At 37.2% G+C, this 72,089-nt stretch overlaps 4 protein-coding genes across 6 annotated transcripts; all 4 read left to right on the forward strand.

Annotated features, from left to right (window-relative positions):
* The first annotated feature begins 12,528 nt into the window (after window positions 1-12,528).
* LOC122009735 (NAD(P)H-quinone oxidoreductase subunit L, chloroplastic-like) lies at window positions 12,529-17,258 on the forward strand. Of its 3 annotated transcripts, none has more exons than XM_042566014.1 (6): window positions 12,529-12,677; window positions 14,074-14,119; window positions 15,373-16,494; window positions 16,573-16,686; window positions 16,770-16,864; window positions 16,929-17,258. In XM_042566014.1, exons 3-6 carry the CDS (start codon window positions 16,294-16,296, stop codon window positions 17,050-17,052), a joined length of 534 nt encoding a protein of 177 aa, XP_042421948.1. In that variant the 5' UTR covers window positions 12,529-12,677; window positions 14,074-14,119; window positions 15,373-16,293; the 3' UTR covers window positions 17,053-17,258. The 3 variants fall into 3 exon arrangements, with proteins under 3 accessions (XP_042421948.1, XP_042421951.1, XP_042421950.1); XM_042566016.1 differs by having other exon boundaries at window positions 12,592-12,677; window positions 14,061-14,119; XM_042566017.1 differs by lacking the exon at window positions 14,074-14,119 and having other exon boundaries at window positions 12,562-12,677.
* Window positions 17,259-26,357: 9,099 nt separating this feature from the next.
* LOC122009738 (ethylene-responsive transcription factor ERF014-like) lies at window positions 26,358-27,359 on the forward strand. The gene has a single exon (XM_042566020.1). The coding sequence runs from the start codon at window positions 26,706-26,708 to the stop codon at window positions 27,270-27,272; it is 567 nt and encodes a 188-aa protein (XP_042421954.1). The 5' UTR covers window positions 26,358-26,705; the 3' UTR covers window positions 27,273-27,359.
* Window positions 27,360-27,728: 369 nt separating this feature from the next.
* Window positions 27,729-31,680, forward strand: LOC122009737 (mitochondrial phosphate carrier protein 3, mitochondrial-like). The gene is made up of 6 exons (XM_042566019.1): window positions 27,729-28,151; window positions 28,288-28,649; window positions 28,743-28,786; window positions 30,753-30,967; window positions 31,116-31,240; window positions 31,338-31,680. Exons 1-6 carry the CDS (start codon window positions 27,837-27,839, stop codon window positions 31,408-31,410), a joined length of 1,134 nt encoding a protein of 377 aa, XP_042421953.1. The 5' UTR covers window positions 27,729-27,836; the 3' UTR covers window positions 31,411-31,680.
* Window positions 31,681-32,049: 369 nt separating this feature from the next.
* LOC122009736 lies at window positions 32,050-33,558 on the forward strand. The gene has a single exon (XM_042566018.1). The coding sequence runs from the start codon at window positions 32,223-32,225 to the stop codon at window positions 33,384-33,386; it is 1,164 nt and encodes a 387-aa protein (XP_042421952.1). The 5' UTR covers window positions 32,050-32,222; the 3' UTR covers window positions 33,387-33,558.
* Window positions 33,559-72,089: the final 38,531 nt, after the last annotated feature.

Here is a 72,089-nt window from a genome sequence, read left to right on the forward strand (position 1 = left end):
TGTTGGCATATTCCATGTTTCCTCAAGAGTAGCACTTTTAAATTTAAGGCCCGGTTGCCTTAAATTGCCTAAGAACATACCAAAATCCCAACTTGATAGTTCTTATGAATTTCCCAATATGTGCCATTTAAGATTAAAATCAATTCTTCCACCATTAGGCACATTTTACTCTTTCAAGGAGTAATCAAAAGGTCCATTTCATTTTCAAAGGTTAACTAAAACCTTGAAAATGCTCCTTGAGTGTCAATTTCCTCAAAGTTGGGTTAACTACCCTTCTAATCGGAGTTGACACTCTCTAACCCATCTATGGGGTAGAGAAGATGCTCCTAGGAACCCAACACCTATTGGTGCTCCTTGGATGCTCTAGGTACTCACTAGGGATAACTTCCCTAGATACCTTCCTAGTGACCTTGTTGGGCTTCTTAGAAGCCTTGGTCACATTTTCTAGGTCAACTCTAGGGATAGCCTCCCTTGTGACCTTGTTTGTGACTTTCTTAGACTTCTTAGAAGTCTTAGTCACATTTATTGCAAAAATACTCTTAGGGATGACTTCCCTAGTATTTTTGGCTTGACCACTAGACCTAGGGTTTGTTCCATAACTATATGGAACTCTATGGTAAGAGGGCACATCCTTCTTAGCCTTTGGTTTGTATCCCAAACCTCTATGGCCATTGGATGACTTTTGTACCCCTAAACCTAGGTTATGCTCATTTTGCCCTAATAGGATATTTTCCATCCTTTTTAGGGTCTTTTCCATTTTATCAAGCCTTGATCTCAAGACTTGATTTTCTCTCACTAAGTCCTTAGTTTTTGGTTTTTCATTTGATCCATGAGCATTTTTGTTTCTAGGCTTGTATCTTACATCCTTAGAGTTATCGCCTAGGTTTTTACCTACATTCCTAGCCTTAGGGATAGTAGTTTTGGCATGTAGGGCCACATGCTTTTCCTTAAAGCCCTCATGCTTCCTATTCTTATGGTAAATCGCATTAAAATGATAAAAGTTAGAACTATCATGCTTTTTACCATTTTGTCAAGGAATAGGCTCAATAAATGTTACCTTCTTCTTTACCTTGGAGGCTCCCCCTTGACTAGTGCCTCCTTGAGCCTTGACCATCTTCTTCCCCTTGGGGCATTGACTTCGGTAATGCCCTTTTTGTTGACACAAGAAGCACACAATGTGCTCCTTGCTCTTCTTTGTCCCGGGGGTGGTCTCCTTGAGCTTCTCCTTGCCCTTTTGTGCCACTTGGCCCTTCTTCTTGGCCAATTTAGGGCATTTGCTCTTGTAGTGCCCACTTTCCCTACACTCAAAACATATTATATGATTTTTATTTTTAATTGAAACATTTATACCTTCTTATATAGGGATGGCACTTGCTCCTCCATTTGATATTTCTTGAATTTCAGAGGTGGCACAATCTTCTTCTTCTTCACTTGACCCGGATGTAGAAGCTTCTCCTTCTTCTTGATCCGGCGTCACCAAGAATTGCTCCCCCTCAATCCTAGAGGTGGAGGCTTCATCATTTTGAATGTGAAACAAGGAGTATGCTCCCTCCTTGTTCCCTTCGGTGCATTCCCTTGATGATGAACCTTCTTGGATCTCCTCTTCTTCGGAGGTTGAGCATCTCTCAACCTCGGAGTCCTCCTCTTGGTCTTGATCCAATGAGTCGCCCTCTTTGGATTCTCCTTGATTTGATACAGTGGAGGGGATCTCATGAATTCTTGCCAATTTGCTCCAAAGCTCCTTGGCATCTTCAAACTCTCCAATTTGTTCCAAGATGTTGTTTGGCAATAAGTTGACCAAAAGCTTGGTCACTTTGTCATTGGCCTCACATCTTTGGATTTGGTCTTTGCTCCACTTGCTCCTTTTGAGTACTTTGCCCTTGGAATTTGTGGGAGCTTCAAAACCTTCCATGAGAGCAAACCATTGCTCTATCTCCATCATAAGAAAATTTTCGATTCTTGATTTCCAAGAATCGAAGCTTGTAGATGAATATGGTGGAGCCACCCTTGTGTCAAAACCAAGTCCATCTTGGAATTGCATCTTGAAGTTGAACTTGATAAAGTCTTGAACTTGAAGAATTTGCTCCAACTTCTTCACCCTCTAGCTTTTCTTGATATGCTTGACCCTTCCGGCGATGATTCCGGTGAAGAGCGGTCTCGCTCTGATACCACTTGTTATGACCAAAAGTAGCTAGAGGGGGGGGGTGAATAGCTCGTCGCGTTCGCTCGTTGCTCGGCGTTGCTTGTTCCTTCAAAGGTGTGCAGCGGAAAATACAGAAACAAACACACAACGCTAACACGGTTGGTTTTACTTGGTATCCACCTCACAAGAGGTGACTAATCCAAGGATCCACACCAACACACACACCCTCCACTAAATAAAACTCTCCTTTATGGTAACTACCAAGGGCGGAGAAGCCCTACAAGACTCAATACAAGAAGAGAGGGAAAGGATACAAGAAATACAAGCTTACAAGCTTATAATGAGTTCAAAATCCTAACCCTAGCTTCTCTTCTTGGCTTTGATCCGCCTCTTGACTTGGAGAGCTTCCAAGATCCTTCAAGAACTGGCGATCTGAGCTTTGTGGCTCGAGGAGTTGGCGAGCTGGAGTGAATCGGTGAGAAGCTTGCGCGACCATCGAGCGCTGCGGCTATAAGCGACGCCAGCGGTCGGATCCCGATCGATCGAATGTTCCCAATCGATCGGGAGGCTTTGGATCGATCCACGGATCGATCAAAGCTGCTACCGAAAGCGCTGGATCGATCCACGGATCGATCCGGTGAGTCCAAATCGAATCGGCGTCCCAATCGATCCACTGATCGATTGGGACCTCTGGATCGATCCACGGATCGATCCAGAGGCTCTCTGTTCGCTGGGACACTGATCGATCCAGCACTTGATTTTTGTCCAAACCAAGTCCCAAACCTCCCAAACCAACATCCGGTCAACCTTGACCTGTTGGTATGTCATGCCTAGCATCTAGTCACTCTCTTGACCTGCTAGGACTCCCTTACCAAGTGTCCGGTCAATCCCTTTGACCCACTTGGACTTTTCTCTGTGCCAAGTATCCGGTCAATCCCTTTGACCTACTTGGACTTTTCTTTCATGCCAAGTATCCAGTCAATCCTTTGACCTACTTGGACTTCCCAGCACCAGATGTCCGATCTTCCTTGATCCATCTGGATTTTCCCTTGCCTGGCTTCACTCACCAGGGCTTTCACCTAGCTTCACTCACTAGGGTTTTCCATCTGCCTAGCTTCACTCACTAGGACTTTCACCTGGCTTCACTCACCAGGATTTCCATCTGCCTAGCTTCACTCACTAGGACTTTCACCTGGCTTCACTCACCAGGATTTCCATCTGCCTAGCTTCACTCACTAGGACTTTCACCTGGCTTCACTCACCAGGATTTCCATCTACCTAGCTTCACTCACTAGGACTTCCTTCTGCCTGGCTTCACTCACCAGGACTTTTCTTCTGCCTGGCTTCACTCACCAGGACTTTCATTTTGCCTAACATCCCAGTTAGGACTTCCCAGTCAAGTATCCAGTCAACCTTGACCTACTTGACTCTTCTTCAATCAATATCTTATTGTCAAACATCTAAACCCAAACCAAGACTCAGCTTGGTTACCCAGGTCAACCTTGACCTGAGGGATATTGCACCAACAGTGAGATGCTAGGATCAGCCAAATTATTCAAAATATATCATGCATCCCTTGAATAATTAGGTTGAAGAGACATAAATCGAGTATGGGGATGACCATTACATAATTCATGTGTATTTGGTTCCTAAATCTTACTCATATATTCCAACCAAGGAAACTTGGTTGGACCTTTACCTAGAAATTAACTAACTTTGGTTGATGTGTTGATTGATACCTTTGATCGATACCTTTCATGATTTTGATTGAAAATAGGACAAGTTGTTGAAGTAATGATAGCAATTTGGATATATTTTAACAAACTCGAAACTGATCATAGCAAGGATGTGTTTTGAACCAGGTAATAAATAGCCTGCGTCTTGATTAATACCTTGGTTCACTATAGATCATAGTTTCAGAAGTTTTTATGGTTTTAAAACCTTAAAGTTCAAAACGTCTGAACTCTATGCGTTTGGAGTTGGTCCGAGTTTTTTTTTAATGTTTGGAACCTTCCAATTCTGAACAATTTCAGACCGTAAGAGCTCATCTTTCGAAAATATTTATGTTTGTAGATTCTTCAGGTTCTAGGTTCTGAATTTGGAAGTTTCTGAACTTCTTGAGTTCTGAATCTTCAGAATTTTCGATAGAAAACTTCTATGAATTTCAGTTACTGAATGGAAAATCTTTAATTTGTCAGACACTGATCGGTCTACAGCCGGATCAGGAGAGGCTGGATCGGTTTGTCGACCGATCCAGAACTCTCTGTTTGTTTACTGATCGGTCCAAGGACCGATCAGGAGGTTCCCTGATCGGTCCACCGACCGATCAGGGTTTTCCCTGACCGATCAGGAGGTTCCCTGATTGGTCAGGATCTCTCCTGATCGGACAGCCGTCCGATCATATCAACACCTGGATCGATCACCCATCCCTCTTAACTCTTCTCGATCCTTTCTCTTCCCATTGCACGCCGAAGCCCTAGCCGACACCCTCCTACGCCTCAACTCTTCTCTCCTTTATCCGAAAGATACATAAATGGCACCAAGGTAACTCCATTCTCCCCGAGCTCTACTCATTCTGGCACTTCATTTTCATTTCTCACCGTATCTTTGTAATTTGGCTTGGTTCTCGGTTGTTGGTTGCTTCCGTGCTCACCTATTTGCCCCGTTCGTGTCACATTTTTAACCTTTAGGAAGAAACAAGTTAGTGAGGGAACCTCTAAGTCGTGAACTGAGAAATCTAAATCTAAGGCTCTCTCCCGACCTCAACCATCCGTTTCTGGAAGATTTCCAAACCATCACTTTGAACAAGTTTTTCAACAAAGAACCTTCAAACTGCTTCCTTGTAGGTCTGTGGATCAAAAATTCATGGATGAATTTTGTCCATCTGTGTCGGAAATACTTGTCTATTACAAACTTGATTCTCTAGTTTATTTAGAACGGGACATCAATTACGACTTAGTATCTGAGTTTTATAATAATCTTCATCAAACTAATGATGTTAATTATAGAACTAGAGTTGCTAAGCAAACTATTGATTTCCCTTTCTCGGCCTTCTTTGATTATCTAGCTTGTCGGAGGTGTTCAGAAAATGTCTTTTCCATATATCCTGATTTACCAGACCCCTTACATTCTCCCTTTGATGTCTCATCTAACTCCATTTATGAGTATTTCTTTGGACATCCTAGACCGGGTGGACAAGATGAGTTAGATGTTGATTTTCCTACCTTTGCAGCCATGAGACTATCTGCCCCAGATTACATTCTCTTTAAGATTGTCACAAATTATCTTCTGCCAATCACATCTAAACCCTTGTCAGAGATCCGACCATATCACTGCCTGATGCTTTATGGATTGCGTCGGCGTCTTGATTTTGACATCATGTCGAGCATTTATTCATCTATCATCTCCTATAGTGAGCCTAACAGCTTCACCGTTTATATGCCTTATGGGCATATAATTACGGATTGGCTCGAGACCCTACAGATTGATGTCTCCAAGGGAAGGATAGTCAAGATGGTGAGGTAGGACTGCAGACTTGGAAAACGTGCATTTTCCAAGTCTGGCATCATAGGACAGTATGGGGTGGTTCATTGGAAGGACGGGAGAGCACTGTGTGAGTTACCACGGGCACCTCCATGACAGGTTGATGCTGCTCCTGTTGTTGCTGCTCCTCCTGCTGCTGCTGAGTATGGAGAGGCAGATCCTGATCTGCGCTGGCAGATCGCTGAGCTGGAGAGCCGAATCGATCAGCACGATGAGCTACTGGCTGCTGAGCTCCATGGGCTGCGTGTTCGGATTGACCAGCGTTACGATGATCTACGCAGTCAGCATTTGGCGACGCAGCAGGTGCTTCTGGGATGGATGGCCAGCTACCCACCTCCGCAGTATTACTCGTGCTATCCACCCTCGAGCAGCAGCATGCCGCCTCAGGGACTCATTCCTCCAGCTGATGATGATGATGCTCCTCATATTGAGGATGTTGATTGATACACCTTATTTTATGATGGTCATTTTGATTGCCTATGTTTCGGATACTGTTTGATAGATACATGTGTCTGACCTGGATATTAGCTGTTTTCATATATTTATGCTACTCGTTTTTCTATTACTTGCTTCTCTTTATGTTTCAGTTCTTATTGGCTATTTATATGCTTTTCATATGTCATATCTTGATTGTCTCTTATTTACTGTCCGATAATACACTTAGAGGGAATTCTATGTGGATTAAGAAAGAGACAGTATGGGTTAAGGGGGAGTCCTTTAAGTCTTATTACCTAATTCGCACATTTTCGGTGTTTGACAAAGGGGGAGAAGATGACTAAGTTTAGAGATGAATGAAGTTTTGATTTTAGGGGAGAGGATACCCTTGAGGATTATTGACTTCCTTACATAGTATTGTATCTGTCTTAGGGGGAGGATCTTGATTCCCCTAAAATTATGGAAATATGAGCATTTCTGATCTAGTTGTATGTGTTGATACAGTCTGACCTGGCTGTTGTTTTGATGTTGACACTGATTTAAGTTTGTATCAGATATTAATTAAACTCAGATTGATTACTGATCAAGGTTGATCAGGTGGAAGGGAAAAGTCCAAGTATGGAAACTTGGCACGCGAAGTCGGAGAGGGCTCGGTAGCTCGTTCTCTGGATCGGACGAAGTCGGAGAGGGTTCGGTAGCTCGTTCTCCGGACTAGGTTAGAGAGGGCTCGGTAGCTCGTTCTCTGGACCGGACGAAGTCGGAGAGGGCTCGGTAGCTCGTTCTCCGGGCTAGGTCAGAGAGGGTTCGGTAGCTCGTTCTCTAGACCGGACGAAGGCTTTGAGGGCTGGTAGCTCTCAGACCAATAGGGTTTAGGGCTGGAAGCTCTAAACCTGGATCGATCTGGTGACCGATCCAGTAACCGATCCAGTGATACGCTGGGTCTGTAGATCGATCAGGAGGCAACGGAGTTCGGGAGAAAGGATAGGGGGATCGGTCTGTGGACCGATCCACCTATAGCCTGATCGGTCCACAGACCGATCAGAGCCCTCCTAGACTGATCAGGCTGTAGCCTGATCGGTCAAAAAGGCTGTGGATCGGTCTGTTGACCGATCCACAATAATGTCTGTAGTTTCTACTATTTCTCTGCAACTTCTGATTCGTCTGATTTAACCATCTGCTGTGAGCTTTTTAAATCTGCAGGTTGCAGGTATCATGTCAATGCTTAAATTCAAATTAAGCTCCGTCAGAAGAATAAGATAAAGTGTTCTTTCTACTGTGTTTCTCTGCAAATGGTGCAATTGGAGCATCAACGTTTACTGGCTGTGATCAGCTTGACTCTTGCTTATTGGTTCGAGCTCAGAGACACCTGTGAAGACCATGGGTTCTATTGGTGTGAGTTCAGAGAACTAGATGAGGAGGAAGAGTGATTGGCGACGCCTTAGCTTGCAGCAGCGATTCGGTGCAGGTTGACAGCGGGTTGAACGCAGTGGAAAAACAGAGGCATAAGAAGAAGGATGAAGAGATGTTCGAAAAAAAAAAAACTCTCTGTCGATCAAGCGAGTGTGCTAAGCTTTGAGCTCTTGGCTGAGAAGCTGCTTCCTTCTTGCGCTCTGCTTTCACTGTCGTCTTCGCGTGGCTGTGAGCATATTCTTCATTCTCTTTAGCCACTGATCATTGTAAGTCTTGTGCTTTATTTACATATCTTCTGAGACTTTGTGGAGAGGTTACTCCACCGAGAAGGAGGAAATCTTTAGCCGGAATCTATCCGGGGTGTGATCTACCGAAAGATCAAGGGATCGTCCACCTTACGGACACGCCAAGGAGTAGGAGCAAGTTATCCCCGAACCTCGTACATACTGGTGTTAGTGGTGTTTGTCTTTTTTTCTTGTATTATATTTTCGTTTGCATATTTCCGCTGCGCTAACGACTTGTAGGAAGAAATTCTTTAAGCTTTTAGAGGAGGCTATTCACACCTCCCCCCCCCCTCTCTAGCCATCCGAAGATCCTAACACACAAGAGTATCATAAATTTATTAAGTCTTCTCAATCAAGAATTTCCTATTCAAGATTTAGGTATTGTTTGTTTTTTTTCTTGGTATTGAACTTATTCCACATGAGAAGGCTATTTTCTCTCTGAAAGCAAGTATATTACTGGTCTTCTTCAAAGAGACAAAATGGATGGAGTATGTCCAATCTCTACACCAATTGCTATAAATAACTCCACAACTTCATCCTCTCCCGCTCTGTCTGATCCACAGATTTATCGAAGTATTGTTGGAGCCTTACAATATATCACTATCACATGCCCTAATATTACCTTTACAGTAAATCGTGCTTGTCAATTTATATATGCTCCAACTGAACAAAATTGGGATAATATAAAAAGAATACTTCGTTATCTCAAAGGTACTATTCTACATGGTTTTCTTTTATATCGCCAATCATCTCAAGATTTACATGCCTATAGTGATGCGGATTGGACAAGTTCTCCTAAACATAGACGCTCTACTAGTGAATATACAATATTTCTTAGACAAAATCTTATCTCATGGAATTCGAAAAAACAATCTACGGTATCTCATTCAAGCACTAAGGCAGAATATAAAAGCTATAGCAAATACAACGTCTGAAATTATTTGGCTTCAATCACTCTCTGAACTTCATCTTGCATCAAATATTGCACAAAAAATTTAGTGCGACAATATTGGAGCAACATATCTCATAGTAAATCCAATCTTTCATACTCATACAAAATATGTAAAACTTAATTTTCATTTTGTTCGTGAACGTGTGACAACTCAACAGTTATCCGTCTCTTATATTTCTGCCGAAGGTCAAATCACTGATATCTTTATTAAGTCATTATCCAGACAATGTTTCAACAAGTTAGCAAGCAAACTCAACGTCAAAGATCTTCTGTTAAGTTTGTCGGGAGGTAAAAGAGATAAAAGAAAATTATCAGAATTGACCAGATCAAATTACTAAATTAAATCAAATTAGTATTAGGATTATTCTAATAATTTTATTGTAATTATTAGAATAATTTTTAGAATAATTTTATTATTTATTAATTAGTTAATTAACCATGTACTTTTTAAACATTATATATTGTATTGTCCTTAGGACAAATATCAATGAACAATAAGATTAATTATTGCTCTCATATTCTTTTTGTCCTCTTCCTATTCTTAACAGACTTAGCTCAAAGCTCCATGAACGTCGTGTGGATGAGCATCTGACCAAACACTCAGTCTGGTCTGCTTGACGATTTGGTCAGCTATCTCTCAGCCGAAGTCATTATTTACACTAGCTTCAAAGGTTGACCATTTCTTGACTTTGATCACCCTGTCATCTGATCTTCTTGATTTTGATCTAACTCATAGGCCCAACTCAATCGCCACATCAGGTAGAATTCTAAGAGATGCTATAAGAAGGAGAAATGGTTTAGTGGTTCCTCGTGGTATGATTCATACACTAGAATTTGCTAAAACATGACTCATAATGTAGTTAAGACAAACTCATGAATTGTTTGCCAATTTTTAAGGTTCCTATTATCTTGTGAATGCTGGATATGCCAATTGTGATGGATTTCTTGCACCATTTCGAGACCAAAAATACCATTTGAATGATTGGAATGAAGGACACCAACCTACCATCGCCAAAGAATTATTCAAAAGAACTTTGGTTAAAGCTATTATCAATGGTTATGTCTGAAGTTTTTGAAAGTAAAAATAATAGTTAGTCAATATTATCTGTCATATTTGGGTGATGATTAATAATATTTTAAATATATGTTTTTTTTTTAAAGTCAACACTATACATATATCGGTTATTTGATATGTAGTTTGAATTGTTTTGATTATTATCGTCTGAATATTTATTTCAACACATTTTGAGAATACATTATATCATTTGTTATTAAAAAATTTAATAAAATTAGAATAAAGTAAATAAATTTCTTGTTTAATTGTTATTTTTATTTGATGAGTAATTTTGTCAACACAAATAATATCATTCAATTCATTGTTTTTTTTTGGAGTTACCAATCATAAGATTAGAATCAAATGAGTAATAAACATTACATTCCCAACAATATCAAGCATTGGAATAGGATATCTATTTCATTCCATTCTCATATTCCTTTCATTCCACATATGATTTCATTCCTACCATATTCCATTCATGTTTACCTAGGTTGTCCTTAGATTTATCAATGGATTTTAATTGAAATATATTGATAACCCTAGAAGTTTTGAATTATTGAAAAGTTGACATGTGATAAAAAAAAAAAAAAAAAAAAGAATAGTATAATGGAGGTATTTACCGTGCCCATTATCTTGTTCTGGTTTTTATTTATTTATTATTAATAAAATCAATTTTCATTATTAATTTAATTTTTATTCTTTTATAATCAAATATTAAAAAAAAATTTTATTAATCTTTTTTTATATTTTTGTTTTTTTATTAAATTGTCATTTAAAATAACATGAATAAATTTTGATTAAAATCCATTAATAGATTTAGAAATCTCCGATCAAATATATTCCAAGTGTTACAAGTTTCTCAAGTGCCCCAGAGGCTATATGTGTCCAACAATATCAGTTTAAAGTCATTAACAATAGTGCATCAGAAGGTTTCCAAAGTTTATGACTTTAAGTCAATTGACACATATACATAATTTACCGTAAGATGTCATACTCAAGTAAGGACATCAAAAATACTTTCATTGAACTACCTGTTATATTATATGCAAACTTTAAAAAAAATTCAAATCCCCTAATTCATTAATGAATTTCGATCAAAATACATTGACGATCCTAGAGAGTTCCAATTTAATTCATTTCAATTCTTATGAATTTTTGCAGTGCCCTGGAGTCCAAATATATTCTTCTTTAATGTTTTAATGTTTAAAAAGAAATCAATACCATAACGTGTTGATGTTTAAATTATATTATTGATTTTTAAACATCAACATCACCGTTATACTAATTTTTAAGCACCAGCACCATAGCAATGCTAGTTATTAAGTTATGACATTAAATTTTAAAAATCGACACTACAGTGGTGTCAGTGTTTAAAAATCACACCAATGTTAGTATTTAAGCTTTGATTACTGATTTTTAAAAATCCGTCCCAAAGCAATTTTTATTAATGAAATTAATTCACATTATTAATTTTATTTATTTATTTATTCTTTTATAATCAAATATTAAAAAAATCTTTTTTTATTAATTCTCTTTTATATTTATTTATTTATTTTTATTAAAATGTCATTTAAAATTATAATAAATAAATTTAAAGAATTATTAAAGAGTAATTTAATTTAATTTAATTTAATTTAGAAGAAAGATAAGATAAAAAAACAAAGCACGAAAGATATTGCATACAAAGAGAAAGAAAGAGATAAGTCGATTTTAATAGAGGGATAAAATGAAAAAGATATACTTTTGGACATTCTCAAATCTCGATGGGCCTTCTGAACCATCCCAAATCTTGAGTGCGTCTTTTTAAAAATTCCCGCATAATATGTATCACTTACACAATAAATAAAAGGACAGTTTCGGTGTTTATAATTGTTATGCATGATTGTTTTTTAACCGGTGACGTCACTGCTTCCGTAACCATTTGTTCTCTAAATTACTAATTAAACATTGCTTTTGCTCATACAAGTGGCAGTTGTTATAATATAACCTTGTCACGAATAACATGTTAAGAGCATTTTCAATGTAAAATGTGTGAGGGTTTTATAAAATTTAAAAATTTTAATAAAAAATTTATATAATTATAGAAATGAGATTTGAGATTTGTAGTTAAGAACAGTATTAGAAATTTAAATTTATTTTTTTCTTAAATTTTTTCATTGTAAAGAGAATAGTAATTCTATATTTTTAATATAGTATTAATGTGATATATCAAAAATTAGAAAAAATCTTTTTTATCCAGATTGCACGTATGTATTTCCCTTGAAAGACCTCGCAAATGTAAAGAAAAGGCAGAGAAAATAAAATTAAATAGTTTTCAATGACTTGATTTCCTGCTATTTATAAAATCAATCAATCGATTTCGATGGCTTTACCAGACTTGAATGTTCTCAAAAATTCACTCGAGAATGGCAACCAGCGGCCGGCCAGCGAGGAAGCTTCTGAGAAGCTGCGTTGCAGCGGGATCTAATACAACTCATTCTCTCAAAGACGTCATCGCACTCATCCTAACAGAAGGGGCCAACCGAGCGTCAGCCAGTACCAGGGAGGGTAAGATGTCGTGGAAAGAAATGCGGCCTTTATTTAACCCCGCACATATCGGAGATATATATATATATATTTATAAACTAAAGCATTTAGCCGTTACAATATTAAAAAAAAAACGGTATTGTGGTCGATCGAGGCGGAGACGTGGACTGATGCGGGCCGAGCTTCTCGTGCTTATTTAATTACCAGCCGACGTCGGGCTCTCACCTCCGCCCTTATAATTACCCCGCCCGCTTTCTTCTTCCCCCAAGGAGCGAGAAGCATGGGCGAGGGTTTCGCCTGTGCGCCGACGGCCGAATGAGATTTCAGGTAATTTTAACAGATTGTATGTTGCCTCTTTCCTTTCTCTGATCGATGCGGCGGTTGGTTCTCTTTTGCTCCTTGGGTTTCGAGTTTGGGGTGATTTTTTTAGGGTTTACTCTTTTCGTCTTAAGCTCTCATTTTTCTTTTTGGTCTTCGTGGCTTGCGGAATCCCCCATTTGTTTGGATCTGTGAATGTACGGATTTTCTGATTGGGCGTTAGATCGGCGTTCGGGAAGTGATGTGGAATTAGTTAACTGTGAGTGCAAGAGTTCGTCGCTGTTTTTTGGTTGTGTTTTTGTGATTATTGCGGAGAGTTTGGGTACTTGAGTACTGCATTTCGTCTGTATTTTCTTATGTCGAAATCAATTTTGCACTTCAGCTCAATTCAACGACAAAATGTTGAGAAACAGCTGTAGATCACATCGAACGCAAGTCGGTTACAACTTGTTTTGCTTCTTCATACCCACTAGCTCTTTCTACTTCCCGCTGAACCTTGGATATGTGGATCCAGGCACTGCTGTTCTTTCTTCTTTTTTGCACTTAGATCATGATTTAGTTTTCAGTATCAAGAGCGTTAATTGTATCATGCAAATGTGTACACTACTAATATATTATTTTCCTAATTCAGATGTTACTTTTGTAATCAGAACATAATTTCAGAAGAAACTAGAATAATGCGAATTAATCATTAAAAAGAAGCAAAATCTTTCTTGTTGTTTTCCTTATATTTTACTACTTTAGATTCAGACAGTAAACCGATTGAGTTGCTTGAGCACTATCAGTGTAAGGATTCACTTCCTATCTGAGCATTTTCTCTCAATCTACGGCCCACAAAGCATCTGCATTGTCTTGTGTAGAAATAAGTTGTCAAGGACTGTGGAAACTTTATTATCTAGATAGAGCATGTTGTGGAAGCCATCTATTTCTGCTCTATATTTTCTTTTGGATTTCAATACATGATTCTTGATTCTTGAAGTTGAATGTTACCTGTCCTAAATTATTTAATTGGCAGCTGAGTTACATCAAATAATAAACTGGCATTCATATCCAAATCCATCATTGTTTTCTTCTAACTTGAAATCATTCTCCTTGCTATTGTTTCTAACTACCATGATCTTAGTCTAGTGGACTAACATATTTGGAAGTATCTCCATGAACATTTATTTTGATGTACACATATATACACACCTATGCTACTGTATCTTTGATATCATGGATTCATTGTTTTATACCATGTTTCTTAGTGCTTCTCGCTTTCGTAGCTCCATATTTTCTCTTATATTTTGTTTTTGCTGAACATACCAATTACTTTTACAAATTGTCCAATTTGACAGATGTTTTATCTTTGTCCAAGTGATTGATAATATGCTGATATAGACTAACTTATAGTTTGTTTGATTAGTTAATGCAAAAGAAGGCAACAAGCTCGAGGTAGCAATTGCATACTTGTGAGAAACTCAAACTCTATCGGATGATTCTTTTCTTCTAATTAACACCTTTGGCTGATATTTGTGTTCTATCAACATTTTGTTTTCCTAATTTCGTTTAAACTACTGAGAACTTTCTATCTAATTAGGAAGAATTTTGATGCATAGCAAATATTAGAATGAAATTAATTGGATGAGTGAGGAAGAAAGAAAATGAGAGAAGATGGAAAGAAACAAATTCCTGGCAATGTGATCTAGCTTGATACTACCTACCTCTGAGTACAACACTTTCGGATTGGTTATATATCCATCAGTTCAATATTGAAACTGTCGAAGTGAACCATCAATAAGTTTATACTTATTTTTTATCCATTTTTCATGGACTGAAATCTATGCTCTGAAGATTAGTAAATGCCTTAGTGCAAAGTGCTAATGCAGAAAAAAAGGAGTAAAAGTGAAACGATGATCACTTAGATGGGTGAGAAGCCAGACATAAAACAGTCTGATATTATAGCCACTGGCACCAATCGGGAATTAATAAATATGAGAATAAGAATCACGAAGTTAGTATTAAGTTTATGGTTATTTAGTGCTGGTTAGTATTAAATTTGAATAATAAACTGTGTATGTAGGAGGAGGCTAATGTAGCATATTGGTAATGAGTGTGTAGTTGAGATTCTTGAATGGCACAGTGAGTATTTCTGAGTTAAGACATTGAGTATTTGAATTGGTTAATTCATGCCTATCAATTTACATTGCTCGATACTCAAGGTTGAACTAACACAACCTAAACAGAATAGACTAACATACCTATATAAATTCAAGCAGGTCTCTAAGAACTGATGTGAATAATTATTATATTTAAATATTAGACCAGAATGGTAGGAAGGCTGCAAGTCTTATCAACTTGGATGATGAATTTAAGATGAACCCACATGCATTTATTTGATTACTGAATGCAATACTTGTATATGTTGCATTTATACGAGTCAATCTCACTAGTGATGGTGATATATATAGCTACATGCTTATGCTATATACTTTTATTTTAACTTATATGATAATTGTGATATAGTTTTTGAGCAACATGAATTGCATGTTTAATTATTATTCATTGAGGGATCATTTGGAAATTAGATAATTTGAATTTGAATGTCATAAATCAGGTCTGTAGGGTTTATTTCTCTCTCTCTCTCTCTCTGTATGAAATTTGCCTTTAACTATATAATACCAGTATGAATAACTTCTAAGCAATCATGCTTGATGTTATGTAGGTTATGTGCTCTTGCAATTGCTGCCTCATGCTCAATTGTTGCCTCAAGCTCGTTGCCTTCCTTTGCTAAAACTGTGAGTTAAAAACATAGCTATGCTATTGCTATGTTCTTAAAAGTTTTGTAAATATCTCAGAAAATAAACATTTAAAAGGTGAATTACATCTTTATATTATCGATTCAAATTTGTCATTCACATAAACAAGAAATGTAGAAAAAGGGGGGAAATAATCGTCTAAAATCTCAATTTAGTAGGCATAATACCGATAGCTTGAATTGCTTTTCTAATGAACGTTAATGCATGGCTTGGTGTGGTGGTAAGAGGTAAGATTCATTTTCATGCAATCATAATTCAAATCTCATGCTAGACATTTCAGACGTTTCGGAATGATACTAGGGTGTTTTCTTGGTTCACCTGTGCTTTTCGGATTTGTTTGTTGGCTAGTCTGTGTGGCTGGACTGCTCATCTCCAAGACCACTTGGACCGAAGTGTTTAAAAAAATTGAAAATAGAATTGTTCTTTCTGTTAAAATTCCATTTCAACAACTTGGATACGCAAGGCTCTTGTTGAGAATCAATATCCAGAATTACAACTGAAAAAAGAGTTCATAAATTTGGTAGTTTACACGGGTTTTATATTTTCTAATAATTTGCTCGTCTATAATTTTTTTGTGGGGAACCAATTATTTTTGACGAACTTGGATATTGTAAAAGAAAGTCTACTCAAAGTAGGCTGAATGGGAAATATATTTTGATCCAAGAACCGGATAATAATAATAATAATAATCATAATAATAATAATAATAATTGAAAGTCTAGCTACCACTACTTGGTGAAAGTCCACTAGTGGTCCGCGTAAAACGCCCAAGTAACCATATCCGCGAGCTAGAGCTGGAGCTCTGCCCCATTGTCTCCAAATTCAAGATGAGCAACTCCTGGACCTTCGTTCAGGCGACGCTCCACTCTGTTCCCCTCCTCCGGCTGCCGCGACCTTCCCTTACCCTCCGTCCCTCTTCCCTCCACAAGCACATGGCTTCCTGTTGCGCCCCCTCGTCGGGGACTCCTCGAAGCTCGCAGCTGCACAGCCTCACTTCTCTGCTACATTACGGAGCCATCATGGCCGCAGTCAGTTCAAATCTCACTCTTCTTTTATGTTCACTGCTACTAACTTCTGATCCTTCTTCTTTCTTGTGATTTCATCAGGCCCAAGCGCCATCTGCGTTGGCGGTCACCGGAGACAACAACATGGAGGATGATTTGCTGACGACACTTCTCGGCGGCGGAGCCATCTTATTCGTCTACCTCTTCGTGGTTCCGGTGAGTCTACTCGTGGCCTCACTTTAAACAGAGTAAGTTCGTGTCTTGTTGAATGAAACTACTTGCTCCGCCTGGTATTGCAGCCCATAATCATGAACTGGCTAAGGCTGAGATGGTACAAGCGCAAGTTCCTGGAGACCTATCTGCAGTTTATGTTCGTCTTCCTCTTCTTCCCTGGGTAAGTGCAGATTGCAGCCTAAATCATAAAGGAAATCATATACTAATTGTGTTCTTCGATCAAGGTTGTTGTTATGGGCTCCATTCATCAACTTCAGGCCGTTTCCAAGGGATCCAACGATGGAGTATCCTTGGTCAACGCCCAAAGACGATGTCCCTCTATACAAACCCAGAAAATTGACTAGATAAAGATCCAAATTATCTGTGTCTGCAGACATTTTTATGCACTGTATGGGAATCGTTGGTGTTAAATCAGGATCAATGTTTTTTCTTTATAGATTTTGATTGCTAAATATATTACGTATTTTATGATTTCAGCAAATTGTTCTCGAAAATGATAAATGTACCATGTGTTATATAAAATTGTAATAAATTTACCATTCACGGTGAGTTTCTGTCGGAATTTCGTTGATCGATGATGTATCTGTATACAATTACTTGTTGTACTCTTAAATTACTTGCTGAATTTTCAGGTCTCGAACAGGCCACCATTCAATGGTGGGAAGGAGGAGCTGCCCACAGGTAACGCCACAGCTCCAGAAGTTGTCCGTCCGTGCCTGTTCCTCCCTTCTCTCCTCTAATTAATTGACTCATTCCCATTCCATGCCTGGTAATGCATTAGCTAGCTCCCATCCCATCAGTAGTCACTCACTCCAGTCCACCTCTCCCTTCTTCCTCGCGAAGAGGAGGCGAAACAATAATAAGCTCATGATGGATGGATGGCACATCATGGATAGAGAAGCAGAGGTGCTAACGGGCAGAAGAAGGTAAGCACGGTGCGGTACGTAGTGGAATTGAGGTGGGATTGCTCGCTCTTACTGCAGCAGTCAGGCGATGGAATTCATACGCACAGGACTCCATCCACATCACATGACGGACAGCCAATTTATTGTCTCTCACAAACCCAAAATAAAAACAAGTTTTGGTCGATGAATTAATCCATATTTATGTACACGGACGACGACGGGCACGACGGCCATTTATTGGAGCAACGAAGGAATCTGCGTGTCGCAATAAATGGCCGCGCGCCTCTGTTCTCGTGTCGTACTTCTGCTAGGTCTTCTTAATTCTGTGCTTCCTTCGCCTTCCGCACAAACCACACCAGAGCATCTCCGAAGCTAAGAAAAGAGAACCGGCGACCGACGGCGTGCGCGTACGTACGTGGTTGCTTTGAAGGTGAGGTTATGGGGAATGTTGTCTGGCTCGAGATCAATGGCCCGAGTATAAGAAGCTTTGAACAGAGATTGTACCCAAGTGAGCTCGGACCAGGCTTCATTCCTCCTAACCAACACTTTCCCCTAGCTCCAGGCCTCCACTTTGTTGCTCCCTTCACCAAGTAAATTCTGAAGGTGAGTAATGATTTACGTTCAATTCTCACACTGCATTTCTGGCCTTAATCTTCACGCAGAAGCTTTAGTTCTATAGAACTGGTTTGTGTCTGTAAGTATTGATTTAGCCAAAAGCGTGAATGCGAATCATTTGGGTAATAAGTTTCAGTGTTCGTTAATATTAATTTATGCATACTGAAAACCTGGCTCAGTGTTCTGATATATAGGAAATGCATGAAACCGTAGCTAGCTAGCTAGCGTCTTTATCGCTGCACAAATGTGTTTGAATGATGTATTTAATGTGGCCACTGTGCGAGTGGCACCACCACCGAATGGAGCAGCTGTACTGGTGTTTGCATTTAAAAGAGCTGGAAAAGTAGGAAAATATATGTGTCTTGTTATGAACAATATAATGACTTCGTTGGCATTGCATTGATAGAATAGCTCCGACGCAGTGTTTCAGCTGCATGCATGGATCGCGCAGGTTAACATCATGGTAGTCCTCTCAGACACTGTGCATGCCAACCCGTCGTGTGCTCGTCCATGAGATCTCAAGTGGTGATATAGAAATCTTAAACCTACAGTTAACCTAAACAATTCTTTTTAATGACGTGGGATATTACAAACGGACCAGATATAATATGTTAATTAAAATCAAAATAAGATGGTGCTCCAAATTAAGAAAAGGTGATAGTGAGAAGGTTACTCTCAACAGGATTTAGCTCCTCGCATAATATTAAGACCTTCAATATAAGGACGGTCGGTCTAGCGGTCGGTTGGACCAAAGAGACCTAGCACTCTCCGTGTGTATTAACTGTTTGGGTTTAAGAGAAAATTATCCTACCATAAGACCGGTCGGGAATAATATTCGGCTTGGTCCCAAGGACCTACCTAGTCTTTCACCCTCAGAGTACGACTTAGCGTACAGTAGATCGATCTGACAACTGATCAAACATATAAGTCTTCACTGTTTATTCCCCTGTCCTCCTGCATATGAGCGGTCGGGTATAAAGTTGATAAGAATTATAGTGCTCAGTATCTTTATCACCGCCGAGTAAATATGCAAGGCAAATCTCAAAAGAAACCCAACCGGATTTCTGGAGCTTAGGATATCACTAAAGGGACAAGTCTCCCAATATAAGGGACCGCTGATTTAGAGGCAGTTAGAGCATTTTGGCCAGCCTCTAAGTCTGTCGGAGGGATTCCAGCTCTGCTCCTTGGGCATCCAACTTCTGTTGCCGCTCAAAGGATACTTGAGTTTGGGCCGCTAGCTCCGCTGCGTGTGTGGAATTAGCTTCCACTAGTTGAGCGGAGAGATGCTAGACTTCTATGATCTTCCTATCCAGCTCAGACACTATGTTCGCTCGATGAGTTGTCTCCAAGCAGAGCTTATCTTCGACAGTTTTTAGGGTGGCCTCTATTTTTTGTGCCCGCTCTGCATTAGCATTATTCAATGCTCGAGCCTCTTGAAGTTCTTTTTCTAACTGGCTTAGTAGCTCGAGTTGAGCTTGGCGCTCTTGTGGTGAAAGAGTGGGAGTATATATGGAGTCAGCCTCTGACAGGCATTTCTTCAGGGCTCCATTCTCTAGGTCAAAGTTGCAAATTTTTGCAATATGCCCATCTCGAAGGCCTATTGGTGCAGAACAAATATCATCAAAAATGTTCAAAGTGAGAGATAGTTGAAGGGTTAAAAGCATACCGTAATCAATTTGAAGGAATACTCATTTGCCATCTCCACTGGCGTAAAGTTGCCTAACCAATTCATAGCAGCCTCCATCATTTAACCCCTTAATAATAAATGACAGCTGATTGGTGGGGGAGATGACAGGGAAGCTATCGTCGGGGTGGACGGTAGATCATAGATAGTGGAGAATCTATAGAGCCTTTTTGTCTTAATACCAAAAGTGTAGTCGGAGCCTCGGCGAGAGGGGTGATAGGAAGAGCAGTTAGCAATTGAGAAGCAATGATTGGAGAGTCACCCGGCTGGGAGGTGACCTCTTGGATTGGACTGTCAGAAGGAAGAACAAACACAGAAGGACGAGTGGGCAAAGTCCGCTAAGATGATGGTGTAGGGGTTTCCTCCCAGATAGGTGTAAGGAGAGGTGAAGACACAGTGAGGGGGGGGGGGGGGGGGGGGGGGCACTCGTCCCTCGAGAACTTAGGTCGAAAGGATGAGTCGATGCCTTTTATGCCTCCTTTTCAAAGGTGTCTCCACTTCATCCAATGGAGAATCCTTGGAGACTAGGAGAGGGTCAACTGACACTTCTTCCTACACTGCTGCCTTGTTGGATGCAGCCGCTTGGTTGCTAGATGTCTCGCTAGAAGGACCTGCCGACTGTTGAGCTAGATCGACTAGTAACATTTGCTCTTGTCGGAGTAGCTTGTCCTCCTGTAACTGAATATGCTCGGCAACTATAGACTCGATGAAAGTGTCCACTGTCCACTGCATGAAATAAGAGACTTTAGTTAGTGTCAACCTAATAGACAAGTTGATAAGACGTACCATAGGAGCCCGAAAGCTTCACTCGAATAGGACTTAGCTCGAACAAGTAAAGTATGCCCTTGTGCAGTAACTTAGGAGCCTTGAATTGAATGTCGCCCGACTTCTTCGAGTAGGAGCTGAAGGCTGGGTCAAGCTTAAAATTCACAAGGTCGAGAAGTGGGGGAAGGGCAGACCGCCATTCGGTCAGCCATGAGGCAGGCTCGAGCAGTTCAACTAAAAAGAAACAGGATTTCTAACCCTTATTAGAGGAGGGCAGTTCCTTGAAGAATACTACCTTAGGGTAAGATTGAAATAAAAAAAAACCATTTTTAATTTCTTAGGGTACAAAAACAAATGAAAATTATGAGGAGTTGGAGGAATGTCATATAAGAGAAACAAAATTAACATTGCGCACATGCTATGAAATGCATTCGGGACAAACTGTGAGAGAGTGATGTTGAAGTAAAGACTTATCTCAGAAAGAAAACATGGGATTGGAAAATGCAAACCCACTTTAAGTTGATCTTTAAAGAATATAACAAAGCCCAGAGGAGGGTGATGAGGGTGATCCTGAGGGTTTGGACGGTGAATGTGGTGATTTTTAGGGATTTCAAATGAAAGACAAAGAACCTCTCGATCACTGACATCAAAATCCGAGCGAGTGAAAGTATACCATGAAGTGACAAATTCTTGAGCCATGAGAGAATGTAAGAAAATAGTAAAGAATCTAAGGAAGGACATACTGATTGAGATCAAGAGAAGGACAAGTGGGTTGAAGGAAATCACCGAAAAGAGGATCGAAGAATACAAAGCTTAAAGTTATGTATTTTTGCATCATTTAGGGTTTTTAAACATAAGCCACAAGAAAAGATCCCACCATAGTCATCCGATTAAAACGGCATGCTCATTTGTGATCATGGATATGAAAAGGGAGAAGTGTCGTTGGTTCATATGAAAAGGCATGCATTAGCTGTCGCTTCAAAGGATGTGTTAGTGGGGCATGTGGCGTTTACCCATAAATGAGCATTTATGATAGATAGGATAGCCAAATTATTATGTTGAAAAACACCTTCCCGCGTATCAATGGTACACTGCTAGGCATATCGATCCTTTGACCTGCATATTTTCAAAAAAACATAGTCAAGTGTAGCATTAAATAGCAAGCGGGGAGCCAGGTTGGGAGATTGGGTCGGAGGTATATCTATCCGGTCTGACCAATAAAGGAGACGATCAAGAAAACATGAGACTTGGGTCCAGTTAGCTAGTCAGCTACTAGCCTCCTTCAACTATACTTGAAGGGGAGGCTAGTGATACAGGATGTTATGATGGACCTAGGTATGGCATGGTAGTCAAAGTCAATATGAGGTGGTAGTCTAAGTCAAGAGAAGGTAGCAGTCAGAGGGTCACTCTCAATAGGGCTTGGCTCCTCACCTAGCGCTAAGGCCTTCAGTACAAGGACTGCTAGCCGAGCAGTCAGTCATACCAATGAGACCTAGTGCTCCCCACCTATATTAATCTATTTGACCAGCTATCATCCGTTCGAGTTTAAGAGAGGACCGACCTGTCACAAGCTAAGGTCGATTAGGAATAATATTCAACCATGTCCTAGGGACCTAGTCTTCCACTCTCAGAGTATGACTTAGCATATAGTGGGTCAATTTGGTAATCGGTCTAACATATGAGTCTTCACTGTTCATTCCCCCATCCTTTTGCATATGGGCAACCGAGTATAAAGTTGACCATAATTATAAGGCCCAGTATCCTTATCTCCGTCGAGTAAACATAGAAGACAAATCTCAGAAGTAATCTGATCGAATTTCTGGAGGTAAGAATATAACTTAAGGGATAAGCCTCCCAATATAAGGACGATCAACTAAAAGCATCGATCGGACCTCTCAAGGCTCAGTTCTCCCTTTTTTAGAAGCAAGTATCCCTGCATATGATCGGTCGGTCATAGAATTTCCCAGACCTAAGGGACTTGGTTCTCCATTATAATCAGACCTCCAGCATCATCCGACATATATCAAGGTAGCCCTAAAGGTCGAACGTCCTTACAGGACTCAATATCTCGCTTATATATTGATCTTCCACTTCAATATGTATCCGATTGACTAAGTGACCGGTCAAGATATATTCAAGAGATAGTATTGCCAGGGAATCACAATGGCCTATTAGGAAATCACAATGGTCTGTTAGAGAATATTCTTCTATTGCAACATGAACATTCAATAGAACCTTCCTTAGAGAATATTCTTCTATTGCAACATGAGCATACAACATAACCTTCCTTAGAGAATATTCTTTTACAGCCTGTTTGGAATGATATGGAATTCAATTCCTTTTAGAATTGGAATTGAATTTCATACTTTGGAATGCCTTTTTAGCTAAGAATTGATATGGAATTCAATTCCAATTCCATCAAACAAGACAAAAGTAAATCACACGTCTTTATGTGTGATTTAGATAGGGAATTCAATTCTCCATATTATGTCTATTGTGCCCTCATTCTCTCTTCTTTGTAAAAAAAGAAAAGAAAAAAGAGAGAAGGATAAAATGGTCAAACATAAGAATTCCATAACTTAAGTTGCAATTCATTCCAAACATGAGAATTGAATTCAATTCCTTATGGAATTCAATTCATAATGGAATTCAATTCAATTCCATGACTTAAGTTATTTCCAAACAGGGTGTTATTGCAACATGAGCATTCAACAGAACCTTCCTTGAAGGTGACTCTACATTTTCCATCAGGCGACACATTCTGATAGTATATTCTCTCATCCGCCTCATTAATGACATCAGTTACAAAAAGGATGCACACGGGAAATGAAAGATTTCTTGGACAATGAAATGATTATATGCCTCTTAGACTGTACATATTTTGTTACTCGATAGCTTCTGACACCCGACATTCTTAACCACCTCATGATTGTGGAGTTATGAGAGGTGGTATATAAAGGAGGTTCCTCTCCATGGGCAAGATAAGCTTTTACAACAGTCTCATTTACGTGCGAACCTTTACTATTCATCTCTCCATTTTCCACTCGGCCACTATACTGACTTGAGTGTCGGAGCAGAGCGTCTTCGCCAAGGACCCCTTCTTTGATTTTTGATAATTGACATTTTGTTTGCCCTTTTGAGTGTGTGTAGAGAGAATTTTTACTCCCATTTATAGTCCTTTTTTTCGATCAAAAGTCTACTCTCGGTCAATAGCACAACCACCTGCCCAGAGCACCATATCCATTGGTTTCAGACATGATCAATAATAATTTTCCTTTGCTTATATATGAATCTTGATTCTTACAAAAAAAAATTAATAATTACTGTCAAATTTATTAAAGAAGCTTCTATGAGTATTGATTTTAATTTAAAGTGATTCAGAATTTTCTAGGTATGTTGATCAATGAAATTTATATATCTCCGTAATATATGATATTGTCCATTTTGAACATAAGTCGTAATAGATTTAATTTTGAACTTTATTTAATGTGAGGCTTTGATCTCCATAATATGTGATATTGTCTATTTTAAACATAAATCGTAATAGATTTAATTTTGAACTTTATTTAATGTGAGACTTTGATTATATTTTTAATAATTCTCTACTTAAATATAGTGGGACCCATGTCTTAAGTGAAAGGCTGGGAGCACCAATTGCCTTGAGAGTTCATTCTTGATTTACTAGGAGCCCCCTCCTAGGGGCGCACGCTTTACGTGAAAGGCTAGGAGTATCATTTGCCTCGAGAGTTCATCCTTGATTTACTAGGAACTTCATCACCTCCTTTGTCAAAGGTCATTATTCCACCCATATGATTTGATCTATATCATGACTCTAATACTACTTGTTGGCCAATAGAATTCATATATCTCTATGATGGTATAAAATTATTCACTTTGAATCTAAAGTCTCATAAATTTATTTTTGGAGTTTACTTCAAAAATCTCATACCAAAGGAGATTTTTGAAGTTTCTTCTATCTTTATAATTTTATGATCTTTTCTATATATTTTAAATATAAGTCTTTGATTGTATTCCCAATAAGGTCCATCGTCAATTTCAAACAAAACTGACTAATAAACCAACACTATTCTAAAATTCAAAAGTTGATATTTTCCGAATCATGGAATCCATTGGTGGTGTTGATAAATGAATATCATTATCCTAGACCTTATAAAGAGCTTATGACAAATTTTATCAAGTCTTTGGATGCTTAGAAATTCACTGTTCTTAATTTATGCAATCGAATATTGATATGAGGGTATGGATACATCAACGAGGCTTTCAATGAGTGCATTGGTTTTGATATAAAGTGATTTGAAGTTTTCTAGATTCATCAGTCAATTTCATCTCTATATCATTCGAAAATTTAAAAATTTGATATTTTTTTGAATCAAGAGAATCTTACTACTTATTTGACGATAATAATTAGTATCAGATTTGAGAGCTTGTTTAAATTTCAAATCACTTCACATTAACACCGATGTATTTTTGGAAGCTTTTTTAACATATTTATACCCCGTTAAATTTTTTAATCGTTTAAATTAAGAATAATAATTTTTTAATTGGATAGAGCACCAAAAATTAAAGAAGAGAGAACCTGGAAAGGAGGAGTGCAAGGAGGAGGCGTTGGGTAATTTTAATATTATGGAAATTAGGTAAGTAAAATTATAAATTAAGCAGCGGTTCAGTAAAGTTCAAGAATATTGGCAAACTGGCGGGCAAGCAGAGACGTCAGGTGACAAAATTAAACGTAGCGGATCATTCATATGGACTGAAGAGTGGAGACACAAGCAGAGAATATTAATTGTTGCAATGTATATAATTAAATTTAAAAAAAATCATGATAGCTGCACTGTCAACGGACAATATCTGCTCCCGATACTTCGAGGCCCAAAATGACCGACCCATATTTGAGTTACATGGAGCCCGGCCCACAATATTGGAGGCCGGAAAAAAAATTAATATGGGTCGTAAACATTAATCTTCGATTTTGTTCTACAAATGCTCAAGATCGTCATATTTGTACTCTATTTGATTTGCCATATATTTATACTATTTTTAAATGGTCCAAAACAATTTGTAATTTTTATTCCTAAAACAAACCAAACCAAACCCAAAAAAAAAATCCTAAAATTTATTTATAGATTCACCAAACTATTTTAGATCAGAAAAATAAATAACATGACAACAATTGCAAGGATTTTACGAAGCTTCCACGCACTGCCGCAACGACTCGACTCGACAAAGCAATGGCACACAGCTCGTGGCTTGCTTTAAAGCGATATGTCAAAGCTCTTGTCTGTTACTTCTCGTCTGGATATTGCCATACAGCCTGTTGAATCGATAACGCGGAAACTGCCCCCATGCCAAAATCATATAATTAACACCATAAACATGCATGCATTCATTCATTCGTACTAGTCATATTCATCACTTTTAGCTACTATTTTAGATAACTGTATTTTATCGCACTACTATATATTCAATATTCATGATGAGTTACAATTTCCTGCATGCATGATCGTCACCTTCAGACTTTCAGTATATTATCGATCTCATCAGTACTTCACGCGGCAAAGCAGGTTAATTAATAATCCTTGAAGACAGCTGTGAATGCGATGATATAAGCAAATTATAAATGGGAAGCTCGATCGAAGTTAATTAATTAACAAGCTAAGGAGAAATTGATGTGTCGAGTTGTAATGTCTCTTAAAGCTTCAACACCAGCAGCTGTGTGCTTCCTCCCTTCATATCCAGGAAGCTGCCTTCCGTTGAATTCTTCGCTTTTCCTCGTACACTGCTGTTCGGAGAGACTGACATATATTTGTACGTACGTACGTGCGTAAGTGCATTTAGAAATTGAAGGAGAAAAAAATAACAGGAATATGAATAGTTGGTTGGTGGCGGTCAACATGGAGATCATTTAGTCAAACAGTCGATTAGTGTTCCTTAATTTACTCATCTGCATGCGTGTTAATTATATTCCTGTCTATAAATAAGCGACGAGGATACTCCGTCGCTGACGACGAAGCATGGTGAAGAGCAGCAGCAGCATTGCTCCGTTGCCGACGACGAAGGGAAGAAGCGGCCAGGGGAAGAGGCAGTACAAGGGGGTGCGGATGAGGAGCTGGGGTTCCTGGGTCTCCGAGATCCGAGCGCCCAACCAGAAGACCAGGATTTGGCTCGGATCCTACTCCACCGCGGAGGCCGCCGCCCGGGCCTACGACGCCGCGCTCCTCTGCCTCCGGGGGAATTCCTCCGCCCTCAACTTCCCTACCTCCCCGCCCTTCTCCGGCGGCGTCCCCGGCGTCATGTCCCCCAAGTCCATTCAGAGAGTGGCGGCCGCAGCCGCGGCCCAAGAAACTGTTCCGGCGACGGCGCCGTCACCTCAGACAGCGCCGTCGCCGTCGGAACAGGCGGAAGCGGCGGCCAATGAGGGCTCCACCTCGCTTGAATCGCTCGATTTGGAGGCATTCTTCCAGTCGCCCAGGTGCATGGACTACATGCTTCACCCGGCGATCTCCTTCTTCGGCGCTCCCCGAGTCGAGGACTGCTGGAACGAAGAAGCTGGCGAGATCAGCCTGTGGACCTTCTTCTGATTAATTGATTGATTAATTATTCAATTACGTGTTGTCTTCTTCGTATAAGTATTAAGAAGTCAATGGCTAACACATTTGATTTGTTTATGAGCAAAGGATTAATGAGTAATCTGATATATAATCCTCAATTATCAGAGTATTAATCCCTACTACTAACAGCATCATTAGCGTTTTACTCGTGTTTTCCGCCGAATTATTCGTCCTTTTAAAGCCCCCGACGCCTTCGAATATAATCCGCATATTCCTTTTTTTTTCCCTTCCATTTACGCCGTCCCGAATATTTGATAACGCATGGTGAATCTATCCTTTATACTCAAAACTCCCACTCAGACGTTTACCCATTCCAAAATGAACCGATTAATGATCTTGTATCCAATCTCAAGAAAGGTATAATTTTGCCACGGCAAAGAGATTATTCGTCCATGTGCCTGTTATTGCTCGATAAATATAAATATGAACCCTAACTAGTTGCTTCATCGGTCGCATTTGTCCTCTTGGCCTCTCGCCGCCTGCTCGATCTCCTCTGCCTCTGATTTCAATCAATTTCTTTCACAATTCAGAGAGATGGAATTGGCCGAGGGATCTCGCAGATCCCTCCTCCCGAACTTCCTCTACTCGTCTTCCAACGGGTCCAGCAATCTTGCCCTTGATCGCATCCTGGGGAGGACCCTGCCCTCGCCTGTTGCTGCTGCTGCGGCGGCGGCGGGAAATGGTGCTTCGACGGTCCCGTTCGTTGTTGCCCAGGCGCCTAAGGAGTCCGGAAAGATAGAGATGTATTCGCCGGCGTTTTACGCTGCCTGCACCGCCGGCGGCATCGCCAGTTGTGGGCTCACCCATATGGCTGTCACCCCGCTTGATCTCGTCAAGTGTAACATGCAGGTGAGATCCAGATCCTTTGTTGATGCTATAAATTACTTTCGGTCGCCATATGTAGCTAGGTTATTCATGTTGATCTAAAAGTTCAATTCATTGGATCTGTTAAGTTTCCTCTCTCTCTGTATTTTGTTTTCTATAGATCGATCCTGCCAAATACAAAAGCATTTCTTCAGGATTTGGGGTCTTGCTCAAGGAACAAGGGGCCAGGGGTTTCTTCAGGGGATGGGTTCCTACACTGCTCGGATACAGCGCCCAAGGGGCCTGCAAGTTTGGCTTTTACGAATTCTTCAAGAAGTATTATTCAGATCTCGCTGGCCCTGAGTTTGCATCCAAGTATAAAACTTTGATTTACCTCGCTGGATCTGCGTCTGCCGAAATAATCGCTGATGTGGCTCTCTGCCCCTTCGAGGCAGTGAAGGTGCGCGTCCAGACGCAGCCTGGTTTTGCTAGGGGATTGAGTGATGGCTTACCAAAATTTGTCAAATCTGAAGGTGTTGGAGGGTAAGACTTTTACCTCCTATTATATAATGAGAATTCGTCTGCTTTTCATCTTCGTAGCTTATTTTGCTGTTCTGTAATTTGTTTTTGATACAGACTTTACAAAGGCATAGTTCCACTCTGGGGGCGTCAAATTCCCTGTAAGTAAATTGCCCTTTCTCTCTCTTTTTTGTTTGCTTTTAATTCTCTTTCTCACTTATATTAAATGGCTAGTATATCTAGTGGGGTTTCTTTATACTGGTGTTTATTAAGCAGTGTCTTTGTCAAACTAACATTTTTGTCATTGTACCTCTCTAATTAAAAGAGGTTACCTGCACTTTCTACTTTTCTACTATATGAAATTCATTTTTTGGCATGTGCATATATGCTTGATAATGTTTGCAAATGCTGGATTCTGTATCGATGCAAAATCAAAAACATTTTTTAGAGCTTTAGTAAAGAACAATTTAATGTACTTCTTGTTAATTTATTTAATATGATCCTAAAATTTCATCAAGACACATGTTAGGTCTTGTTTTCAATTTTCTCATTTATCTTTTTGTGAAACTCTTATCTTCTTGTCCCTTGTGTGCCTATCTTACATGCTTAGACTGGCATTAAGCTGGTTTATGATGGTTTGATTACCAACTAACATATTTGAGCACCTGTTTACCAGTTGAGCTATAGACTGATTTGCTAGTTTTATAACTTGCTATACACAAATCATGAGATTCTGCTGGTTGGCAAAATTGCTATTTTTAAAGTTATGTAGTATGTTTTATTTTTAACAAAATTTCAAAAAGTATTTTAGCTGGCACCATAAATTAAGATCACATTAACCGACTCCACTTAATGGGATAAAGGCTTGGTTGTTCTTGTATAAATTAAGATCACAACTAGCATATGAAACAGTAAAATTCTTGAACTATGCCTAAGTTTTTACCAACATGCAAATAAAATAACTGCTAAATAATAATCTTTCTATGTGTGTTTTTGTAAATGTGAGAATAATTTCATGGTTAAGTACAAATATCATTTTTATATCAACTGTGTACATATGCCCATATTCAAGTGGATAACAATCATTTATGAACCAAATCACCAATCAACACCTTAATATCCTAATTGTTATATTTAAAGCAACATGAAATTTTCCATGTAGCTTTTATAATGCCACTTGATGGAGGAAAACTTGATTGCAGCTTATTATGCATTTGAGATGTGGTCCCTACATCCTGGTTGCAGCAATATCTCTTAACATGTAATGACATTGATTATAAGATGGTTATGTTATTCATATGTTTTGATCTTTGAATTATGAATTTGTTTATACTTTAAATCCACTGGTTAATAACTGTAATCTTTGTGCTTCTACATGCTAATGTTTTAGTTTTTATGCATTGTTGATGTGGCCTCATGCTTCCCTATAATACTTTATAAATTTTCATCCTTCTCTATTCCTACCTATATCCCTATAATACATTTTTTTTTTTTGCTCCCTAGGCTGTTGAGGAATTTTTGGCTTTACATGTTGCAAATCAAATAGACAGATCTAAAATAAACTGGTCCAACAAATAAAGTTGTTCCTGTATCTGAGAGGCCATTCTAATGCATTTTTTTATACTTTTACTAATTTCAGTATATTTAATTTATTTTTTTTAAGTTTATTTGTGATCAGGTTATCTAAGGAATCTATAAAAGATGCCACACTCATTTTCTCTACTTATTCCAGACCAATTGAAGTTTCATTTTTTTTTTTCATGTAATTATTCTCCTCCATGACAACTGCTGATTGATTGAGTCTAATTTCTCTCTCTCAATCTGGTGAGTGTTGCTTCAATTGTTGCATGTCCCATGTCAGGTGGCAATACTATTGTTGATTAAACAGTGCCATTAATGTTTTATATTGGATGTTGTATGAAATATGTAACAATATTAAAGTCATATATCTGTATGATATATCAAATTGTTATTTCTTGAGATGAATTTTATTTTAACTACTTCTAAGTCTTGTCCACTTTGGTTTTATTTTTAATCAATCAATTTGGGTTAGATAAAAGCTTCTTGATCTTGTTTCATGTTAGAACAAAATTCCAATGAAATAATTACTGAAATTTATGTGCACAGATACTATGATGAAATTTGCATCATTTGAGACTGTGGTCGAGATGGTATACAAGTATGCAATTCCTGCACCTAAAGATCAGTGTAGTAAGCCACTTCAGCTTGGTGTGAGCTTTGCTGGTGGATATATTGCTGGAATATTCTGTGCAATAGTTTCTCATCCAGCTGATAACCTTGTCTCATTTCTTAACAATGCTAAGGGTGCCACTGTTGGTGATGTGAGTATTAAAACTTTAATTATTTATTTTTCGTTAGATGACCATTTTGATTTGTTATTGTTTGTCATCTTTATCTCTTTTTTTTCTCTTCATCTTATTATGCCAACTGACAATCCAGCTGACGCTATATGTTTGTTATGTCTATCAGGCTGTGCAAAAACTTGGCTTGTGGGGTCTATTCACCCGTGGTCTTCCTCTTCGCATTGTCATGATTGGTACTCTAACTGGTGCGCAATGGGGGATTTATGATGCATTCAAAGTCATGGTTGGCCTGTAAGTTTTTAAAGCTGCCATTATGTTGTTCTCGGATCTTAAATCTTACGTCTATATCCGAAACTCCAAATGCTTAAATATTCTTGATATTTTTCAGGCCTACAACTGGTGGTGTTGCTCCGGCTGCTGCTCCTGCCGCAGAGGTTTCTAAGCTGGAAGCCGCTGCCTGATCATTTATAATTATGAATAATGTAAGATTTGAGAATTATAAGCTCATTCTATGTGGAAGTGTTGAATGCTTCCAGAGCAACACATGATTTTTGCGGATGGTCTTGTTCCCATCTTCCAATTTGGAGGAATGCTGCAGCTTTTAGCACTGTAACAAACACAAGTGACCTGAGGAATCATCAGGAAGAATTTCTTATTTGATTTTGAGCTAAACATTAAATTGACGGATAAGTTGACGGCAGCTTTAACTGCTCCAAACTGGTTGATCTGTCTCCCTTCAGCGTCATGTTGTTTTCTATTGTAGTTTCTTTTTGTCTGCTTGCCGTTTTGTTAGGGCAAAGGTGGGGCATGCTTGAAAGCCCCCGAGGATGGTGAATATCTGTGATCGATCCGGTTACGCCATGCTACTATAATCATCCAACCTGCTACTATAATCATCCAGTAGTTGGGGCCGGTCCGGTCGTAGGTGTGGTGTTATAGTGCTACAAAATTAGTAAGTTGTTTCAGTAGCAAAGGCAATTAAATTCAACAAGTTTAATCTCGTGGGGTTGGCCAAAGCCATGTACGCCTTTTTACAACATTGGGACTACGCCTGTATGCACCGACTCTGTTCATGTCCTTGTTGTCTTGGTAACATTGGAAGATCCGCAAGTTGCTTTAGACTCTGAGACAGAAGAAAAAGTCGGCCTCCACTGATGAAAGAAGAAATGTTGGAAATTATGTTGCCTCGCAGCCAAGTGGTCTCTTTAAAAGACCAGGCAGATGTCTTTCTTCTAAAACCGGAGAAAGGAGGAAGCATAGTGCAAACCGTACCATGGTGGATGTCGACCGTCGGATGTCCGCCCTCGGCCCGGCCCACTCCGCCGGGCTTCGCCGTCTATCGGTCCGGGCCGCCACAGCTTACGCGACTTCCACGACGACGCACCGCCTCGGCGTCCTCTCCCTCCGCCCCCTCGCGGAGGTCATCCTCTCCCACCTTCACGCTGCCTCCGTCCCACTGCGCCCGGGACTCTCCGAGCCTGAGCTCGCCCGCCTCGAGGCCGACCTCGCCTTCTGCTTCCCCCCGGACTTCCGCGCCCTCCTCGCCCTCGCGCTCCCTTCCGGCCCCGGCTTCCCGGACTGGCGCGCCCCCGGTCCCGGTCACCTCCTCCGCCTGCCTCGCTCAGCCGCTGCTCTTCAGGTAGCCCGCGGCTCCTTATGGCCGCATTCGTGGGGTTCCCGCCCTGCCGACCCCGCCCGAGCCCTTCGTCGGGCCCGTGCCGCTCTGCGCCGCGCGTCGCTGCTGATACCACTCTTCGGTCGCTGCTACCTCCCTTGTTTTCCCTGTCTCGCCGGGAACCCTGTTTTCTACGTCGACGACTCCTGCATCTTCTGCTGCGCCATCGACATCATCGACTTCTTCCAGTGTCGTTCCCCCTTTTCTCCGTACCCGAGTTGCTCTTCCACTCTCCCCAGCCTCGAAGCTGCCCGATGGATCGAATTTTGGAGCGACGCCGCATCCGATCACCGGCGCCGCATCTCCTCTTCGTCGTCGTCCTCCACTTCCTGCTCTTATTCATCGTCGCCGCCTCCCGATCCGGTTCGCTTTGTGGAAATCCGAACTCCAAGGCTGCCAGACTGGGTCGGGTGCTACTTGGACGGCATCGGCTCCGCCTTAAGGCAGGGAGGGTGGGGCGAATCGGACGTCCAGGAGATGGTCAACGTACCCGTCTCCAGTCTCTTCGACGCCGGCGACGAGTGCGTCGCGAGAGCTAATATATTGGTCGATCCAGAGGCTGCGCTTGACGCACTGCTCGTGAAAGCGGGGCGGTGCTCAGATTCACTCCGGCAGGCGGGGTGGAGCCCCAAAGACGTCTCCGACGCGCTGGGCATCGAGCACCCCCGGCGAAAGGGGAGAAGGCAACGGTCGACGGTGGAGGTACCGCCTGCAATCGCGCTCAGGGTGGAGGAGCTGGCACAGGCGGTGGCCCGATCGTAAGTGGCAGGCGGTGTCCAGATTCAAATCGGCGCCTTTCATTTCGTTTTTCAAAACTTGAGCAACGCTTGAAGGTGTGTGAAAAAGAGAGGCGTTGGAAAAATATAATACATGTATCAAAAATCTTTGATTATTGTAGCAATGGAAATCGGAGACTCGTTCATAATACATGTAATTAGAGGATGTTATTATTATTATTCTTATTATGCTATATTAATTTTAGAATAGACAACCTTCTTTTATAGTATGCTTACACAAAGTCATCCTTCTAAATATTTATCATATTCATAGGAGCATTATGAATGTTAGTTTTCATGGTTTGGAAGGTGAATGAATTCGTCCTACTCCTGTAGATGTATTTAGATTACTAGATTCGCAATCTATGCATTTAAATTCACATATTATGCTCTTCTTTTTTTCCTTCAAATTATCAAATCATGTATAGACTTTTCAAAATATCCCTTCTTTCTTTGTGTTCCTCAACCACATGGTCTTAATTTCACAGCTAATTCTTCGCCATCGAATTAATTAGTCGAGCAGTTGCCTAATTATAATTGTGTGACCAGTTTGGCTATGATTTCGTGGTCACATAATCAGGAAATGACGACCACATAGCTGAATGGATGTTTAGGTGCGATTTGACGACCCCTTCACTGATGTTCGAATAGTCATTGATTAGATAAATAAAGAGTTAAGAAAAGGAGAGCACAAAGGCTATTTTGAGAAATGAGTGCGTATGTGACTTGTTACTGGTTGTTATTATTATTATTATATATTTTGGAGCTCCCAATTATACTAATCAAATTTTACCTTTAACATTTAGGAGTTCGATTATAGAATTAAACATAAAAATAATTAAACCAAAATTTTTTTGAGGTGCGCACAAAGTATGCGGCGTAAGGTGAGTAACATATCAAAACTCCTACACATCCACACTGGTCAGCGCCCCTCACAAGCCAAATGATTCGAGCGACCCACCTTGTGAGGTTCGTCCATGATGGGTGTGTACCGTGGGTGTATAGGTGTGTATATATATATGCATATATCCTGTGCACACTATGCATATTATTTTTAAACTTAAATAGAATACCGTAAATTTTAAAGTCAAAACCCTAAACGACTAAACCTTGAGTTTAAAGAAAACGCTAAGCAGTGCACAGTTGTGCACTACGGGGTGTGTAAGTATACCTTGTGCACACCATATATATTATTTTTAAACCTAAATACTATACCCTAAATTCTAAAGTGAAAACCCTAAACGACTAAACCTTGAGTTTGAAAAAAATGTTGCGCAGTGCACAGTTGCACATTGCACGGTGTGTGTGTGTTGTGTGTGGTCTTGATCCCTTAATTTATGGTGCTCACCTTGTGAGCTCCATGTGTAATTTGTTTTATTTATTTTTAATTTCTTTAACTTTAATACCATAACCTAGATCTTAGACCCTAAAGACTAAATCATAAATTTTAACCCTCCTAATCTCTAAAAAAAAGTAAAGAAAAAAAATATACTTGACACTCACAAGATGAGCACCATAAAATAGTTAGGGTAACCAGTTTGCAACTGGCTAACTTTCTCTTGATCTCTTAATCTTATGTTTCCGTTGGGGCCCAAGAGATAACTAGCTCATGGAGAGGAGGGTGCATGGTTTGTGCGCACACAGTGCAAGCCTCGACACTATTCCACCTACTCATCCTCTACTAGTTAGCTAGCTCTGTCTACACTTTATTGGCTTTGTGTCTTTTTTTTTTTTATAAAAGGTAAATTATATATCATCAAGAAAAAGTACAAGCAAACACGTGGCCAAAGATAGCCATTTGTTTCTGATGAAGTATCAAATCCGAATAACTATTTAAGGTATGAACTCATATACATGTATGTGTTGGATCATGAAAGCCGATAGAGGAAGGGGGGTGTGAATATCGGTTTAAATATTCGAACCACACCAACAGAATGTGTACTCTCACAGTACCAACCTCTTAAAACATAGTCACAGCCAAAAACAAAAATTGAAGTACCAACTACTGAGCCAACTAACCATATGCCATAACACAAAACACGAATACCAGCTAAGCAATCATGACTGGCCCTTGATCAGCTTGCAATGTTCGCCCTACCACGATGCACATAACCATAGAGTCCAATCTCCAATAGCCAACCATCCCATCCTCATCTGAAGCCAACTACAAGCGCATGCATCTGAACTCTCAGCCCCTATCAATCAATACGAAGCTACCTATATTTTGTGTTAGTCAACAATAATGCAAGCCTCTAATTGTCACGATAGGTAAGCTCAGACTCCACTGATCCTATGTAGTTGCCTTTGTAAGCATACCTTTGGTCATTCCTGTATGTCGGCCCAATCACCACTAATCAAATCCATCCTCATGTATACCCTCCTACACATTTTTAGCAAATGATCAACTATCAACAAATTTATCATATCTTTACCATGAGTCATTTGTGTTGGACCGCATTGGCTGGCTAGAAGGGGGGTTGAATAGCTCTAAAAAAACACAAACACAAAATACTCTTCTCGAACTTATAACTTAAACACTTGCATAAAATTGAAAACAATAAACTAAAAGAAAAGGCTTACAGACTTGACTTAGTTACAACCAGAAAGGTTGTTAATTCAAGGAATGAATCACACACTAAAAAGATCTCCTTCAGGCGGAGAAGCCTCTTACAATAGTGAAAGTGTAAAAAGAGAAGCTAAACTAGAAATGGAAGCTCATAAGTGTAGTATTGCTAATTCTTGTTCTGTTGAAAAGCTTCTGAACCAAGATTGTATTTATAGCCTTGGTGGGGGTGTTTAGAGGGTTCCAGGCCCTTAGAAGGGAGATAAAATTTTATCCCTTTCGTAACGGATCGCAGTCAAACGTGATCCAGTCAAAATCAGGTTCCGAGAGCTCGGAATCTCTCTGGACACTCGGACCACTAAATTCAACTTAGTTGACTTTTAGTCTGGGCCCTCTGCTCCAGTGCTGCTCACCTCGATCCTGGTCTTCCGCTCCGACTCCGCTCGCTAGGATGATTTCAGCTAACCGAAATAAGGCTCACCTGAACTCAATTTCGGCCTTCTCGAGCAACCTTCCGCTCCGGCTTCTCATCTCTCAGAAACGTCGTGCGCTTCCTTCTCGTTCACTTGCGTACTCTTCCGTAGCACCTCGTCCCTCAAATGCACCGAGCCCGTCGACTCTCTCCCGTATCATCCTTCTCGCTAGCTGCGTCTTTTGCTCGACTCCCTGTGCTCCTAAGCTCCTGCACACTTAGACACAAGGTTAAAACACCACAGACCTAACTTAACTTTGTTGATCACATGAAAACAACCTTGGAGTTCCAACAATCTCCTCCTTTTTGATGTGAGCAACCTAAGTTAAGTTAGGATAAATAGACATAAAAGTAAAACAAATAATATTGCAATAAAGTGTAAAAATAAAAGATTGTAAAAGATTGTAATCTACCTCCCCGTAGACTTAACCTTTTCCTTCTCCCCCTTTGATTACATAAAAAATCGGGTACCAAGAGAAAATCTAAGGGTAATAATTTTGAAAACTTTGAAAATTTTGAAACTTATTTCAATACTTTTTAGATAAAAAAAATTCTAGGTACAAGAAAATTTCAAGCAGAAAAAAATATTTTTCTAAGTAAAAATTTTAAGAAATAAAATTTTCTTAAAAAAAAATCTACAGATAGAAAAAAAAAATTAATTTTTTTGAAAAATGTTTTAAAAACTTTTTAAAGCATTATCTAATTCTAATTTTAATGTTTTATCAGTAAGTTAATTAAACATTTTATTTTAATATTTTGGCTTCCAGACAGTGGCGAGGCACTAGGCCTTCTTGGTTATTGGAGCAACAATCATTTTCTTAGACAAAGTCTCATAAAGAAATTAATCATTTAATTTTCTTGTTGAAAGCGCTAAGTCTAATTAAAATTTAGTTTACACAAGACTTTGGAACCCAATATAGGTTCCAGCTAACTGGATTAACTAAGAATTTCTTAGGAGCATGCCTTTTTGAAATATTCCTAATTTGTCCCTTGTGATATCTAAAATACCAATTTAAATTATTGTATTTTCTAAAATTTGTATTATGTGAACATGCATGATTTTTTAATTTACTTATTTCTTTTTGCAAAAGCTCATTTTCTAATTTAACTTTGTCAAACTCTTCTAATGAGCATGATTTTGCTAGAATTAATTTTTAATTTTCTTTTCAAATTTACAACAATCTTTGGTTAATAATTTTACAAACTTAAATAATTTATCAGGTGGGAGAGATCGTACCTGACTTACCTTGTCGATCTCGTTATACGTAGCTCTCCCTGAACTGTTGCTTTCTTCCGACGTAGCTCCCCTTTCATCGATACTCTCGATATTCATTTCGGATGAGCTTGAATCGTAGTCCTCGTCTTGATGACTTGCCATTAATACAAGTCCGGAGAAGGCCTTGACTTTCGATTCGGACGACGTATTGTCCCATGTCGCCTTCAGAGTCTTGTGTTTATTCTTTTGGATAGGCTTCTTTCCTTTGTCCTTATCCTTGATCCTTAGCTTGGGGCAACTATCTTTGACGTGTCCTTCTTCGTCGCAGTGGTAGCATCTGATCGCCTCTTCTTTCTACCCTGCGAATGGTTAGTTTTTCTTGATTTACATAATTTCTTAAAACGCCTTACCATCATTACCGTTTCCTCGTCGTCGAGAGAAGACTCTGACTCAGGTTCGTCTCTCGATGCTTTGAGGGCGATGTTGTGTTTTGGCTCCTTCGTACCTACACATCTTGATTCATGCACTTCAAATGTCGAAAATAATTCTTCCAAGCTAAGGTAATTATTTCTAAATCTTTAGAAATATAGAAGGCATCTACTAGTGATGCCCATTTTGTATTCCTAGGGAATGCATTGAGTGCGTACCTTAGTGAATCTCGGTTACTTACCTTTTTTCCAAGATTTGAAAGTTCAGTGATGAGATCCTTAATTCTCGAGTGCAGATACGCAATTGTTTCGTCTTCTTCAAGTCGTAGGTTGGTGAGCTAATTGCGAAGTAAGTCTCGTCTTGCGAGCTTGGCTTCGGATGCCCGCTCGTGTAGCTCAAGGAACTTCTCTCACAGTTCCTTTGCTGAGTCGTAGTTGCCGATCCGGTTGACTTCTTATGGCGGAAGGACGCTCAGCAGATGGAACTCTGCTTTACCGTTTGCCACGTAGTCGGCCTGCTCCTTTTTCATCCAGTGGTATTTTTCTTTCCCTTCTAGAGCTGTAAAATCGAACTCCATTATCAAAAGTAAATCGAAACCCGTTTTGAAAAATACCTGCATTCGTTTTTTCCAGCTAGCGAATTTTCCCTCAAACTTCGGCGGGTATATGCTTGGTCCGGTCATCGTCTTTACTTCGATCGACGGTTAGTCCTCCTGAAACATCCTGGCTCTGATACCACTTGTTGGACTGCGTTGGCCGGCTAGAAGTGGGGTTGAATAGCCCTAAAAAACATAAACACAAAATACGCTTCTCGAACTTATAACTTAAACACTTGCATAAAATTGAAAGCAATAAACTAAAAGAAGAGGCTCACAGACTTGACTTGGTTACAACCGGGAAGGTTGTTAATCCAAGGAATAAATCACACACTAAAAAGATCTCATTCAGACGGAGAAGCCTCTTATAGCAATGAAAGCGCAAAAAGAGAAGCTAAACTAGAAATGGAAGCTCACAAGTGTTGTATTGCTAATTCTTATTCTGTTGAAAAGCTTCTGGACCAAGGCTATAGCCTTGGTCGGGACGTCTGGAGGGTTCCAGTCGTCTAGAAGGGGGATAAAATTTTATCCCCTTCGCAACAGATCGCGATCAAACATGATCCAGTCAAAATCAGGTTCCGGTCGCCCGGAATCTCTCCGGGCGCCCGGACCACTAAAGTCAACCCTCGGTCAACTTTAGTTGACTTTTGGTCTTGGCCCTCTGTTCCGGTGCTGCTCGCCTCGGTCCGAGTCTTCCGCTCTGGCTTCGCTCGCTTGGGTGATTTCAGCCAACCAAAATAAGACTCACCCGAACCCAATTTCGGCCTTCTCGAGCAACCTTCCGCTCCGGCTTCTCGTCCCTCGGAAACGCCGCACGCTTCCTTCTCGTCCGCCTGCGTACTCTTCCAAAGCAACTCGTCCCTCGGACGCACCGAGCTCGTCGGCTCTTGCCCGTGCTGTCCTTCTTGCTAGCTGCGTCTTTTGCTCGACTCCTTGTGCTCCTAAGCTCTTGCACACTTAGACACATGGTTAAAATACCATAGGACCTAACTTAACTTTGTTGATCACATAAAAATAACTTTGGGGTTCCAAAAATTTATTGCATATTAGATAGATTATTATAGTGTATCTATTCACCCTCATGGGATTTTTGGCAAAGCCCCACCCATCAATGAATTTGGAGTGTCTTTACTGTGAGACATTTGCTGCGAACTAGATAGATCATTATAGTGGATCTATTCACCATCCTCACCCATATGTCCCAAAAATGAAATGTGTATACTATGTCTCACAAGTTTGTGACCTCTCCCAACCAAAAAAGAAGAAAAAAAGGGTGTACCTCTCTCTCTCTCTAAAACAAAAGTGTAGTCTCACCTCATAAACACAAAATGTGAGACCCTCTCACTAAGCCTAATGTATGACCTCACCTTAAGAAACTACAATATGAGGTTCCTCCCTCAACTCCACCCAAGCGGGTCTGCTCTAAACTAATGCAGCTCCAGTAGAGGCTCTTGTCAAATCTCAACTCCTGAAGAAGAACCATTCGATGAAGTGCTCCATCCGAAAGCGGTATGGCTCCAGGGAGGACTCCAGACATGTGCATCATACCAAAACTGATGCAGGTGTTCCTTTTGAATCTGGGATAGACTTAGGAGAAACTCCATAAGTGCCCTATCTATTTTTTAAAATTAATTTTTTAATTTCTTAGAAACCCATTTAGGCTTGGTTGAGTACCAAATCAAAATAAATATCTAAGGAGCAGTATACATAGGTTTGGAATTTATGGAATACAACATCACTCTCAAATTTCTCTCTCTCAAAGCTCAAATGATTATGGGTCTGCTACACATAGTGTATCATAGTAGCCATAGTAGCATGACTAGGCCCACATCAACATACTAGTCCCTCGGTAGTGGTTCGCAAATACCCGCAACATCCTTCAGTATGTGGTCATCTAATATATCATGTAAATATAGAGTTTGATACGGTCTCAGAGATGTTTCACCTACAAGCATCCAAAAAAGATATTGTTGGATCGTGATGTTTCGATGGGGGGGGGGGGGGGGGAATATCGATTACGAAAAATTCTTTCGAAAAGAGTTAAGCGCAGCGGAAAAAGTAAGCAATGCTAACACAAACTAATTTTACTTGGTTCGGAGCCTGTGTCGACTCCTACTCCAAGGCCCGCACTCGTTGAGTGTTTTTGGTGGGCAATCACTAGCAGTTTGAAAATTATTACAAACTAAGTGCTGAAATGCTAATGAAACTAAAAGCAATACCGACAAAGGAATAATTTGAAAAGGAAAAAGTGCATTGTCGGAGCTTCGTTAGCGTCGCAGGAGCGCAGAGCAGAAGAGCAAGCAGTAGAAGATCTTCTTGTCAGTTGTTGTTTTGAGCTCCACCCCTGACCCTCCTTTTATATGAGGCTCGGGGCGCCCTGGATCTCTTCTGGGCTGCCTGGTGAGACGTGGCAGGTCCAACCAACGAGCTCCACGTGACGATGACGTGATCAAGATAAAATTGCCTCTCGGGCGCTCGAACCTGTTCCGGGCGCCCGGACCACCTTTCTCAAGAGATTCCTTCTCCTGTAACACAAGATTAGTCCGAGGTAAATATATAATATGTTTCTTGTAAAACAAAGTGTTAGCACGGTTTTATAAATTCAATATCAAAAGTATGACTTAGATTCCGTCTTTTCGAGACCGAAATCTAGTCACGATCTCGACTTAGATATCCGAAATGGATCTGAGCCGGATCGACGCCTAATGTTCCCTTCCCGGGAACGCGTCCTCATAGTCACTCCCTTTCAGTGACTTACCTTTACTCACCTGCCAAACGTCCGGTCAGCCCTTCGACCTGTCTAGACTTCTCGCCAGCTATTCGGTCAGCCCGTTGATCTAGCTGGACTTCGTGCCAAGCGTCCGGTCAACCCTTCGACCCGCTTGGACTTCGTGCCAAATGTTCGGTCAACCTGTCGACCCATTTGGATTTCGTACCAAGCGTCCGGTCAGCCCGTCGACCCGCTTGGACTTCGTGCCAGACATCCGGTCAACCCGTCGACTTGTCTAGACTTAACCTGTACACCCAATCAAAGTGTTAGATTACGACAAACCTAACTTAACCTGATTTGTCATTCATCAAAACCTGAGTTAGACCGTTAGTGCTAACCGCACCAACAATCTTTTCCTTTTTGATGGAATGACAACTTGGTTAAGTTAGTGAAAATATATGCAAAAACCAAGCATGATTTTTAAGATTTAAGTTAGTTTTTAATTTTGACATTTTGTTTGCTCTAACTTAACCACCTATCCCTCCCCCTTTGGCATTTATCAAATAAGGACAAAAGTCAAGCAATCAAAAAAAAAAAAAGCAAAGTAAAAGTTGAAGAAATGATGTCAAGTCAACTTGGGAGAGTTTTAAATGTCACCATATAGTAACTTAACTTTTGGAAATTAAATTTTCAAGCATGAGTTTTTAAAACCAAGGTTTCAAGATCAAGGTTTAAATTTTCAAAATGAGTTTCAACTTTGAAACACTTTTCAAACATAAGTTTTCAAAACCAAAATTTCAAAATCAAGGTTTAAATTTTCAGAATGAGTTTCAACTTTGAAATACTTTTTAAACATGAGTTTTCAAAATCAAAATTTCAAAACTAAGTTTGTAAAATTTACTTTTCAAAACTAATTAAGACTAAGTTTGCAAAAGATTCAATTGTTAAAAACTTAGTTTATAAAATCCAATTGTAAAAGCTTAGTTTTATAAAAGCTAGTTTTTTTTTAAAAAAAATAGATTTTATTAGATTTCCAAGGATCAGATTTAAAAAGTTTTTAAGATGAGTCACTACTTTTAAAGCGGAGAAAATAATTTTGGTACTAAGTATGAAAATAAATTGATTTAATCCTCCCCCTAAACCAGATATTTAAAATAAAGCTTTTGAAAATATTTGCTAAGAATATTTAATATAAGATTTTCAAAGTAATTTTTTTTTAAAATTAAATTGAGGTAGAATTTTCTAAAGAGATTTTAAAGAAAAAAAATAATACTTAAGGAGATTAAAAAAAATAAACCTCCCCTGAATTTATTACTCTCCTTAATTTATTTCTTTCTATTAAGTTAACACTAAGGTTTGAGTATCTTAATGTTCAAAGCCTTAACAGCTTTTTATTTACATAAGTATCTCTATATACTTGGTATAATTGTTTATTTAAGTTAAATTAATCAATTATTCTAAAATTAATTAATTTAAAATTCAGATCCTTAAACTCTGGTTTAAGATTAAATAAGATAACTTGTTATTAATTCAATAACAATTTATCATTATCAATAATTTATCGATTAAATTTTACCTGATTCAATAATTTAATACTTCTTAAAATAATCTAAATTTCATATTAATTGATTGAGTTGATTTAATGAAAATGCTAGTTATAGTTTTAACTATTCATTTACTTTCTTTTAAGTAGAATTAACTTAGTTTAAAGTTAGCATTAATTCGACGTTAAATTTATTAAAGTTATTAAACATAGTTAAGGTTCAATTTGAATCAATCGTTAATAATGATAAATTATGATTTAATTATATTTTGATTAACAATAATATTAAGATTTATTTAGTTAAGTTAAGTTTAAGCATTAATTAACTGTTTAATATAAGGTCACATCTAATTTAGATCACAGCTAATTTTTGAAGTCCGTACTTCCATTATTAAATTTATGATCTTAAGTTAATTAAATTTTAATTATTTGTTAATAATGTCATTAGGGTTTAGATTTAGTTCAAATATTTTAATGTAATTTGAATTTAGGGTTTAGGGTTTATTATTATATAATTTTATTTTATTTTATCTTTAAGTTTGCTTTTTGAATTACAATGACTTTTTAAACTAATTTTTAAGAAAAACTTAGTTTTTAAGATAAAAGATTTAAGTTAATTTTTTTTTTAATTAAAAAGGATTTTTAATATATATATATTTTTAAATGATTTAAGTTTAATTTTAATTGTCAATTTTAAATTAAGTTTAAATTTTAAGTTTAAAATTTAAATTTAAGGTTAGGTTTTAATTTAATTTAAAATTAAGTTTTAACTTTAATTTTAAAGTTTTTAGTTTAAACTAATTTTTAAGAAAAACTTAGTTTTTAAGATAAAAGATTTAAGTTAAATTTTTTTTAATTAAAAAGGATTTTTAATATATATATATTTTTAAATGATTTAAGTTTAATTTTAATTGTAAATTTTAAATTAAGTTTAAATTTTAAGTTTAATATTTAAATTTAAGGTTAGGTTTTAATTTAATTTAAAATTAAGTTTTAACTTTAATTTTAAAGTTTTTAGTTTAAGTTTTAAAGTTTTAATTAGCTTTAAGTGTCTTAATTTTAAAATGACTTTAAAATGTTTTTTAATGATTAAAAGAATTTTTTTACATAATTTTTTTAAAATGAATTTTTAAATGTTTTTAAAATAGTTTTAAAGAATTTTTAAAACAGATTTTTTTAAATAATTTTTAAAATAGTTTTTAAAGAATTTTTAAAATAGTTTTTTAAAGAATTTTTAACATAATTTTTAAAGAATTTTTAAAATAATTTTTAAACTAATTTTTAAGATAGTTTTTAAAGAATTTTTAAAATAGTTTTTAAAGTATTTTTAAAATAATTTTTAAAGAATTTTTAAAATAGTTTTTAAAGAATTTTTAAAATAGTTTTTAAAGAATTTTTAAAATAATTTTTAAAGTAATTTTTTTTAAAATAGATTTTGAAAAAATTTTAAAATAGTTTTTAAAGAATTTTTAAAATAGTTTTTAAAGAATTTTTTAAAAATAGTTTTTAAAGAATTTTTAAAATAATTTTTAAAGAATCTTAAAATAATTTTTAAAGTAATGTTTAAAATAGTTTTTAAAGAATTTTTAAAATATTTTTTAAAGAATTTTTTAAATAGTTTTTTAAGAATTTTTAAAATAATTTTTAAAGTAATTTTTTAAAATAGTTTTTAAAGAATTTTCAAAATAGTTTTTTAAAGAATTTTTAAAAATAGTTTTAAAGGATTTTTTAAAATTGTTTTTTAAAGAATTTTTAAAATGGTTTTTAAAAGAATTTTTAAAATAATTTTTAAAGTATTTTTTTTAAAATAATTTTTAAAGAATTTTTAAAAATGTTTTTAAAGAATTTTTAAAGTAGTTTTTTAAAGAATTTTTTAAATAGTTTTTAAAGAATTTTTAAAATAGATTTTAAATAATTTTCAAAATAATTTTATAAAGTAATTGTTTATAGAATTTTCATAATAGTTTTTTTTAAAGAATTTTTAAGAATAGTTTAAAAGGAATTTTTAAAATTGTTTTTAAAGAATTTTTAAAATATTTTTTTAAAGAATTTTTAAAATAGTTTATAAAGAATTTTAAAATACTTTTTAAAGTAATTTTTAAAATAGTTTTTAAAGACTTTTTAAAATAGTTTTTAAAGAATTTTAAAAATAATTTTTAAAGTAATTTTTAAAATAGTTTTTTAAGAATTTTTAAAATAATTTTTAAAGTATTTTTTTAAAATAGTTTTTAAAGAATTTTCGAAATAGTGTTTTAAAGATTTTTAAAATAGTTTTAAAAGAATTTTTAAAATAGTTTTAAAAGAATTTTTAAAATAATTTTTATAGTAGTTTTTAAAGAATTTTTAAAATAGTTTTTTAAAATAATTTTTAAAAGAATTTTTAAAGAATTTTAAAATAATTTTAAGTTAGAAGGATTTTTAAATTAATTTTAAGTTAAAAATATTTTTAAAATAATTTTTAGTTAATTTTTTATTTTGTTTAATTTAATTTTGTTTGAAATTAATTAAAAATTTAATTAATTTATTTCAAAATTTAGTTTAATTTAAAGAACAATTTAATTCAATTCGAATTTTAATTAAATTAAATTAATTTAATTTGAATGAATTCAAAATTTAATTTAATTTATTTTTAATTTGAATTTTAAATTAATTCAAATTTTAATTTAATTAATTTTATAGAAAATTTATTTTATTTCTTTATTCATCTCACCCGATCTAAATTATCAATCAGAGAATCCTGTAATTTTGTTAGATGAGTTAGATTCGATTATATGGTTTGGTTTAGTTTTGTGTTAGATTCAGGTTTAGCTTTGGGCTCAACAAATAGACATTCTTCGGATAAACTTCTGGGCTATGGTGAGTCACCTGGACATCATTAGAGTAACCAAGCCTTCGAGGTTTTCCGAATAGTCATATCCATGGAACTTAATACAAAACCTTGGTCTAATTAGTTAGGATCCGTAAGGGGTAGCTTCAGCTAGTTTCACTTAGCCAAATGCACCAGGTCGAAGCCATATCTTCCTAGACATGCATAGACTAATCTTCCCTAACGTACTATCATCCAAAACTTCACCAGTACTATAGGTCAAGTTAAACTTTGTCCTTTTACTCTAGTCCTAATTACCCTGCCCGGTAGATTGGTTTCGGTTACCCTGTCGGGTAAATTATTTTTGGAGGTGCCAGCTATTCTGGAGTCTCCCCCTAAATTATTGATTTTTCTTTTATGATTTTTTATACAATTTAGTCTTAATGTTTAATTTATAATTTAGATTTAATTTTTTAATTTTGAATTAATTAAATTGGTTAAATTATCCTTCTTTAAGAGAGTGTATTTAATATTTGAATTTTCTTTCAATTTTAATTTTATTAAGTTAATTGAATTATCTTTATTGAATAGATCATCGTTAATAATTGAGTTTTTATTAATTTTTGAGTTTGAATTAATCAAATTGTTTAAATTATCTTTCTTTAAAGGTTTATCTTTTAACCTTTTATTAACTGTTAATTTTAAATTTTCTAGATTATCTTTGTTTAATTTGTTATCTTTAACATTTAATTTTAAGTTTGTTAAATTTATTTTTGATTTTATTAGAGTGTTTGATTTTATCCTTATATTTTCTTTATCTTTTAAGTTGATATAATTAGTGGAATTTATTAAATAAGTCTTATCTTTAAAATTTAATTTTTTTGTTAATTAAATTATCTTGGGTTTGGATAAGATTTTCTAGATTGATATTGTCTAGATTATTAAACAATTTATTAATTGTGTCTAGATTAATATTGACCTTATCATCATTATTATTTGAACTTTCAGATTTGTTTAGGTTTAAATTTGAATTTTTAGGGTTATTTATTATTTTCAGATTTTCTGAATTTTTCTAAATTAATTAGATTTATTTTATCAGAAAATATCCTAGGGGTATTTTTGCAAGTATTGCCAGCTACACTATTTTCACAGATATTTTCAGAAATATCTAAATTAACATGTATATTCTTTAAACTACTATTAACAGGGGTATTTTGGTAAATATTACTCACCTTAACCACATCCCCTAATTCAGTAGGCTTTTCGATTGAATCTGACCTGAGTTTGGATTCGATTTTTACTTGATCCTCGAGCTCCATTGGCTCCTCGTGAAGTTTGATCAACTGGGTCCAAAGCTCATGTGCATCTTTGTACTTTTCTAGTCTGCATAAAACATTGTTAGGTAAAACATTATAAATAATTTTACTTATATTTGTGTTTAGTTCTGAGTTTTGAGAGGGTTTTCTCAATATCATCCAATAATCAAAGTTTAGACTTCCTAAGAAACATTCCATTCTTCGCCTCCAGTAGTTGAAATCTTGATCGTACGGTGGTGGTTTCTTGGGGTTCCATCCTTCTTGAAGAGGCATTGGTCTTGCACACATGGAAACAGAGAAAAAGTCCCAAGACTTGGGCTTGGATTAGCAGTGTTGGAGAAAAAGTATAATTTTTCACTATTTTTTTTAAAATAATAAAATATTTTAAAGACAAACAGTATCTAATTTTTCTTTAAAAAAACACCTCTTTTGGCTGATTGGTGGTTGCACCAAATCAGAGCGATACCTTCTCTGATACCACTTGTTGGATCGTGATGTTTCGATAGAAGGGGGGGTGAATATCGATTACGAAAAATTCTTTCGAAAAGAGTTAAGCGCAGCGGAAAAAGTAAGTAATGCTAACACAAACCAATTTTACTTGGTTCGGAGCCTGTGTCGACTCCTACTCCAAGGCCCGCACTCGTTGAGTGCTTTCGGTGGGAAATCACTAGCAGTTCAAAAATTATTACAAACTAAGTGCTAAAATGCTAATGAAACTAAAAGCAATACCAACAAAGGAATAAATCGAAAAGGAAAAAGTGTGTTGTCGGAGCTTCGTTAGCGTCGCAGGAGCGCAGAGCAGAAGAGCAAGCAGTAGAAGATCTTCTTGTCAGTTGTTGTTTTGAGCTCCACCCCTGACCTTCCTTTTATATGAGGCTTGGGGCACCCCGGATCCCTTCCGGGCGCCCTGGTGAGACGTGGCAGGTCCAACCAGCGAGCTCCACGTGGCGATGACGTGATCAGGATAAAATTGCCTCCCGGGCGCCCGGATCCCCTCCGGGCGCTTGAATCACCTTTCTCCAGAGATTCCTTCTCCTACAAGACAAGGTTAGTCCGAGGCAAATATATAATATGTTTCCTGCAAAACAAAGTGTTAGCACAATTTTATAAATTCAATATCAAAAGTATGACTTAGATTCCGTCTTTCCGAGACCGGAATCTAGTCACGATCTCGACTTAGATATCCGAAATGGATCTGAGCCGGATCGACGTCTAATGTTCCCTTCCCGGGAACGCGTCCTCACAGTCACTCCCTTCCAGTGACTTGCCTTTACTCACCTGCCAGACGTCCGGTCAGCCCTTCGACCCGTCTGGACTTCTCGCCAGCTATCTGGTCATCCCGTCGACCTAGCTGGACTTCGTGCCAAGCATCCGGTCAACCCTTCGACCCGCTTAGACTTCGTGCCAAATGTCCGGTCAGCCCATCGATCCATTTGGACTTTGTGCCAAGCATCCGGTCAACCCGTCGACCTACTTGGATTTCGTGCCAGACATCCGGTTAGCCCGTCGACCTGTCTAGACTTAACATGTACACTCGATCAGAGTGTTAGATTACGACAAACCTAACTTAACCTGATTTGTCATTCATCAAAACCTGAGTTAGACCGTTAGTGCTAACCGTACCAATAGATATGTTCTTGTGTTTCCTTCTTCATCTGACAGATAGGGCAAACTTTGTAAGAAGGCTCAAGGTACCTCTAACTAATCCCTAGTAGAGGTATATCTTTGGTCAAGATATTCTTGTGTTTCCTTGGTCATCTAACCTACGATGTGCAAGTAACCATAATGTGAATCTGTGGCTAAACTGTATATATTTTTCCGTACTGTTCTTGCCTACGCTTATGGACTCCAGTATCTCAAAAGAAATCATATACTTGGGTGATATTTCTGTGATGTAAACTATGCTGACTAAACCACTTGGCCAATTTCTACTGCGCTAACTTTATGGATCCCACTGATATGTCTATTTGATCCTGTATCTGTGCCAGTCTCTTGAGAAGTAGAGAGTTAGTGTGCTTGGGTTGCCATCCCCATATATTTATTCTCTGTAAGTATATATGATGAATCATAGAACCCAAAGGGTATCTTGCTTATCCTATATGCACCATAGCACTTTGGCAAGTAAAGTAGTATTCCAGGCTACCAACTCCCTGAAACCTAACCCACCTTCTTTAGGTTTGCACATCTCTGACTAGGCTAGGGGGGTGCTTTCTTGTCCACATAATGCTCCGACATAGACTATATATATGCTCCACAAGCCTCGAGGGTATCAACAAGATCAGTATCCAGTAGCATTCAACCCCTTGCAACACTAACTTAATCAATTGTGTTTCCCACCATATGAGAGTATATTCTTTGGCAATGCATTAATCTTCTTCCTCAGTGTATCGATCAATTAGCTATAATATACAATATTTAGCTTCTTAGAGGCAATGATAATCTTGCCTATGTTATTGTACTTAGTGGTGTAGAATCGAGATGCGCTAGAAGGGGGTGAATAACGCTTGTGGTTTTTTTGTTCATTTAAAAATGTTCAATTGAGTAAAATGCAGCGGAAATGAAAGACATGAAAAAAGCAAACAAATGTTGACACTTTTGGTTTACTTGTTTCGGAGCCTTTGACGACACTCTAAGGTCCGCGATCATTTATCGCTTTTGTTGGGTAATCTACTATCAGTTCAGAAAATCTTTACAAAGATGAGTACAACAGATTTAAGTACAACAATTGAAATTATATCGACAACTTTAAAGATCTAGAGGGTTGCACTTTCAGTTGTTGGAGTCACGTCCCAGAGTCGTAGGATCGTCTTTAGAGCAGCGCGCAGGAGAAAGATTACCAAAATGAAGTATATTCAAGCATCTTCTCGTGGTCTCCCTTTATGGGCTATTGAAGGCACTTTCAACCCCATTGAAGGCGTCTCCAACTCGAATTTCTATCCCCAAATCTATGGTATCAATAAGTTCTGCTTTATGCAAACTTCATTAGTTCGAATGCGCCTTCAAGATCATGGAAGGTGCTTTCCATTTGGTATCCAAGGCACCTTCAGGTGCTTTGAAGGTGCCTTTGCGCCTCTCCGTGCGGGCCTTCGGCCAAGCCACCCAAGGCACCTCCAACCATCCCGGAGGTGCCTTGAACACTGTTCATCCGAGCTTAAAATGTGTTTTTCACTCCCTACAAGATACGTTAGTCTAAAATACCAAACATACGTTGCAAAATAAAGTTAGCACAATAGGCAAGCAATATATAAAAAGTAACTTTGACAACCTCCGGATTGTCCGATTTTGACTTTGAGTTTCGCTGAAATTCTAGATTGGACCGACACTTACTGTTCCCTCTTTAAGAAACACATCCTCATCTACTCCTCTCAGGAGAGTTTAGCTTTTGCCAGATCGGTCCTCTAGACCATCTGAACTTTTGCTCAGCATCTGATCCGTCAAGGCTTCATGCTGGAGCCTGATCTCTGACCTATCCAGCCTTCCACCTAGTGTTCGTGACTCCAAGGATTTTCACCTAGAGTCCTTGACTCTAGGATTTCGCCCAATGCCCTCGACTCACCAAGACTTCGCCCAGTCCCTAGGACCAGGACTTCGTTGCCTAACCGCGGCTAGGACTTTCTATCTGCCTAGAATCCACTAGGACTTTTATCTAAGATAACTTAGGACTTTCCTGCAAGTACAATCAGACTTGTTAGACAACAAGACAACTTAACTTTGAATTCTTTGCCAATATCAAAACATAGGTTTGATCGTCTGGTGCTCCCTGCACCAAGAAATGGTACAAGCTCCATCCCAATCCTCATTTGATGGGCAAAGAACACTGACTGCCTCCGTCATAATAATTGTAACAATAATCTTTAATTTAAATTGATAAACATAATCAAATATTTTAAAAATAATTTATTTATAAGTAAAAAAAATGTCTACTTGTTCATGGCAAAATTTGTCTACTTGCTTGTAAAAAAAATGTTGAATCAGATAACATTGAATTTGGGATGATTGATTCAATCTCATGGAAGTTTTCTATCAATCGTCATGGTAATTTGGAAAGTGCTCATGGTGGATAGCCCAAAAGCTTAGCATTCCATGGTTTTGCGTCCTATTTGGAAGAAAAATCTATACAAATGTGCCATAGCTATGGATTGAACCGTGGATACCTGAATGATAACTCTATACCCTTTCGTTGCATCGTAGGGGGGCATCTACTTGCTTGCACCAGATTTATATAGTTGTTTATTATTATTATTATAGAATTAGATTTTTATAAAATTTTAAAATATTATCTAGACCAGGCAATATCACATCAATTTTAATTTAGTTTAGCCTCCAACCTGAGAAATCTAATCTCGTGTTTGTTGCTCCTTATCACCGACGAGTTCTAAACTTTATCCTGTCGAAGCCTTCCATGCACTGAAGGCGCCTTCCATGAACAGTGCGAAGGTGCCTTCCTTGACCTCGAAGGCGCCTTCCTTCACTTGGAAGGCGTCTTGGGCACAGTTCACTCGAGGTATTTTGTACTCTCTTTGCTCTACAAAATGTGTTAGTCCAAAATTAAAATATCTAGCCTGCAACGCAAAATTAGCATAGTAATAATAAGTAGTAATAATTAGCTCCTGTCCTCCCTGGACCAGGAACTAGTCAAGGTCTCAGTTTAGGGGTCCAAAATGGACCTAAATTGGACCAACGCCTACTGTACCTCAATTGGGACGCATTTTCACCGGGTCACTCTCCTCCAGTAACTTACCTTCACTTATCAACTTGCAGTCAATTGACTAGTTTCTTAACCCACCAAGTTTTCATGCCAGTTGTCAGGTCTGCAGACCCAACTGGACTTCTGCTGTTTGTCAAGTCCCGCAAACCCAACTAGACTTTCCACTAGATATCAGGTCGACCCTTTGACCTATCTAGGTTTCACACCAACTATTGGATCCTCAGACCTAGCTGGATTTCGACCTAGTGTTAGATTCTCTAGACCCATCAACTCCTGCACGCTTGGTAAAGTAATTAGATCATATAAAGACCTAACTTAACTCACTTGTCATTTATTAAAACTTAAGTTAGACCGTTAGTGTAAATTACACCATCAATCTCCCCTTTTTTAATACAATGACAATCTGGATTAAAGTTAGAAAAAAATATGTATAAAATAAAAATAGTAATAACTTTATTTAGGAGAAAAGATACTTGAGTAAGATCAATTGTTTGTTTAATTCTCTTGATTGGTTTTAGAGTTAAGATTTATCATGATTTAGTGTCTTTTTCTTACTTAACCCTTACCCCCCTTTGGCATTCATCAAAAATTATATAGAGGAATTCAAAAAAAAAAATGTAGAGTAAGCATGGAAGGTAGGCATGGAATGTAATAAAATTTTGATAAGGAATGCAGAAACTAACTGAAAGCTTAAAAAAATTGTAAGTACCAAGTCAAAAATTTGTAAGTAAAGGGGGAGTTGTAAGTTTTTTTTTGGTAAGATGTTCTCAAAGAAACTTTAGTAAATGTCTTCAGGAGTTTTCATGTTAGTAAATATTTTCAAGTAATTATAAGAGTGGGTTACAAGGTGTTTTAAAATAATTTTCAAAATAAGCCTTTATTACAGGAAATTTCTAAGATTTGAAAGATTTTTCACAAGATCCTTTAACTAAGAAATTTGAATGATTTCAAGGTGTTTTAAACATGAACTTAGAATTTATTTTCAAAACAAGAGTTTATCTTAGAAATATTTTCAAAATGATTTAAAGTTATTTTGAGTAAAAAAAAAAATTCAAACCCAATCTTTGTTATTAAAAGTGAAAGTTAAAAAATATTTTTAAAGGTATTTTCATAATATTTTTCCCCTGAACCTGATATTATTTAAGAAAAATATTTATCTAGAAATTATCCTTAAATGTTTAACTGTTAGTTACTAACTAACTATCAGAAGATAACAATGTTCACTTGGTTAGCCAAGTTAGGTAAATGTATCCAATTAGTATTTGACTAAGATGGATTACTTAATCTGATCATTGTAATTTAGAATTTCTCGCCCAAACTTGTGATGATGCACTGATGTAAGTATCTTAAGTCCAAGCAATTTGTTTATGCATCTCACATCGTTCTAGGTTTTTTGAATACACAATCAAGGGAGGCCTAGTGTGTTTATTAAATGCTTGATACCTAGAACTATAGGAGCATGATTTTTATGGATTTGATTTAGATTAAGGCTAAAGTTAATTTTGAAAGACTAAGAAAATGGATTTTTTTAAAAAAAAAAAATCAAAGCAAAGACTTTTTCCTAGAATTTGCAAATCATTTTGAAAAATTATTTTGAACTAATCTATGACACACATTCCTAGTTGTCTACGTAAATTACTAAATTCACTTTCAAGGAGAGATTTGGTAAATATGTCAGCTAAGTTTGACTTGGACTCAATGTAATTGAGTTCAATATCTCCTTTAGTTACATGATCCCTGATAAAGTGGTGTTTGATTTCGATGTGTTTAGTTCTTGAATGATACACTGGATTTTTTGTTAAGTTGATTGAGCTAATATTATCAATTAGTACTTTTGTACTAAGTTTAGATTGAAGTCTTTTAGGGTGTGCATCATCCATAATAGTTGTGCAACACATTCTCCTATTACTATATATTCTGCATTAGTAGTAGATAAAGTAACACAATATTGCCTTCTACTAAATCAGCTAACAAATGATGGTCTAAATAATTGACAACCACCACTTTTACTTTTTCTATCTAATTTACAGCCGACATAATCTGAGTTAGATAAATCTATAAGTTCAAAATTGACTGTTCTAGGGTACCAAATTCCTATGTTGGATGTACCTTTTAAGTATCTAAAAATTATTTTAACATTAGCCAAGTGTGATTGCTTGGCGCATGTTTGGTACCTAGCACATATACTGACTACAAATAAAATGTCAGGTCCACTGGCAATCAGGTATAGTAGGCTTCCTATGGCGCTTCTGTAATATTTGAGGTCTATGGGGTTTCCACTTGGATCACTATCTAGGGTCACATTGGTGGCCATTAGAGTTTAAATTTCTTTGGAATTTTTCATACCAAATTTCTTAAGTAATTCAAGTGTATATTTTTGTTGATGAATGTAAGTTCCTTCATTTGTTTGTTTGGTTTGAAGCCCTAGGAAGAATGTTAGTTGTCCTACTATACTCATTTCAAATTCTTGTTCCATCAATGTTATAAATTCTTGTAGGAGTTTTGAATTAGTTGACCCAGATATTATATCATCTACATAAATTTGAGCTATAAAGGAATCTTGATTAATTGTTTTGACGAATAGAGTTGGGTCTATTTGACCTTGTTTGAAGCTTTTTGAGATTAAATATGTGGTCAACCTCTCATACTAAACTTTAGGAGACTGTTTTAGATCATAGAGAGCTTTCTTTAATTTAAACACATGGTTAGGGTATTCTAAATTCTCAAGCCCTGGGGGTTGAGGTACATATACCTCTTCTTTAAATAATCTGTTGAGAAAGGTTGATTTCACTTCCATTTGATATAATTTGAAACCCTTATGGGCTGCATAGCTCCACAGTATTCCAATTGATTCAAGTCCAGTGACAGGGGCATAGGTTTCATCATAGTCGAGTCCCTTGACCTGACTAAATCCTTTGGCTATTAATCTGGCTTTGTTTCTAATGACTTCCCCTTTTTCATTTAGTTTATTTCTAAAGACCCATTTTGTTTTTATTAATTTTGTATGTTCTAGTAATGGAACTAGATCTCATACTTCATTTCTTTAAAATTGGGTCAGTTCCTCTTGCATGACTAAGATCCAATCTGGGTCATTTAATGATTCTTCTATTTTTTTGGGTTCAACGTTAGACATTAATGTTATTTGGCTTAGGTTTCTAAAAGCTGATCTAGTTTGGATTCTTAGGTCTAGGTCACCAATTATTTGTTCAAGTGGATGATTTGGGTGAACCCTTATGGTTCTAGTTTGCTCGTTTACTTGTGGTTGATGTTCTTCTTCGTTTCTTGACTTAAGTTTTCACTTGATCTCCCTTGACTAGTGCTACTTCTAATAAAATCAAGTGGTTGAATCTGAGTTTGTTCAAGGTTATGGTTAAATTCTTCAAATTTTACATTTGTGATTTCTTTGATCCTTAGTATATTTTTATTATATACTCTGTAACCTCTATTGTTCAATGAGTAACTTACAAAAAAAATATTCTACTTTTGATGTAAATTTTCTAAGTATTCTCTTGTACGTAGTATGTAAACTGGGCACCCAACCATTTTAAAGTATTTGATATTGGGTATTTTATTATAAAAATGAAGTCTTGTTTATTATAGTTCTATTTTGTACATAGCAAGTTGTACTAACAGCTTCTGCCCAAAAGTATTTAGGAAGTTGATATTTGTTTAACATTGTCCTGGAGGCTTCAAGTAGGGTTATATTCTTTCCTTCAACTGTTCTATTTTATTTGGATATTTTAGGGCACAAAAATTCGTGATGATAACTATTTTCTAGACAAAATATATTGAAATTATGATTCCTAAATTCACCTCCATTATCACTTCTAATTCATTTAATTTTTTGATCTTTTTCATTTTTAATTTGTTTGCAAAAATTGCTGAAGACTTCAAATGTTTCATCTTTATTTTTTAAGAATTTCACCTAGGTGAATTTCGAGTAATCATCTATTATTACTAAACAATAGAGGTGTAAGTGCCCCTATGATAGTTTTGATGTGATCAACCAAGTCAAGTTATGTCCTGTTATGTTTTGATGTCCTGTGTCTAAGTGTGCAGGAACTTAGGAACATAGTAAGTTGAGCGAAAAATGCAGCTAGCGAGAAGGATGACACGGGAGTGAGTCGACGGGCTTAGTGCATCCAAGGGGCGAGGTGTTGTGGAAGAGTACGTTGACAGACGAGAAGGAAGCGTTCGGTGTTTTTGAGTGACGAGAAATCAGAGCGGAAGGTTGCTCGAGAAGGACGGAAAATGGGTTTAGGTGAGCCCTATTTCAGATGGCCGAAATCACCCAAGAAAGAGGAGCCGGAGCGGAAGACCCAGATCCAAGCTAAGCAAGCGGAACTAAAGCGGAAGACTCGAATCGAAAGTCAAGTAGAGGTTAACTTTTTGGTCCGGGCGTCCAGACCTGATCTGAGTGTCCGGATCACCTGGGTGGCCCTTGGGCACCTTGCCTAGTGGGGGCCTTATCTGCACCGTCCGGGTGCCCAGAACTGAAAGTTTATCGAAGCGCATATAATCACGATCCGTTGCGATGGGGATAAAATTTTATCCCCCCTCTAGGTACTTTGAACCCTTCCAAGCGCCCTGATCAAGGCTATAAATATAGCCCTGATCCTAGTAGCTAAAAGTCAACACTTGTAAATAATTCCTTTGTCTGTTATACTACTGTTTGAGTGATCAACAATGTAAGAGGCTTCTACGCCTGAAGGAAACTCTGATAGTGAGCTCTAATTGCCTTGGATTAGCAATCCTCTGATTGCAAACTAAGTAATTCCTTTTGTGCCTCTATCTTTAGTTTACTTACTATTTCTTTCTATGCAAGTGTCAGTTTTAATAAAGCTGTAAAGTTCGAGAAAAGTTCATTTTTATTTGCAGGATAATTCTGTTAGAGTATATACTAAAAGCCTAGCTTTTGTAAACATTTATTTGTTGAAATAAAAGAATCACATTGGTCAATATCTGCATTTATTTGTTAAATGCAATTCTTCAATTAATTTATATAGTAGACAACATGGAGTGTGGTGTCACACTCAAAAGATCATGTTGTCGGTTCTCTATAAATTATAAACAAGTTGCTCACGACTAAAATGGAAAGAAACAAACCATCAGAATAGTCGTAGTGTAATTAAGTATTAATTTATCTTGATTAATAAATTACACTAATACACTTTAAGTGTATTGAGTAGGATCATTTAGGTAAGTTCTTTTTGTACTGACTTAATAAAAGAACTAGACCTTAGTTATTATGGAAGTGTGTGCTCTTAATCCTAATATAATAACAAGCACATATATTTAATATTTATTTCTTTGACTTATCAAAGGGTGAGGTTTAGCTCGATAAATCAATATGCCCGATAAGTTGGGAAATGATATTACTTATAGTGTGTGTTGTTGATTATAGAAGGAATCTGTGTCTTAGTTATCTAGGTTGAGAATGTCCCCAAGATGAGCTCATAAGGATTGTCATGTTAAACCCTGCAGGTGGACCTAGTCCAACATGACAATAAAGTTGGGTGGTACTACTCTTGGAGCTAGATATTAATTAAGTGAGTTGTCAGTAACTTACTTAATTAGTGGACATTCGTAATCTTAAACATAGGGAGACTAACACACTCATGATAAGAAGGAGCCCATAATGTAATTTGGGATTGGTGCGGTAGTGTGGTAATAACTCTTTAGTGGAATGAGTTGTTATCGATGAACTTGAGTTGTGTGTTCGGGGCGAGCACGGGATACTCAAGCTCATCGGAAGGCCAAAACCAGTTTCTCCTCTAGGTCCCTGTCGTAGCCTCATTATAGTCTCAAGTCCATCCAAATGTAAGACTCTTCTTGGTGTCCAAGAAGGGGGCTGGACCATTGCTTGGTGACCAAGAAATGGCCGGCCACATCCTCTTATAGGGGCCGGCCCTATAGCTTGGTGACCAAGCTTGTAGGGGTCGACCAACATTAATTCAAATAGGAGGGTTGTTTTGAATTTTTAAAATCTTCTCTTTGTAGAAAACTATAAGTTTTAAAAGAGAGATTTTAATTTTTAAAACTTTCCTTATTTTGAATTAGGCCACATGTTTTAATAGAGAGTTTTAAAAGTTTTAAAACTTTCCTTTTTTAACCATCCTCATGGTTTAGGAAAAAAAGGGAGATAAGTTTTAAAATTAAAATTTTCTATCATCATGTTAAAAAAAGAACATTTTAAAAGAGAGTTTTTAAATTTTAAAACATGTTTTTAATTTTTAGAAACTTTCCTTTTTTTAACTCTAGGAAAGAGAGCTTGTAAAATTTTATAAGAGTTTTCTTCTTGTAAAATTTTATAAAAATTATTATTTTTCTTTCCTAAATATGGTGGTCAGCCACCTTGCTTGGTGTCCAAGCAAGGGGCTGGCCAATCCCAATCCTAAACCAAATAGGATTGATCTCAACCATTGATTGGTGATTGATTCAATCAAGAGGAAAGAAAAGGAAAAATAAAAAGGAAAAAGGAAAAACTCTTGGATGCTTTTATTTTTTGTAAAAGGTTTTTCCTTATTTGCCTTGGGCAAGTAATATAAAAGAAGGGGTGAGGGGGCTTCATGAGACACAACTCTTATTCTTTTGCTTGGGTGATCTCTTGGTGTGGCCGGCCCTCTCCCTTCTTCCTCTCCCTTTGCTCTCTTCTCCTTGGTGGTGGTGGTGGCCGAATTTTAGAAGAAGAAGGAGGAAGTTTTTGGGTGGTGTTCATCTTGGAGGATCGTCGCCCACACGACGTCTAAGGCGAGGCGAGGAATATGGCAGAAGATCTCGAGGTCATTAGCATACAAAGAGAAGATATAATTAGCAATTGTTTTCCGCATCATGCTAGTTTTTCTCTTTGTAAGAATTCTAAATACAAGAGGCAATTAGATCTAGTTTTTCAAAATAGTTTTTCGAGTTTGTATTTTCTTCTTTTTTGAACTTGTGATTTGATTGTTCCTTTTGGTTAACCTAGAGTTATTTAAGGAAATAAATATTAGCTTTCCTTAAAAGGCTTTGCCTAGGCGGTGGTGGTTGCTGTCATATCCAAGAAGGTCATGTGCCTCGTCATGCAGTCCTGGAAGCCAATTTTGAAAATTAATATTTATGGAATTAATAATCTAGGTAGATTTGAATCAATAGTGTTAAGTTTCGCTTGTGATTCAAATCTAAACCATTAAGAACAGATAAGTTAAATTTGGAATCAATGATGTTAAGTTCCGTCTGCAATTCCTAATTTAACTTCTAAAGAACACAATAGGTTATTTAAGGAAGGTTCGACACTTGTATAAAAAATTTTGTACAGTGGAACCGGTACGTTTTCCTAGGACTAACCAAGAATTGGTATCAGAGCTAGGGTTTGCCTCTGTATATTTTTAGAATTCAAATAGGTTATGCACATGTCATACATAATTTAGGCAGGATAGTAGTAGGATGTGCTAACTCTTTGGTTGTAGGCTCCAACTATTATGGCTTATTGATATTGTGTGTGATTTGACGCTTGGACATATTAAGGGCATTTTTTTTTGTGCATGATTGTATGTATAAAATACAACAGGAGCTGTATTATTTTTAGAATTTTATTTTTTTTGTTTGATCTAGAATACATATACATTCCCTCGTGGAATATACGATCGATATATGTAAAATTCTATTTTTGTCACGGATCGGATTCTTGCGAGGCATGGTACTTTTGGAGCACCAGAGGCGCAGCGGAATAAGAAGCAAGATGGATGCGACAACTCGACCCGATGGCGGTGGCTAAAGATGGCAGCAGCTAGGGTTGGAGCATACTGAAGACAGTGATGGAAAAGGCCATAATAGTTATAAAATTAATTTCCAAATTTATTACTTTTATTTACTGTGATGTTTATATGCATGTGATGTATGCTAGGATATGTTAAAAATCCTCATTTTAAATAACTAAGTGGGAGAGGGATTTTAATAAATCTCATGGTCTCCATTACTGATTTGTAAGTGATGCAACAAGCCTGCGTGTTGGCTTTGAGTGCCTCCCTCCACAACGGATGTGTTTGTTGCGGATCACTAGATTAAACTTCCTTTTATGGATGGTTATAGGAAATTATTTAGGAGCGTGTAATCTTCTCCAACTGAAGGGGCACAATCCTATTTAATGGACTTAGTATCAAGTAATGGTATACACTTAGACGCATTCAATAGTATCCTCCCCAACAGAGTCACTGCTATTGTCTTGTGTGACCAAAGTGAAACCAACTATTAATTTTATTTGTCATAAAGTTAGGATGACAAGATAATAAAATTAATGGGTCACACCCTCCTCTTATAAATGATGAATTTGTATACGTCCACACTAACGTGGCATGCAATATTCACGGTGATTTGAGGTGTTGGTTAATTTAAAATAGTATTGTTTGAGGAATCAATATTATTCTAAATTTAGAGTTTTGACCAAAGTTTATTTTTGTGATTCTTAGGATAACTTTCAACCCACTAGCCATTATACTGAAAGAAAACAAACTTACTGGTCCCAACTATATTGATTGGAAAAGAAACCTGGACATAGTTCTTACTGCTGAAAGCTATAAGTTTGTACTGACTGAGACTTGCCCTGATGCACCTGACGGTGACTCTACCCCAGAGGAGATTGAGTATCATAAGAAATGGGTAAAAGCTGATGAGATGGCGCGGTGTTACATTTTGGCATCTATATCAAATGTATTGCAACATCAGCATCAAGATTTACCAACAGCTTATGATATAATGAACAATCTCAAAGAACTCTTTGGGCACCAGAGTCGGACTGCTAGGCAAGAGGTAATGAGGAAGTTAATGACAGCCACCATGTCTGAGGGGACACCCGTAAGGGATTATATCCTCAAAATGATGACTTATCTAAATGAAATACAAGTCCTTGGAGGAGAAATCGATGGGGAAACCCAGGTCGATATAATTCTCCAAACGCTACCCAGAAGTTTTGAGCAGTTCCGCTTGAACTATAACATGAACAAAAGAGAATATACGTTGGCAGAACTTATGACAGAACTACAGACAGCAGAAGGAATATTTCGTCACAGTTCTCAGATTCACTATGCTGAAAATGGTTCTACTTCTAAGTCGAAAGGCAAGAAGAAGAAGAAACAGGTCTTTTCAGCAAAGAAGGTGAATAAACCTCAGAGTACAGGACAGGAAGCTGGAATGAAGAAGCTGAAGGGCAAGTGCTTCATCTGCAAGCAGTCTGGACATTGGAAGGCGGACAGTCCTCGTAGGAATCAGAACAATAAAGGTATATCTCATACTCTAGTAGTTGAAACATGTTTAGCGGTGTTATCTACCAGTACCTGGTGTGTAGATACAGGAGCCACTGATCATGTCTGCAATTCTTTACAGGGGTTCCAGGAAATCCAACGACTATTTGATGGAGAGATAATTGTCTACATGGGCAATGCTACTAAGGTGGCGGCTGTTACAATGGGAGACGTCTACTTATCATTTGATAGGAATAGAAATTTGATTTTAAGAAATTGTCTTTATGTACCCAGTTTTAGAAAGAATTTAATTTCAGTTTCTAAACTGTATTTGGATGGATATTCAGTCTCTTTTAGTAACAATGTCGTTATAAAGAGAAATAAGGTGATTATCTGTTCTGGTGCATTGGTTGACAATTTATACATTTTAAATCCAATTTCTCCCACAAAGCAAAATATGAAAATTAATAACACATCTTCTAACTCTAATAAGAGAAAAGAACATTCGAAAATGAACCAAACATATCTTTGGCATCTAAGGCTTGGACATATTAACTTAAGTAGGATTCAAAGGCTTGTAGCCGATGGACTCTTGGGTTCATTAGAGTTGGAAAACTTTTCAACATGCGAATCCTGCTTGGAAGGTAAAATGACCAAGAGACCTTTTAAGGCCAAGGGGTATAGAGCCAAAGATGCATTAGAACTGGTTCATTCTGATTTGTGTGGTCCTATGTCTATCCAGGCAAGAGGTGCTTATGAATACTTCGTCTCCTTTATAGACGATTATTCAAGATAAGGATACATTTACCTGATGCACCGCAAGTCTGAATGCTTTGACAAGTTCAAAGAATATAGGGCTGATGTGGAGAAACGTCTTGGTAAAAGTATTAAGACACTACGGTCTGACCGTGGTGGCGAATACCTCTTTGGAGAGTTTAGGAATTACTTATCAGAAGTTGGGATTCAATCCCAATTGACTGCACCTGATACACCCCAGCAGAATGGTGTGGCAGAACGAAGGAATATGACTCTTATGAAAATGGTTAGATCGATGATGAGTTATTCAGAATTACCAAATTCGTTTTAGGGATATGCTTTAGAAACAGCAGTGTACATTCTGAATATGGTACCTTCTAAAACAGTTCCTTTTACTCCCATGGAATTATGGAATGGGCGTAAGCCTAGTCTGAATCATATCTGGATATGGGGTAGTCCAGCACATATACTGAAGGGAGATACTGACAAGTTGGAATCACGTACAGAAGTTTGTTTGTTTGTTGGATATCCTAAGGGAACGAAAGGTGGTTTGTTTTATAATCCTAAAAATCAGAAGATCATTGTTAGCATCAATGCTCGATTTTTAGAAGAAGATTATGTAATGAACCATAAGCCCATGAGTGAAATAGTTCTAGAAGAAATTAGAGAGGACACGTCTACTTCAGTACCAACAGTACAAGATAAAGTACCACAAGAGACTGCAACACGTGTTGCACATAATACACAACCACAGACGGTGCCTCATCGTAGTGGGAGGGTTGTAAGGCAACCTGAGAGATTCATGTTTTTGGGAGAGTCTTCGGACTTGATCCCGGGTAAACATGAACCTGATCCCCGAACATATGATGAAACACTCCAAGATATAGATGCAGTATCTTGGCAAAAGGCAATGAATTCTGAAATAGAGTCTATGTACTCTAATAAGGCCTGGGAGCTTGTAGAACCACCTGATGGTGTAAAAGTCGTTGGATGCAAGTGGATCTATAAAAGGAAAAGAGGGACAGATGGGAAGGTAGAAACCTTCAAAGCAAGGCTTGTTGCGAAAGGGTATACTCAGAAAGAGGGAATCAACTATGAGGAGACTTTTTCGCCGGTAGCCATGCTTAAGTCTATCCGGATACTCTTATCCATTGCTGCTCGGATTATGAGATTTGGCAAATGGATGTCAAGACAGCTTTCCTTAACGGAAGTCTTGAAGAAAACATCCATATGAAGCAACCAAAAGGATTCATTGAAAAGGGCAAAGAGCATCTAGTGTGTAAGCTCAATCGATCCATTTATAGATTAAAGCAAGCTTCTAGATCTTGGAACATCCGGTTTAACGAAGTAATCCAGTCATATGGATTTATTCAGTGTCCGGATGAATCTTGTGTATACAAGAAGTGTAACGGAAACGTGGTGATATTTCTTGTACTATACGTAGATGATATTTTGTTAATTGGCAACAATGTCAAGGTATTATCGGACGTAAGGGTATGGTTGTCCAAACAATTTGATATGAAGGACTTAGGAGAATGTGCACACATTCTTGGGATCAAAGTTATAAGGGATCACAAGAAAATAATGTTGTGCCTATCCCAAGCTTTATATATAGATACAATCCTTGCTCGTTTTAGCATGCAAAACTCCAAGAAAGGTTTCTTACCTTTTAGACATGGAGTAGCCTTATCTAAAGAGATGTCCCCAAAGACATCAAAGGAGATTGAGGACATGAAGGCAATTCCTTATACATCGGCTGTAGGAAGCCTTATGTATGCAATGCTGTGTACGAGATCTGATATCTGTTTTGCCGTGGGCATGGTTAGCAGATATCAGAGTAACCCTGGACAATGACATTGGACTGCTGTGAAGCATATTTCAAAGTACCTGAGAAGGACTAGAGATTATATGCTGGTCTATCAAGCAGACGATTTACTCCCTGTGGGTTACACGGATTCAGACTTCCAATCAGATAGGGACAATAGTAAGTCAACATAAGGTTATGTGTTTACTCTAGGAGGTGGAGCCATTGCATGGAGGAGTGTTAAGCAGAAATGCGTCTCGGACTCAACCATGGAAGCTGAGTATGTTGCAGCCTCTGAAGCAGCAAAAGAAGCCGTATGACTCAGGAACTTTCTAATGGACTTAGATGTGATTCCTGGTTTACCCAAGATCATCACAATTTATTGTGATAATAGCGGTGCAGTTGCAAACTCGAAGGAACCACGAGCTCATAAGGCAAGTAAACATATAGAGTGCAAGTACCACCTGATACGAGACATCGTCAAGCTAGGAGAAGTTGTCGTCGCCAAGATTGCATCAGAAGATAACCTAGTAGATCCTTTCACAAAGGCCCTTCCGGCGAAAGCTTTTGATCGGCATGTGGAGGGGATGGGAATCAGATGTAAGGCAACAGATATGGCAGCTTAGTCTTTTAGTATAAGTGGGAGATTGTTAGAGTGTATACTAAAAGCCTAGCTTTTGTAAACATTTATTTGTTGAAATAAAAGAATCACATTAGTCAATATCTGCATTTATTTGTTAAATGCAATTGTTTAATTAATTTATATAGTAGATAACATGGAGTGTGGTGTCACACTCAGAAGATCATGTTGTCGGTTCTCTATAAATTATAAACAAGTTGCTCACGACTAAAATGGAAAGGAACAAACCATCAGAATAGTCGTAGTGTAATTAAGTATTAATTTATCTTGATTAATAAATTACACTGATACACTTTAAGTGTATTGAGTAGGATCATTTAGGTAAGTTCTTTTTGTACTGACTTAATAAAAGAACTAGACCTTAGTTATTATGGAAGTGTGTGCTCTTAATCCTAATATAATAACAAGCACATATATTTAATATTTATTTCTTTGACTTATCAAAGGGTGAGGTTTAGCTCGATAAATCAATATGCCCGATAAGTTGGGAAATGATATTACTTATAGTGTGTGTTGTTGATTATAGAAGGAATCTGTGTCCTAGTTATCTAGGTTGAGAATGTCCTCAAGATGAGCTCATAAGGATTGTCATGTTAAACCCTGCAGGTGGACCTAGTCCAACATGACAATAAAGTTGAGTGGTACTACTCTTGGAGCTAGATATTAATTAAGTGAGTTGTCAGTAACTTACTTAATTAGTGGGCATTCGTAAACTTAAACACAGAGAGACTAACATACTCATGATAAGAAGGAGCCCATAATGTAATTTGAGATTGGTGCGGTAGTGCGGTAATAACTCTTTAGTGGAATGAGTTGTTATCGATGAACTTGAGTTGTGTGTTCGGGGCGAGCACGGGATACTCAAGCTCATCGGAATGCCAAAACCAGTTTCTCCTCTAGGTCCCTGTCGTAGCCTCATTATAGCCTCAAGTCCATCCAAATGTAAGACTCTTCTTGGTGTCCAAGAAGGGGGCCGGACCATTGCTTAGTGACCAAGCAATGGCCGACCACATCCTCTTATAGGGGCCGGCCCTATAGCTTGGTGACCAAGCTTGTAGGGGCCGGCCAACATTAATTCAAATAGGAGGGTTGTTTTGAATTTTTAAAATCTTCTCTTTGTAGAAAACTATAAGTTTTAAAAGAGAGATTTTAATTTTTAAAACTTTCCTTATTTTGAATTAGGCCACATGTTTTAATAGAGAGTTTTAAAAGTTTTAAAACTTTCCTTTTTTAACCATCCTCATGGTTTAGGAAAAAAAGGGAGATAAGTTTTAAAATTAAAATTTTTTATCATCATGTTAAAAAAGGAAATTTTAAAAGAGAGTTTTTAAATTTTAAATTATGGTTTTAATTTTTAGAAACTTTCCTTTTTTTTAACTCTAGGAAAGAGAGCTTGTAAAATTTTATAAGAGTTTTCTTCTTGTAAAATTTTATAAAAATTATTATTTTTCTTTCCTAAATATGGTGGTCAGCCACCTTGCTTGGTGTCCAAGCAAGGGGCCGGCCAATCCCAATCCTAAACCAAATAGGATTGATCTCAACCATTGATTGGTGATTGATTCAATCAAGAGGAAAGAAAAGGAAAAATAAAAAGGAAAAAGGAAAAACTCTTGGATGATTTTATTTTTTGTAAAAGGTTTTTCCTTATTTGCCTTAGGCAAGTAATATAAAAGAAGGGGTGAGGGGGCTTCATGAGACACAACTCTTATTCTTTTGCTTGGGTGATCTCTTGGTGTGGCCGACCCTCTCCCTTATTCCTCTCCCTTTGCTCTCTTCTCCTTGGTGGTGGCGGTGGCCAAATTTAGAAGAAGGAGGAAGTTTTTGGGTGGTGTTCATCTTGGAGGATCGTCGCCCACACGACGTCCAAGGCGAGGTGAGGAATACGGTAGAAGATCTCGAGGTCATTAGCATACAAAGAGAAGGTATAATTAGCAATTATTTTCCGCATCATGCTAGTTTTTCTCTTTGTAAGAATTCTAAATACAAGAGGCAATTAGATCTAGTTTTTCGAAATAGTTTTTCGAGTTTGTGTTTTCTTCTTTTTCGAACTTGTGATTCGATTGTTCTTTTTGGTTAACCTAGAGTTATTTAAGGAAATAAATATTAGTTTTCCTTAAAAGGATTTGCCTAGGCGGTGGTGGTTGCTCCCATATCTAAGAAGGTCATGTGCCTCGCCATGCTGTCCTGTAAGCCAATTTTGGAAATTAATATTTATGGAATTAATAATCTAGGTAGATTTGAATCAATAGTGTTAAGTTCTGCTTGCGATTCAAATCTAAACCATTAAGAATAGATAAGTTAAATTTGGAATCAATGATGTTAAGTTCCATCTGCGATTCCTAATTTAACTTCTAAAGAACACAATAGGTTATTTAAGGAAAGGTTTGACACTTGTAAAAAAAAATTTGTACAGTGAAATCGGTACGTTTTCCTAGGACTAACCAAGAAATTCAACCCCTCTTGCCAGCCTCCAAGGGATCATCAATTGGTATTAGAGTCAGGACGCTTCAGAAGGACTAACCGTCGATCGAAGTACAAGAGATTGCCGGACCGAGCATCTATCCACCTAAGTTTGAGAGGGAATTCATGATTTGAAAAATAAAGATGGATGTATTCTTCAAAACGGAATTTATTTATTACTTATATTGAAATATGATTTTGTAGCACCAAACGATAAAGATGAGTATCAATAGACCAAGAAGTAGCAAGTAGACTTCATAGCAAATGGATGATCTGAATTCCATCTACTGAGTGTGCTACCTTTGCAAGAAGTTAACAAAATCGGCGCCTACGAATCAACAAAGGAGCTTTAGGAGAAGTTCCTTGGGCTACACGAAGGTACGTCCGAAGCCAAACTCACAAAATAGGACCTGCTTCGGAACTATATCTACAACCTCCAGTTAGAAGAAGGAGAAACCATCACAAAACTACACTCAAGAATCAAGGAACTCATCACCGAACTCATGAATCTCGAAGAAAAGGTAACCAACCGAGATTCGTTAAGGTACGCGCTTAACATATTTCCTAGGACTCCTGAATGGGTATCCTTAGTAGATACATATTACATCTCTAAGGATCTAAAGATAAGTACTTTAGAAGAGTTATTTTTAACATTCGAAGTTCTTGAAACAAGATATGCAGATTTGAAGAAGGAGCCCAAGCACAACATTGCCTTAAAGGCAAAAATGGACAAATCAGTGTTGGTCCCGGTATCTCCCGGAGAGCGCAAACTGATATGGATCGTCGAGGCTAGTGTTTGACACTATCTCCGTAAACAATATTGCTCCGCTACGGTGCTAACGGATAGCAGCAATTCGTTCCCAAGATACAACGACGAATGTCTCGGAATCGTAGCACTCCGAATTCCGAGACCAGCGAACCTTCTCGTAGGCTTTTTGGACTCTTTATGCACAAGATGAGATGAATGCTCAAGAGAGAGTAGAATAGATGAATTCGATGATTCGAATGAATTTTCCAGCATCTGGAGGGTTCTATTTATACCAAATGAAGAGGTTGAATGCCTTTTGGGTGAGTGGATGTGTTCTTTGGGCTAGATCGATCTGGATCGTCCATTCTGAAGAGTTATAACCCTTCTCATATCCCACTTTAATCTCATCCATCAGATCTGAAGAGTCGTGACCCTCAGATCTCGCCTATTGTCAAGTGCAAAGTGTGCCTACAAAGCGCTCATTGCGCACGTGGCGGGTGGCGGGCTCACAGGTGCGAGCACCTGCTTGCCCCTGAGAAGAGAGCACCTGGTCTTTTTCTGAGTTAACTCCATTAACACAGCATCATTAATAAGCAAAGAATGCACATCGAAAATTTCCGATGTGGGACTATTCTCCCATGCATTTCCTTATATATCATTAATGAGTAATTAATGTTTATTTGGGTTGACTTTAAACAATTAATTTCTCATTCACCTTTAATCGATTTTGAGCAAATTAATAGTCTAAATCTATCTATGCGAAACGTAGATTTCAATATTGAAGTCAATTATGACTTCTATCTATTGATGACATTCCAATTTTTGCCATAAAACCGATATTGATCCATTAAGGCTCCAATATCCAACAATCAGAATCCAAAACTTCTCTCTATGACGACGAAACGATGTTCATGGTAAGGAAATTTAAAAAGTTATTTAAAACTAATAAATTTAATCAAGTGTAGGATAAAAGAAGAAGAAGAAAGGTAAGCTGCTACCACTGTAATGAAAAAGGACGCATGAAAGATAACTACCCTAAATTGAAGAGTAAGGATAAGAATAAGAGTAAGGATAAAAGACCAGTTCAGACAAAACATCAAAATCTAAAGGTTACGTGGGATAAAACGTCATCTGAATCAGAGATCGAAGTCATTGCCAGACTTGCGCTAGTGGCAAGTCACCAAGAAGAAGAAGATGAAGCAAGGTTATCCTCATGAGCATCGAGAGCATCGATGAAAGGGAAGCATCATCAGAGGAAAGCAGCACAATAGGGGGAGCATAAAAAATTGACAAGGTAAGTCAGGTACGGTCCCTACCTCTTGACCAATTATTTAAATTTATAAAAATACTGTTGAAGAGTTCTTGCAAATTAGAAATAGAAAAAAAATATTAAAAGAAAATGAAGAGTTAAAATTAACCTTAGCAACATCTTGTCGACTAGAGGATTTCAACAAGATAAAAATCAAAAATGAAAAATTGAAAGAAGAAATTAAAAGTTTTGCATGTTCGAATATAGCTATTTCTAGTTTCAAAAATTATAATGGACTAAATTGACACCTTAGATATTACAAAGGCCAAATCAGAAAATTATCAAGAAAATATATCCCTAAGAAATTTTTGATTAACCCAATTAGAAGGAACCTATATTGGGTTCCAAAATTATGTTTAGTTTGAAAAATCATTATGCATGTTTTGTTTATAATTTGATTTCACATTCTTGTTTAGAATTGTCAAATAAATTATTCTGCATAATTTTTATTAGAAATTAATTTAAATTAAATTCTTCCGAGAAATAAAATTTCATTACTCATCTATAGAAAATTTTTTAATTTTTTTTACCATCATATTATTTTTCTATGAATTGTTTAACAAAATTCATATTCTTTGATTTAAAAATATTCTTCAGTGCTATTTTTTGCAAAATTTATTTTTTCTGTGAAACTTTATTTTTTTTCTTTATCTAAGAAAATTTTTCTGGAATTTTTTGATCGTTGGTGAATTTTCTATAAATTATTTATCCAAATAGAAATTTTTAATATTAAAAATTCTCAAAAATTAAAATTTTGAAATATTATTTTTTTTTTTTGCAAAGTTACTTGCTATTATACATTTTCAAAAAATATTTTAAAATTTTTCAAGGTTAATAACTATTTTTAATCTTTTTTTGAAAATATGTCTTTATGTAGAAAAAAATTTATTCCTGTTTAAAATAATATAATTTTTTTTAAAAAAATTTATATCTACTTTATATATGATCGTTCAACTGTATGAAAATTTTCAGAATTTTTCTAAATCTAAAATTTTTTATTTAATTTTCCAAATATAGTTTATAAATTGAAAAAAAAAACCATATTTTCAAAACTTAAAACTTTTTGATTTTTTTTTAATAATAGTCACTATAATTTATCCCTTAGACTTTGCTTCAATTTATTTCCAGTCATTTGCATAGATTACCCCATTTTAATGTGATCAAAGAGGGAGAACTAGATGTTAAGTCTAGGGGGAGAGTACAACTTGTTTTTTTGTATACTTTTTCCTTAAATGCAAAATATGTACTTGCTAGTTTTCTATTATTTCTTTTTGGTTTACCCTAACTTAATGTGGGTTTGCTCACATCAAAAATGGAGAGATTGTAAGAACCCCATGGTAGTTTTGATATAATCAACCAAGTCAAGTTAGGTCCTGTTATGTTTTGATGTCCTGTGTCTAAGTGTATAGGAACTTACGAGTATAGTAAGTCGAGTGAAGGACACAACTAGCGAGAAGGACAGCATGGGAGTGAGTCGATGGGCTTGGTGCGTCCGAGAGATGAGGTGCTACGGAAGAGTACGTTGGCAGATGAGAAGGAAGCATGCGACGTTTCTGAGGGATGAGAAGCTGGAGCGGAAGGTTGCTCGAGAAGGATGGAAAATGGGTTCGGATGAGCCCTATTCTGGATGGCTGAAATCACTCAAGCGAGCAAAGCTGAAGCGAAAGATCTAGACCTAAGCTAGCAGAATTGGAGCAGAAGACCCAGACCAAAAAGTCAACTGAAGGTTGACTTTTAGGTTCGAGCGCTAGGACCAAGTCCGAGCGCCCGAATCACTTAGGCGCCCCCTGGGGGCCTCGCCCAGCGGGGCCTTATCTGCACCGTCCGAGCGCCCAGAACCCTTCTGAATGCTCAAAATTGAAAGTTTATCAACCCACACGCAGTCGCGATCCGTTACGACAGGGATAACATTTTATCTCCCTCCAGGTTCGTGGAACCCTTCTAGAGGGCCCAATCAAGACTATAAATATAGCCCTGATCCCAATAGCTAGAAATCAACACTTGTAAACAATTCCTTTGTCAGTTCTACTATGCTTGAGCTGTCTCGCTGTAAAAGGCTTCTCTGCCTGAAGGAGACTTTGATAGTGAGCCCTAATGACCTTGTATTAGCAATCCTCTAATTGCAAACCAAATAATTTCTTTTGTGCCTTTGTCTTTAGTTTATTTACTATTTCTTTTTATGCAAGTGTCAGTTTTAATAAAGTTGTAAAGTTTGAGAAACGTTCATTTTTATTTACAGGGCAATTCGCCCCCTTTTGTCGGCCTCCAAGGGACCATCAAGAGCCTCCCATTTATTGATTTGATTCCATGGGAGTTAAATAGGTCCAGGTGCAACAGTTCTAGTATAAAATTTGTTTGAGTTTGATTTGTTGATTTGTGAGTTGATTTGGTTTGCTTTCTTTGTTGACAAACATTACAAATTGTTGAATCTAAGTTAGATAATTTTGGTAAACCTCTAACTAAGCCATTTAATTTTGTTAGGCTTCTAAAGTTTGTGTGTGACATTCTTCTATGCCATAACTAGCTTTCTTCTTTCAGTGTCAAGTGATACTTAAGTGAAGAGATGGTTAGGTTAATTGTATAGATATTGCCCTTCCTAAACCTTTTTTAGATTTATGTTAGGGTTATCTATGTGCTTAATTGAGCATTCAAAAGATAGAAACCTAACCTTATATCCAGAATCACACAACTGACTAATGCTTAGTAAATTGTATTTAAAATTATCAATAAGTAATACTTTTTTAACAATAAAGTTAATTTTGAGTTTGATATTACATATCCTAATTACCTTAAGTTTGTCATTGTTTTCAAAGACAATCATTCCTAGGTTTTTGTATGTTAGTTGAGTAAACTTGGTGTGATCCCCAGTTATGTGTTTGGAACAACAACGGTCTAATTTCCACTTGGTTTCCTACAAAAGGTGAGAGTCATTATTAACTAGATTGATTTAAGTCAAGGATTTAAGTTATTTAAAAGTTAAAAAAAAATAGTTAAAAATTAATTAATATTAAGAAATTAATTTAAATTTAAATTAATTTATGAATTTATTAGTTTAAGTTACCAATTAATTTAGGTTAAGTTAGAAATTAATTTAGGAGGTTAATTTAACCTTAATTTAAATTTTGAATTTGAAGTTTAATTCTTAATTTGAATTTTAAATTTAAATTTAAATTTTGAATTTTAATTTTAATTTGAATTTTTAATTTTAATTTTAATTTGATCCTTAGTCATCTCACCCGATCTATGTTTTCAATCAGGGAATCCTATGATTTTATGAAATGAGTTAGATTGAAATTCAAGATTTGGTTTAACTTTGTGTTTGATTCAAATTTAGCTTTAGGTTCAATAAACAGACATTATTTGGATAAACTTCTAAGCTATGATGAATCACTTGGACAT

Source organism: Zingiber officinale, chromosome 8A (genome assembly GCF_018446385.1).
Source record: "Zingiber officinale cultivar Zhangliang chromosome 8A, Zo_v1.1, whole genome shotgun sequence".
Classification (NCBI taxonomy): Eukaryota; Viridiplantae; Streptophyta; class Magnoliopsida; order Zingiberales; family Zingiberaceae; genus Zingiber; species Zingiber officinale.

Bases quoted from the DNA above. Each gene is read 5' to 3' on its own strand.
- LOC122009735 (XM_042566014.1), top strand. From the start codon at position 16,294: ATGAGCAACTCCTGGACCTTCGTTCAGGCGACGCTCCACTCTGTTCCC. The intron at 16,687-16,769 runs GTGAGTCTACTC...CTGGTATTGCAG, and splicing joins TCTACCTCTTCGTGGTTCCG to CCCATAATCATGAACTGGCT. The intron at 16,865-16,928 runs GTAAGTGCAGAT...TCTTCGATCAAG, and splicing joins GTCTTCCTCTTCTTCCCTGG to GTTGTTGTTATGGGCTCCAT.
- LOC122009738 (XM_042566020.1), top strand. From the start codon at position 26,706: ATGGTGAAGAGCAGCAGCAGCATTGCTCCGTTGCCGACGACGAAGGGA.
- LOC122009737 (XM_042566019.1), top strand. From the start codon at position 27,837: ATGGAATTGGCCGAGGGATCTCGCAGATCCCTCCTCCCGAACTTCCTC. The intron at 28,787-30,752 runs GTAAGTAAATTG...TTATGTGCACAG, and splicing joins CTGGGGGCGTCAAATTCCCT to ATACTATGATGAAATTTGCA. The intron at 30,968-31,115 runs GTGAGTATTAAA...TATGTCTATCAG, and splicing joins AGGGTGCCACTGTTGGTGAT to GCTGTGCAAAAACTTGGCTT.
- LOC122009736 (XM_042566018.1), top strand. From the start codon at position 32,223: ATGGTGGATGTCGACCGTCGGATGTCCGCCCTCGGCCCGGCCCACTCC.